We start from the raw sequence: 72089 nt of genomic DNA, 5'->3' as shown, positions 1-72089 counted from the left end.
TCCAGAAAAGTCACGGCATGATTTGGGGTGTCTGTAGAAAGTCAATGGGCTGAGGGGAGTCAAGCCTCCACTGTACGTTTACTTGCAGGTGTCGCGTTGGACAGTGTTATTAAATAAAAACGAGTGACTTTTAGACATTTAATATCATATTTAGTCTCATTTGCGCGGTTTTATCTTTGCAATATTTATTATTTTCTCATCCAACTTTTTGAGGAGACACTGACTGAATATATATATATATATATATATATATATATATATATATATATATATATATATATATATATATTGTCTTGATTTGGGCTCTTATTTTGAATATTATCTTTGTTATCATTACACAGTAGTGCATCTGCTTTGTGTGGAAATGCAGAGTCAGGACGTGACCAGCAACACATCCACAGATCTTCAAGTAACATCTAATTTGTTGGACTGGTTTATTACCAATATGTAATGTAGCAATTTGCCTCATTTAGAAACATAAGCGCGATATTATGAGGCGTTGTGTAAGTGTCAGAATGAATGACTTAAGTGTGCCGAAGTTCTTTTGAAGTTGAGGAAGTGCAGGGGTAGAGGAAGTTCTTCAATGCTCTGTTGAAGTGGGAGGAAGTTTAATTTAATTGGATTTTGAGGCTGCTTGTTGTCATGGCACCCAGTTTCTGTCATTTCATATAAGGTCTTTTTTCATCGGATGGGAGAAGAGATCTCAGGCGAAAGGAAATGAGCTTCCTGGAGGAGCAGCCTGCAATAGAGCAGCCACATTGATTGGAGGAAATGAATGTGTTTGGGCTCTCAACACAATGAGTCCGAGCAGCACACGCTGAAGTGGCCACAGATACTCTGCCCGATGGCAAATGAATTAAGATAGGAAATGGAAGTGGCCTCATACAAACATAAAAATAAGGAGCTCTTTAACTTCCCGTTGTGCTCTGTTGGGTTTCTTTGAATTCAATAAAGTATCCAGATGAGCATTCCTCGAAGTGGACAAATAAAATGACAGCTTATTATTACAATATGTTCAAAGAATTTCCTGACTTCTTACAAGTATGTTTCATTAGGATTCTGCTGAAAATTCATAAACATGGGTTTTGAGACTCAAAACCTTTTCATTGGTACTGAAGATAAACACTGCATCCAAATTAAAGACAAGTGATTAATAACATGGGTTTTCCAAGAACTATGCAGATTGCGATATCTGAAAAGCAGGTGGACAATGACAAGTAACGGTTGTACTGTATATAGGCCCAAATACAGTACATATATACATTAAAGGACACTTATTATGCAAAACTCCTACAATCCCAAGAGTTTAGTTTTTAAAGCAATGGAGGACCCTGCAATGTCGAAAAATTACGCTAAAGGGCTACCAATGTGACACATTGGGAGTGAGAACATGAACATGTTTCCACAAACAATATTAAGCAGCCACGATTGTTATCTACATTGATAATAATAGGAAATGTTTTAAATTTCCTCTTACTAAATAAATAAAAATATACAGTAAATACTATGTATAAAATAGAAAACTATTATTGTACATTTTTATATTATTTCAAAAATATTACTTTTAACTGTATATGTACAAGCATTTTGGTAAATTTAAAGGCCTATTTAGACAAAGGATCATAACTATGATGACAACAATAAAGATGACAATGACAAAATGACAAAATTTAAATATACTAGGATGCACTTGCATGCATATACTATAATGCATTAGTCCTTCTAAAAAAAACTGAACATTATTGTGCATTGGAGTGGACTGATTCATAAAATGTGCAGTTCTCTATTATAGATCAGTGGTGTGGACCCTAATATAGTTCTCACTAACTTTATAGTAAGCCTATCACTCTTGAAATGAATGGGCCCTTAGAAATTCTTTCAAAACATCCCAAACTTCCCAAATGCTAGTGTATAATACAAATTGTAAGTATTTTTGTGTTAGTAAATGATGTTATACAGTACAATATTGATGAAATCAGGGTTTTTTTTCACATTTATTTCACATACAAACATACATACAAAAAATGTTTAAATCTAGTTGTGTCCTAATAAATCCACTTGCCAAGGCTTTAATCTGGATAACCAACTAATAATCCTTCTCAACCCATGAAGCAAAACCAGGTATCAGGAGGCCTGCCTGTTTCTATGTTAATTCAAGCTCACAACAATTTAATCCCAAATCATCTTTGCTTTTTCAGCACGGCAACTTCTAATAGCTAATCATTTCCACTATGTTTGGCTAATTAGAACTCATACAACTCCATCTAGCATAGCAGTTTGTTAATTAGCTGGGTGATATTCCAGGAATATTAACAGGGACACGCCGAGAGATTAACTGTCAGTCATTTCCGAATTAAAGAAACGTCATTGGCTGCATACGAATGTAAACACAGCTATCGACATTGGCAGGACAGTGTGCATTTCTATCTGCTCACCTCAGCTAAGCTCTCTACTTATGAGGAGTTATGAGGCTGACTGCTCTGGCAGGCAGGCAATAAAACACCACCGCCCTCACTTATGTAGTGGCTCCATGGAGCACCACTGCCCTTACTAATGTACGGCTGTGTGTGCGTGCAAATAATGCGTGTCAGAGACAGTTGAATATCAAGCCACAAAGAAAACAAACAGATAGTACTTCCAGGGAATATGTCTTTGAAATACTAAGTGTGGCATAAGAATGAAGCTGGTCATGGCTGGAAAGTGTCTTGTACACAGTAGGAGCTGTCAGTGAAAATCGTTGTGCTTTGTCCTTGATGTTATTTCTGTGAGAACAGAACTCTTTACAGTTAAAAAAAAAAAGAAAGGAAAATCTGGAGCATCTAAATTTAGATTTGTGATGTTGGGGTTAATCACCCACCAACGAACACAGACCGAGGATTGCATTCAGAGGAAAAGATAGCAGCATGCCAAGGAAAAATTGATTTGCTCTGTTTCTGGTGACAAAATCACTTTAATATCTGGAATGGATACAAATTTTGGGCGCTTTTTTTTCAGATTTGGATGCTAAAATGAAGATGTATTTGCAATAAGTAAGAGACATTCAGAGGCCATTACATCTCAGTAAATACAGCATGCAAAGAAAAGAAAAACGTCTTTGATAAATGTTTCTCCTAGACAGCAATACGACTAAATAATGCCATCCACATTCTGTTTTTGTCTCTGTACTCTTAATGTATGTCAGCTATTGTCTCATCTGTGTCTATTTTTAATCCTCCCAAGAAATTTTGAGAAGCATCTGAGGCAAACTTCTGTACTCTGACATATTTCTAAGATAAACAGGATATTCAGCAAGAAAACAAAATGTGGGGCAGGATGGATTTTATCCATCAGGAATTGACTGGATAATGAAATTGCCGATTATATATTAGAATGGAGCCAAAAGGAGTCATTTCAGAGGCAGAACAAGTTTAAGGGCTGCACAATTCATCATAATAAAAATGTAATATTGGCATTATCAGATTGCAAATATATGCACTTAGTGCTTCATAGCGAGGCTTACCATTGTAGTCTTTTACATGTCAGCAGCTCATGATTATGATTATTGTAATTTAGTTGTAGTATTATAATTTTTAAATGATTTTCTTAAAATGTGTTTTTTTGTGTTTTTGTTTTTTAGCAGTTAATATTTTATTTAAAAAATATTGTTTTGCTTTAGATTTTTATTAAATAACAATAATCATTTTATAATTAATAATTGCCTAAACTGTGCATTTCTACAAACAAAAACCCACGTTTTAAATTCCACTTGCAATTTTTTATCAGATAAATCACATTACATTTTGTTCCTCAAATCATGCAGCCCAAAAATCTAGTAAAAGATTAGAAAGATTATGTTTTGCTTTTATTAATTGAATAATACACATGCACAATCAGACCTGTGGACATTAAATCAGATCAATTTTGTGCTGACTTTTAATGGACTGTCACTGAGATAATCTATTAATTCTATAAATATAAACTCTAGTACTACTCCTGAGCTTTGAACCCCAAACGATAAAATTGTCTCTGGGTATTTGGTATGAACCGCTTATGCATCCAAATTACACAGACATTTTCTTACACTTCTGATACGTTTCCTGGATGATATTATAGACAGAAGAGTCATTGTTGATGCTCCAGCTCAAAGTAAATGACAGCTCACACTATCAGTGCTGTATTTCATTACCAGTGTGTCAGACAAACCGATTTGCAGAGATCAAAAATCTTTTGTGCTGTTTGAGGATATGTGAGAAGAAGATTATCCCTGACACTGGTGGGTAAGCGTCAAAGATGAGTATCACCAGCAAGACACAGGCAGGAGTTTTAGTCAATATGCAAAATTTAAATGTGTGCACAGGACACATTAGACCATGCCTCAGTCCAAAACTGTCAACGTAACAAAATGCCAGTGGTGCCAAATTTTGATTTGAAGGAGGTAGAGTTATTATTACACTCTTAAAAATAATGGTTCTTTATTGGCAACAGTGGTTCTTTATCCACTGACCTTTATCATCCATTCAACCTTTTCATTCCACAAAAGGTTCTTTACAGTGGGAAAAGGTTCTTTAGATTATTAATGTTCTTCACACTAAGAAAAAAAATGTTTTTTTTAAGAAATGTTCACTGAAAGGTTCTTTGTGGAACCAAAATGGTGTCGCTGTGAAACCCCCCTTTTGGAAACTTAATTTTTTAAGAAAGGAACAGTTCAGCCAGAAATGAAAACTTGCTCACCCTCAGTCCATTTGAGGTAGAGTATGTTTCTTCGTTGTAACAGATTTGAAGAAATCACTTGCTTACAAATGGATTCTCTGCAGTGAATGGGTGCCGTCAGAATGAGACACATAGCTTTTCACTCCACAAGTATGGTGGCCATATGCACTGTTCATTCAGGACATGTCCTGGCCAGGATTTTAAATATTGCCTAAAACATCAAAAGCACTTTGACCAATAGTATGTAGATATTGTACATAATAGACCAATTGTGGGGCTGCATGTGAGAGGGTGAGATCTACAGGGAACGATCAAAGCGATGCAAATATGTGCACGTGTTTGTTCGTTCATTTGACTTGAAACTTCGCTGCGCACCAATCAAAAAAGACACCACAGTAGGTGCGAGAGCGATTCGAAAGCATAAGGAGCCATCTGTTCTGCTCTCTGTAGCTCTCATCAATGTCACACAATGATCGACAATGTGCAAAAAGCCAAAACGTGGATATTTTAGGCAATTTTAAAATCCTGGCCGGGACGTGTCCTGAATGAACATCGCATTTGGCCACCCTATTCACAAGACATTAATTGATGGCCTGTGATTATTTATGAATTATTTTGATACCATCTGCCAATCAGCATGCATTTACAGCTCTGAAGATTGACACAAAATTGAATTTCAAGACAGCAAATGTATATATATTTTATATGTTGGGCTGGCTGACATTTTTCTCTGGCGTTTATTCAAAAGTGGCTTGTATATCCTAGAATTTGTTTTACAAGTACCTAAATGTCACAAACATTTCTGGAGGACTCTCAAATCAAAATTGACTCAAAAAGTTTTGCTGACGTCACAAGGCAGTATAGTCTCTACTGTGGGGCTGTGCATGTTCTTGTGATGTCATCTGCCAATCAGCATGCATTATGGCTCAGAAGCTTGACATAGACACCATGCTCAGAACTGATTTTTGAGGTGGCAAAGGTGAATAAAAGGTGAGGTTACAAAATCGAATTGCAAAAAATTACTGTTTTCAAACAGGTTTCTCTCTAATAAGCCTTATTCACACTGCACTTTAGACCCGGAAAATTGTTGTTATTATTATTATTATTGTTTTGTCAATGTAAACCATGTAATGTATTGTATAATTTGGGGAGGTGGTGGGTCTTATGGGGGAAATGCTGTGAATGATGTCCTGTCGAGTTTGGTCTTTTATTTTTGTGCTGTTTTTGTTTTTTACATTATTGTGCATTGTTTTGTTTTGAGCATGTGTGGCTCTTGGTGTTATTTTCAATTAGTGATTGAAAGGACCCCCTTGAAAATGAGATGGTACATCTCAAGGGGCTATCCAAAATAAAAGAAAGAAAATTGCTGGAACATTACCGGGTCACCTTCTGTGTGAACGCAAACACGTACTGGGATTGATCCTGGGTCGGGACCTAGTAACATTGCCAGGTTCAGTCCCGGAATGAGCTCTGTGTGAACAAAAGCCATAGTGGTGTCGGATGTGTCGTAGTGATGATGCACATTATCGCGTGACACTTTTACCATGAGTTTTGAAGGCAGATCAACGTTCGCGACAAAAAATATGTGCAAACTGTAATGAAGCAGAGATCAGTTAGTTCCTCACTTTCCGCGCTGATGCTAAGATCGTTTGCCAGCTTCAGTGCAAGTTAACGTGCATAACGTTTTCGACTCGTACATTACACATAACATCCTGATGTCACTTGTCTTTACGGGACCTTTACAGGTTGTGTGTGAATGAACGCACATATTCCGGGTAATCACTGGCAGTGTGAAAGGGGCAAAATCCAGCGACCCGGGAACAATTGCCGGGACATATTACCTGTGTATTTTCCGGAATTGCAGTGTGAAAGGGGCTAAACACTCCAATGGCCCAAACTCACATAAATTCGATATGTTGGGCTGGCTGACGTTTTCCTCTGCCGTTTAGTCAAAAGTAGATGTATATTCTAGAAGTTACTTAAAGCATAAAGGGCTCTAAAAGCATGAAATATACCTTTTTTCATGTTTGCTGACATCACAGCTCATGACAGTTTCTATTGTGGGGCTGTTCACGTTCCTGTGATGCCATCTGCCAATCAGCATGCATTTACGGCTCAGATGATTGACTCAAAAAGCGTGCTCAGTGAAGTGAATTAACATGAAGCAGGTCACGTAGGGGAGGGGTCATGAGACAGCAGAACTGCTATTGAGGCGATGAGAAGAGCGCTTATGGCCAGCTTTCTCCAGGTATTATGGACTTCCATGATCGGGAGACTCAAACAAACAAAAGAGGGATAGGAGAACGCATCTCAGCACTGACACCTTTAAGGTCAATATGTGAACTCCAAAATGTGTCAGGCTACAAAAAAAAGTAAACACTGAAACTGTAAAAGTTTGAAAGCGCTCTGAGAAAAGTTGATGCCATTGGTGGCCGAGAGCCCATTTATCTTTAATGTTGGGGTTGGGGCTGACAGTGTGAACAGAAGAGGGAGCACAGTTTCGCCGGGCTGAGCAGTGCTTGAGTGAAGGGAGCGAGCCGTTGCTGAATATAGGGGAATTCTGAAAGATTGATGAGCGGAGGAGGATGATGGTTGGGTTAGCAGTCTGAAAAATTGGACTAATCCATCCAAGCTTCCTCAACGGATCAGATCAGTGCCGTCTCCTCCACAACTTCCCATCACAGCATGCTGTCCTGGTAAAATAGCTCGGTCTCTGGAGGTTTGTGCATGTAAAGCGCTCCTCAGTGCCAGACTTCTGAGCTTTCTACTTCTCTTCGTGCTCTAAAACTGCAAACAGCTTTGTTTTAAACCCATTTCTGTCTTTTTCTTTTCTCTCTCTTTGTTTTGCTCTCTCTGCAATTCATATCTACGCACACATAAACAACTTCCCATCCTGTTATCATCATTTAGCCTGGTCACGAGTGTAATTCTGGGGCCAGAGTGCCCCCTGCTGGCGAGGAGCAGGACAGCAGACACCGTGCTCCACTGCTGTGAGAGAAACCAAGCATGAAATCACTCTGGCACCAGGCCTGCCAACCTCAGCCAATGGCCCTCTTCCTGAGCGCCATCTGTGGCCTCCAAGGGATGAGAACTGGACTGCTGCTCCAACTGGGTTCCATATCCATAAACAGAGCCCTAAACCTGAGGGAAGTGACCACACAGGGCACAGCTCAAAGACTCTTGCTCTGCATGCCTGGATATGCCCTTTCAGGAGGTGTATTTCACATCTGCATTTCTGAATCAGGATGACTGGAACTGCATTCGTTTACAGAGAGTGACCCTTATGAAATCTATAGGTCTACAAGCTAACTACAAGGAATAACACTTCTGTGGGATGTGAGTGTTACTATAGTATCAGTGATATAATAGTTTTTATTAATATTTTTAAATATATTTTACAGTTTATTGTATATTTTCCATTGTTATTTTTTTTTTATTAGTTTTAGTAATTTTTTTTATTCATTATTTTTGTTAAATTTAGCTTTATTTTAGTACCTTGTTAAATTAAACTAAAAGAAAATGAAATCAAAGAATTTAGCTAAAACAAAATAAGTAATTGTTTTAGCTAATAACAATAACCCTGATGTTCTTACAGCTAGTAGTTTTCTGTTGTCTAGTGGCTTATTTATCAGTGGCTTATGACAATGAAAACAGCACTTTGATTAGACCCACTATTCAATAGCTGATTTTTAACAATAAAAAATCTGAATTCTGACAAGCAGTATAGTAACATGGCATGCCTATAAAATGTACAAACAGAGGTACGTTTTACTGGCATCTATGACTTGAAGAACTTTTAAAATCCATAAATGTATAAAACCCAAAAAGAAAAATATTAGACTCTCCTAGACTGTAATCTGTACTGGTTCCAACGGGTTTGGCTAAACTATTATCAGTTTTAGAAAAAATATTTAATCCAACTATTACCATATTCATTGTTTAACATGTAATCAGTGTGTCTAGAGTTGATTTAAACCTTATGTCATTGTAAATTAGATATGTGGCTATTGAGTTCCTTAATGAACAAAACAAAGGTTTTAATTCAACAAAATGATTGACTTTCACTGTATGAAAAAAATATATATATACATTCTGAAATATTGTCCAAGTAAGAAAAGTCATGAAGTACTTGTTTGGAACAACATAAGTACTTGATGACTCTGTAAAATGTATTTCTAAAGTGATTGGGCTGCAGCACACATACACAAAAAACAACAACAATAATAATAATGAATTAATTTAAAAAAGCCACAGGTATAATAAAAGATTCATCAATTTAAATTTTTTTTGCAGATTATTCATCTTTAAGTCCAACAATCTCAGAGTATTGTGTCCAAAGGTTATGCACCCTATACATTTAGGCACTATTTAGTTTGCATCTGCATTGTAATTCTAATTATTTTTTTCAAATCTGAACTTTAAGACTCACTGTTTATTTTTTCCAACAACTCATATGGTTATTATGTGGTGTATCTACATTGGTTGCTATAGTAATAACGTAGGCGTCAACACTCTGACCCAGTTCTTGTCACTTTCTCCTGTCTGCTACAACTGTGAGTGCAGAGAGTTGGCAGTATGGAGAGAGGTGACAGAAAACAAGACATTTGTACACTGTTTATCAACACGGTGGCATAAAGTTACTGTGCTGAATTCACACGGCATTCTGAATGATGAGGGACTAAAGCATACCTCAGAAAAACAAATATGAATCTTATTTCAAATGCATCTAAAACATGTGTTTGCTAAAATTCAAAAAATGTCCCAGTGTTTCCTTTGCTCAGTCTACAAAACATAATCATATTCACGTCAACCATTTATTAAAAGTAGCATGTATACGAAAAAAATAAATAAATAAATGAAACTTATTCCCAAGCAACATGATCACAAAAAGTAGTGATTTCTTTTTTAACAGCACGAGAAAAAAATACTTTTGTAAACTATTGCATGGAATTTCTATTAAAGAGTCAAGGTTGATTGGATGAGCCATGTTGAAAGCCACTGTAAAATTAATATAAACTTTGACACATTCTATGTTAATGCACCAAGCTGCTACTTTGGCAACAGTAGAGCTAATGAAGAATTAATTTAAGAAATGTAACTCTTTATTGCACATTGGTGGCACCATGGGTAAGAGGTGTTTTTAAGCACAGTTCAAAACTTCTCTCAAGACTTACTGCTTCAATAACAGTCAAATCAGCTTCACAATCACAGTCTGTGGGCATCAGAATAAAGAACAGATTGCTGGGGCCATGGATGTTAGAAAATATTTTTGGAACCAAAATTGTACTAGCTGGCAAGAACTTAAATTCTTGTAATTGGCAGGAATGGGCATTAATGACTCAGACTTAATACGCCTCAGCTTCCTGCTCAAGGAAAAGACTCCAGGGAGATCCTTTAGTAAGAATTTGCATTTTAAAATGATTTTACACCGTGTCAACACAAAACACCACTCATCAACGGCACGTGGTTTGTTTAGCACAGGCAGAGGCCAGAGACGAAATTGATTTATCAGTGCTAGAGAGTATGAATACAACTTTCAATTTATTTTCATTAGTTCATTAGATAAACTACCAAGATTAGCATATTAGATCATTAATTAATTAGATAAGCATATCAAGGTTGAGAACTAACACTTACCAAGCACCAAAAGCAAGAAAACATCTGGCTTTGGCAAGAAAATAATATTACCTCAGTTGCCAATGTCAGAAGTATATAAGATTTTGTTTTTATTTTTATTATTTTTATTTTCAGTATTCAGTATATGTCAGCTGCATTTAGCCATAGTATCTCTACCTCTGCTTATTTTTAATTTTCTACAAATACTCTTTTTTTTATTATTATTACTATTTTCTCTCTCTCTGTCAGGTTGTGGTGTATCAACGGTAAGTCTTGGCCTTCAGTCATGGCACACACAAAGCATGTTTAGAACTAAAGCATTAGTCAAATACTACTTGATCAAAGTTGAACATGCACAATAAATCGGTGACAATTTACATTAAGGCACCCTTTGTAAAGGCTTTATAAAGGTGTTCATAAATTATTAATAACTCATTTAAAAATGCATAATAAATCACCCATAAGCAGTTAAAATGTATGAACATGTTTTAAAGGCCTAATATAGCTATTTATTCAAACATATCCACTCAAATCCAACTTATTTATTTCATGATGCTGCAAAAATGGACTAGACTCTAACTCTGTACCTTACCACAGATTCTCTGCAAAAGTTTATGATGAACACTTGTAAACCATTTATTAATGTGTTATAAACATTAATAACCCATGAAAGTGAACCTTAATATAAATTGAACGCCTGTGAACCATTTATTAATGAGTTATAACTATTAGTAACCTGTGAAAGTGACCCTTAATGCAAAGTGAACAACTGTGAATCATTTATTAATGCGTTATAGACATTAATAACTTCAACAACTACTTGAAGCAACATTACTAAACATAACTGCACACGAAAAGTGGCTTATATAAGTAAGCTCACATGAAACAATTAAGAAAAACAATCAAGTATTCCAATAAATTATAACTGAGCGTCACATCTAAAGAACAACAACAAGAAAAATATTTGATTAATGCAAGCTTAATAAATGCACCTAAATATTTTTATTTTATCTAATTTATCACTTTTGGAATAATCAATAAATCAATGACCGAAAGCACCAATACAGAACATTAGAATTGTGTTTTCTTGTTTCCAGTTAAAATGTCTTAAGATTCTTAAATCAAGATGCATTTGGGGGAGGTTGTGGCCTACTGGTTAGAGAGTTTGACTCCTAACTCTAAGGTTGTGGGTTCAAGTCTTAGGCCGGCAATAACACAACTGAGGTGCCCTTGAGCAAAGCACTGAACCCCAAACTGCTCCACGGGCGCCGCAGCATAAATGTGTGTTCATGGTGTGTGTGCACTCTGGGTGGGTTAAATGCAGAGTATGGGTCATCATACTTGGCTGTATGTCATGTCACTTTTCTACATCAGAAAAAAATTACATAAGGTATTTAGTCTTGTTTCCACAGGGGTAGCCTAATTTAAGTGCATTTTTCTTATTTGACTAATTATTTGCCAATGGGTTAAGAAATTAAAAATATTCTTGTTTCCAATTGCATTAAGATAATTTTTCTTACAGACAATTTTACATGTTTTAGAATGCACTTAAAATACAGTTTAATTAACTTGTTTCCCACTAAATATCTTTTATAATTGTTCATAATTTTGCATCTTAACTTAAGAAGTTAGATAAGTTAGATTCAAATAAGACAAAATGCAATTTTGCAGCATGAATGAATAAATGAGGTATTTAAATATCACTTACACATTAAAAAGGGGGAGGAGACTGAAAGAAACTCTGGGTTTACTAAAGAAAACCTGCTCCTGAACAGGTTATGTTCACAGAGTAAGTTACCATGGCAACTGACTCTGAGTATAAGTTACTTCTCTTTCAGAAACAGGATTGACTTCTCAGGTTTGAAACATCTCCTCATTTCTGGGTTAACATACTCAGTTTTCACTTAACCTCTTTTCTGAAATGGGACCCTGCTCTGAAAGTTATTTCACCATTTCATTTTAGTAAAACTCTCGTCTGATATGCACAGAATCTCAGAAATCTTCACTATAACCCATCAAAATAAATGTTCAGTTTAACTTGAAAAAAACTTTGACAGAAATATGTTACTATTGTACACTGGAAAAAATAAAAACCTCTCCAACTCAAAAATGGACAATTCTAAATTTTTCAATAGGCCTAATTGAATTTATAAAATAACATTCACACTAATTCAGTTTGGCCAATTGAAACATTAAGATGTGATCACTCAATAGAACAATTTGAGTTACATACGTCTGATTTTTTTTACAGTGTAAAATGTAATAATAATAAATAATAATAATTATATTATTAATTATTTATTTAATTAATTATTTTGTTTTAATTTTCCCAGTTGTCTTCTGTTGTTCAACAAAATAGCAAGGAAATTATACATTTTCAGTTGATTATATTTTAAATTATTAAGTTGTTAATGTTTTAAGCTCTCATTTAACACAGATTTTGATAAAATGATATTAAATCACAAATGCAGAAAACCAGACAATGCAGAATTCCTGAAAATATAAAACATTTCACAGGTCCATAGAATTTTTAAATGAATTATTAAAGTGTTTAGACACGATTTGTGAGTTGAGTTGTGTTGAGTTGTTGAGAAAGACCTGTCTGACCTCTTGAGAAGGGAAATGCATGGCCATAAAATGTTACTGATGAGGTCACAGTGGTTAACAGTTAATTGTTGCAGTTCGTTATGAACTGCCACACGCAACAGACAGAATAACATAAAAACAGATTAAATGCTGGCAAAACCTGAAAGGCAAAAATCACAGATGCAATGACAAGAATTAAACTAATTATCATCTAAAACCACCTAACAAAGCCCAGTCCTGGAACCATTAACAACTTAAATCCAGGCAAAATGTTATCCACAATATTGAAATAATCTTGATATCTAGCAGAATATGTGACAGGCCACCAACTGTCACAGTCACAACTCTGCTAAATCTGTGCATTCAAAAACCATTCCATCTGTGGGATGCATTTGTGTCAGATTCACAAAAGTAATGAGATCAGTCAGCTGTTTGCCACTAGAGGTCACTGTCACCAGATTTTCATCACAATTAAATGTCAACACTTTAACACACACATTTTGTCTATTTTTAGTTCTCTTTGTTCTTTGTGAAATCTTGTCTTTGGTTTCCATTGCATATCCCAGTGTTTCTTGTTCCTCTGCTTCATTCTGATATTTTGCGGTTGTGATAATTGCTGCCGTCTTTGTTAAAAAGTCTAAATACTCTGACATTTTTTTTTCTTCCAGAATCTTTCATGAATTATACTATCACACCCTTATCAAGGATATACAATTTCTATAAAGCCACTGCCAATTTTCAGAAGTAAAAATCACATTTAAATGCAAGAGAGAATACCAGAAATTACTGTTTGGTGTAAAGGGAACACAGTCATTTCTGCAAATGCTAAGGTCAATATATTGGCCAGTTTGGGGCATTTTTAACAATAATTCTCAGTCAATAAGTTATCCTTGGCCAATAAGGCCCAAGGTAAACTTCAGCCAGATTTTATTATTAGCATGTACTTACTATGCTCAGCTCACAAATGTACCTTAAATGAATTTGTAACCTTTTACAGCATGTTTGTGTCACGGAGTGACTTTGTAAGGGCGGAACTAAAAGGACGGAGATTGGTTCCGCCCGGACCATAATTCCTCAAACACCGGTTACTTCCGGGAACTCAGAGGAAGGAAATTAGGGTTTCATTGATCGTAGGTGGCTAGATAAACGGGGCGATCGCGGATTGGGCAGTGTGGAGAGAGGGAGGAGTATAAAGAGGGCCTCAGAAACTGCAGAGAGGGGTTGTTTTATTCCAGCCGATACGGCGAGTGAGTTGGAGTATTTGGGCAAGGGCAGCGGAAAGAAGGCGGAGGAATATTGTTGGCTGGGCGAAGACGGAGACAAGGGTTTGGCAGAAACAGAAACCGGGCTGAGTATATTGGGATGTCTATCTAACTGTGAAATGCTCTATGGACATGTGTAACGAATTCTGAGTGGTTGAGAACAGGAAGACTCACCGGAAATATCGCTGAAGGAGGCCCTTTTTGGACAGGTCACGTGGCAGCAGGAGAAGTATCCAGGAGCTGGAAAGAAGAGGGAAAAGAGACCTCGTGTTAGTAACGGTGTGAGTACTCCAAACCATCGTACAGCAGCATAATTATCTGTAGTGAACTATCTGTGAGCCTTTTTGTGAGTTTTTGGCATAGTAAGTGAGCGGAGGAGGAGGATTGTGGGTGAGCCGGGACCAGGAGTGAGAGAAGACGTTGGGGTGTCGTGGCGGCGACGTTTAAATCTGAATATTCTTTGCATCAGTGTTCTCACGATTTCCAGGACGAGTCTTTGGTCAGACGGGGGGTTTGACCCTAAATTCACCAAGAGTGTGTGGAGTGCAAGTGGGTGAGCCTTTGTCCTTTGCTGTGAGTGTATACACTTGAAAATTGCAGTGTTGTGCTGTATTTGTGTCGTCAAAAACCACCCTTTCAGGCCCGACGAAATCCTGTGGAGGAAGTGAGTACTGAGGCGGGCGAAGAAAACAACATCTCTAATTAGAGGCCATCGATGACATCCTGACCCTTCTACCCCACGTAATGGAGGTGGGAAACAAATTCAAGTAAGAACAGTGTGAATATAGTGGGAAGTATTAATGGTGAGGAGTTGGCTGCTGGAGCAGGAAATCAGCTGTGCGTGTATTATTACCTGCTGTGGAGTTCTTCAAAGGTTCGCCCCTGCCTAGAAGACTCACCCTGTTGGTTGGCAGAAAGGAGAGGGAAGCGTCCGACCCATCCAGTGTAGCAAACCCTGGGCGAAACAACTTACCTGTGTGTGACATCAGCGGAGGCCGTGTTCGGCCCAACGCAGCAGCAGCTTTCGACCCGCATCCCTATCAGCAGTTGGTAAACCTCAGAAAAGGAACGCCTGACGTCTATTTCCCCAAAAGGTGTGAGTAACATCCCTTTCTGCTTCCCTGTATTTTCACCGTAAGCTATTGCCCAAAGCTAAAGCCAGCATATTGTGTTGTACATTCGCCTGAAGGCCCAGAGTGAAGTCCCAGTTACCTTTGATGTACTTACCTTATGCCCAAAGCTAAAGCCAGCATATTGTGTTTTACATTCGCCTGAATGCCCAGAGTGAAGTCCCAGTTACCTTTGATGTACTTACCTTATGCCCAAAGCTAAAGCCAGCATATTGTGTTGTACATTCGCCTGTATGCCCAAGTGAAGCCTCAGTTGTCTTTCCTACAGACCTACCTGTGCCCCGAGCGAAGAGCCAGTGGCCCCTCTGTCCACCGTCCATGTCCAGTCTTGTCATACTTACTTGTATGTTCTTGTGCAGATCTAGCAGGTCCCTTTGAAGTGTCTACCTGCACGTCTACCCATTACTCAGGATACGGAAACCGTGAACACCTCCCGTACACTTACCAGTACGGTTTCTGTCGGGTTCCGACAGCCATTGTGCAGCTCCACCAGCATCTGGACGACCGGGAGTCCAACCCGCTGGGCCGCCTCGGAGTTCGCCACGGGAAGCAGCAGGTATCCACCGTACATTCAAACTCTAAATACTTACCACTTGTATCTGATACGTCCAGGAAAAGGAGAGGGCCCTGGGCAGCTGTCCTGCAAGCTAGAACAAAGGGGCACTTGTGAATAAGCTGATTGTCGTCACATAGCCAGAAGGAAAGAGGAGTGAAGGACTTACCGAGATCTCCCGTGACGGAGTCTAAGAGACTCGAGACTGATCCTCCCCCAATTGGAGAGTTGGATTTTAGCCTCCCTCCCCCCTCCCTTCCCTATACCTTTTTTTAGTAATTTAATAAAGCTGTTTTAATACTTACCGTCTCTCTTGTGTCTGGTCATTGGGGTGTTCTTGGGACCTCCTCGAGGTGGAAACTAGGGAGGGGCGTGACTCACAACATCTGTGGTCCGCTCCGACCTGTGACATTTGCATACATGCTAATGGAGTATACAGTATTTTGAATGCCAGAATCAATAAAAGCACAAACTCTTTTTTTTACCCAGTTTAGTAAATATGTCCTTTTGTGTCCTATTTGTATGGCTTTGCAAGTCCACTAAAGGAGCAGTTCTCCGGACCTCTGCCGATTTGGTGCACTTCTACAGCGAAATACAGGTTTGTATACATTTTATATTATATCTAAAGTCTTTACTTTGGTGTAAATGACATTATTTTATGCAATGAAACATAAGCACGAGATGTCAGTCAGCTGTGTCGGCTGCATCTTTCAGATACGAGTAAAACGCGAGGCCGCGGTCTAAAGTTCACAGTTCCCACATGAGCCCTTCACCGACTCAGACTTTGGCAACATACCGGCACTAAAATTAGCACAATTTTGGTGAAAAATGATTAGAGAGAACAGTTGAATAGACGTAAATTAAAATGCTACTTTTAAATGTTACGTTGTTTATTTCAAAAATGCTTGTTAAACGAGTTTAAATGTAAGTAATTTTTTTAATTATTCCATCTTCACCCAAATAAGTTCAATGTCTTGTATTTTGCCCATGGGTGTTCTTGCTTAATAATAAATGTTAATTTTGCTGTTGCCTCTAATTCTGTGTGTGATTTTTAATTTCCAGCCCATTTTAAGCCAGCAATATAATAATTTTAAACAATAGTTAACTTAACCTCTTAAGACCCTGCGGCCTCATATCAGGACATTATATTTTTGTGAACTTCTCTAAACCTGACCTGTACAGAGAAAATTCAGAGCTTTTCAGAGATACCAAATGATTAGATGTTTCACCACCACCACTCCCTCTCCTTGGTCTTCAAAAATGTCTTATATTAATGTAGTGTGAGTGACACTCTTATGGAAATATGATAATATTTTGTAATTATCATTTAAATCTGTCTATTTTTTTAATTGTGTGTCATAAATCAACATCTAGGGAAAATGTTATGGGGTTTCAAATCAAAATATGACTTTCTGTTACGAAACAGGATGCAGATTTCATGAATGTCCTCATATGAGGACACGGGGACTAAAAGCATGTTTATTATGCGTTTTTGGAGACATAACAAATGAATAAGGAAAGAAATTATATTTCAATATTCTATTAAATATTATATATTATTTTGAAAATCTTGTCAATTATTATTCCCATAATTACACTTATTTTTTCATTACATGTTGCCCCAAAAACCCGTTATTATGCAAATTAGATTTAGTTTATAGATACATTGTATTTAATGAGAAAACCCGTAATTTTACACATATTTTGCAGAAAGAAAAATGGTATATTGAATCCTTCTGTTATAACATAGTTGAGAATTGAGCAGAATTGAATTATGTTTGCATCATTGAATCGTTGTTTTCTTGTTTATCCCAGTAAAGCTGCTTTGAAAAAATCTGTATAATATAACGTGCTATATAAATAAAGGTGACTTGACCATCGATGGGCAAAATAGGAAATTTTGCCTTCAGAAGACATGGAATAAAACCTTTGAACCCTATCTATCCTATCTATCATTGGTTTCCATGGAAGAAAAATAATCATACGGGATTGGATCAACATGAGTTTGTGTAAATTATGGCAGAATTTGTAACTAAAACTTGACTGTAAGTTATGTGGACATATCAGGCACACACAGAGCTCTGTTATATCTTTGCGTTTGCCAGCATTAGTACTCTTGATGATTTCCCAGCTCTGAATAATTAGACACACAATATTCACAGCCTGAGAAAGCTGGTGGGTGGCAACACCATCATTATGTGCTTTTACTCTCAACTCTACCCTAGTAGCAGAAGAGGTTAAATGAAGCTTTGCCCTGTTCATATGCGTCTCCACACATTTTAATTTCCATTGATTTGCGAGTTGGGTCAGAGAGTGCTGCATTGGAATTAATGTATTCCAGCTCTTCTTCAGCGTGTTGGGTGCCCACCGACCACGAGGATTTAACTGGGTCATAGCCAGACCCCATCACACCCCAAGGCCATGTTTCACAGAGCTCTTCATTTAGACAGAGTTTCAAAGCAGCACTGGTACCAAAGTTCAAGTTCACACTAGCCAGGGAAAAGCATGAGCTGTTTCCTGCAATAGCTCTCACCCAACACTCAGAACCACTCAAACAAAGGGCAGGCGCTTTTCAAATATATATAATTTCATGGAAAGGGATAAAATGTGTGAAAATCCCTAGCTTCATGGTGCGTGTCAATTACATACCGCAGACCCAAAGATCGCACGGCATGTATATTATGAGCCATACAGTATACAGCCTTTTCACCTATTGAGGAAAAGAAAATATTTGCAATGTGATGGCTAAAACAATTATTATTCAGACCACAGGGAAGCATGAATTATGATATGTGCCTTGTATTGTTTTCACGGCTGACAGACCACCACCTTTAACCAGCGAGAAGCTTGCAGTTTTCCAGAGCTGATGATCTATCAAAGCAGTAATAGAGTAATTCTCCGTTTTAATTGGACAATGTTAGAATGGCGTGTTAGTCTCGCCACTGAAATGCCTTTTTTCATGTAATCTGTAATTGAAATATGGAATTGCCACACAGACAGCCAGGTAAAAGACGCAGCCGCATCCAACTTGCAAAGCAGGTTTAATTACAGTGAGCTTGTCTGCCCATGGTATGTTTTTATTAGTGGTGTTTGCAATAATCGCCTTTGCTCATACCTGTGGAATTTATCATTATTGTATTTAATTAATAAATTAATTAATTAATTTGTTTATTTATTACCATACATGACTTGTCAATTTTTTGTAGTCACGTGGATTTAAATACAACTCTGTAGGAAAACATGTTCAAACAAAAATAAGGTTAAAATAGTAAAATAAATAAATAGTTACTGTTACAATCACCAGCTGGAGTGTCCATGGACTCCATTAGAGGGTATCCAACTCCATTAGACTCTTGTCCTTGTACTTTGTACTCCATCTCCCTTGTGTTCTTTGCCCCTCAGGTGATCTTGAGGTCATGTGCTACCCTTGTATGTGTGTTATGTTCTGACTGGTTCCTTAGTTGCATGTGTCATGTTCTTATAGGATCCCTGGTTCCATGTGTCTTGTTCTCATTGGTTGGGTTTGTACAGAGCCCCTAAAGGGACATGGTGTTGGAAAAAAATTTGGGGTGTGGGGAATTGTTTTTTGTTTTTTGCGTTCTCTCACAAAACTTTTACGTTCCTTCAAGAAACTTTAGCATTTTCTCGCAAAGTTATTTGCGTTCCCTCGCAAAGCTTTTTTGTTCTCTCGCAAAGATATTTTGCGTTCCCTCGTGAAACTTTTGCTTTCTCTAGCAAAAGGTATTTGCGTTCTCTTGCAAAACCAGTTGAGTTCAGACAAACACTTCCTGTTTACTTTACAGCTTGTAAGTTAATGGTTCATACAGCTCGTACGTTAACAATGGAGTTGTTCACAGACTTTTATTTTTAACTCAGTTTCAAATACAGTCAGCTATGCTTATAGCTTAAGGCAAAGTTTTAGGACATTCTAAAATGCTTAATGTGGCTTAATGTACCTTAACAGTGACATTGGAGGCCCAATTCGGTTTTAAACCTAATAAATATTATTAATACTAATAACAACTGTAATAAAAACAGTAGGCTACAGAAAACATTTAAAGGAGGCTAATGGATGAAGACGGTAAGCTAAAATCAAAATATGGTAAACATTTTAATAATAAAATATAGCCTATTATGCACAGGAAAACAGACAAGCCCAGAATAGCTATAAACAAGCCAAAAACGTATTTAAAGCAAAACTGAAAGTATGGCCTCATATTTGGGTTTCCATATTTGTAAAGTATTTGAAGCTAAACCATTATTTATTAAATGAACTGGTATGTTCCAATATCGACGGGGGGAAAATCATAATGAACAAAAATGTGCCACACTGGAGTGGACCGGGGCTCACACTGTACGGCACGGACTATATGATTATTTAAATTTACTGTGTAACATTTTATCTGTATTGGTGATTATATGTTTTATTTTAATAATGAACAGGCTGAGCAGTTTGCAATTAATATGTGCGCATGAGATGCATGCACGATCAAATCACTGAAACATAAAATACTCCATCACTTACAGTAGGGCATAATTCGTAACTGCAAAGTGTCAGCAGTTTGAAGATTCAATAATATGAAAGATTATTAGATACATTTTATAAAGTGAACACTTTTACATTCTTATTTTGCTCTGTAACCTATAATGTAATTTTCCCTGAATATCCAAAAGACTACAAATGTGATATTGATTTTATATAACAGTTCAACAAAAAGGCAATATTTATGGTGTTTTTCCACTGTGTGGGATGACTCGGCTTGGCTCGTGTTTCCACTGCTGTTTAGTATTGCTTTAGAGTGAGAGGGTGTGAGGGGCTGAGAGCTGTGGGAACGGGGCGAGTCCGGTGGAGTTAATGAGAATTTGTGGCACCTGCGCCACTGACCGGTCTCAAGTCCCATGAAGGAGCTCCAGAAGGATAAAAAGAGGAGTGTCAACAGAGTTGGACGAGAGAGGGCCAGGCCTGTATTTTATTTTGTGTTTTGGTTCCTCTCTCCCCGCTTTTTTGTGTTTATTTTGTTATAAAAAATGTATTTCAATGTTGGCTGGTACCCGCCACCTTCTTCCTGTATTACAAACTGTGTTACATTGGTGCCGAAACACGGGCAGAAAGAGGGACATGCTGCCGAAGATCCCTCACCACTGTGGTGAATCTGCAGTGCCATCGAGCATGGCGGAGCAGTCTGCCAACATGGACGCTCGAGGCCGGGGGGACAGGCAAACTCGCTGCTGGCCGCCTAGGATGTGGAGGGATGGCTGCCATCCATGAGGGAGCAGGGAGTCGCCGCTGTTCACCTGATTTGGGGAGGAGCAGGAAACGGGGGACTCCTGCCATCTGCCCGAATCACCATCCACCGGGTGGCAGAGGAGTGTCGTGCCATCCACCTTGAGCTATCTGGTGCGGCCACCAGGCACCGCGGAAGAGTTTACCCAGCTGGTGAAGGGCCGAGCTGCAGTGTGTCTGGAAACCAGAACAAGATTTTTTTTCTCTCTCCCCTCTCTCCCTCTGTCTCTTCTCATCCTTCCATCTCCTTTTCTCTCGCCTCATCTGTCTGTCCATACCCCCAGGTACACCACGACCGCCGTGATCGGCTCCACCGGAGGGGTGAGGGGGGAAGTAGAGTGCAGTCTTGTGGGTACCCCCTGGCCTGCGAGGGGTGATGGGGGTTTGTGATGAGATGGGTGGGGCAGAGAGCCATGGGAACGGGGCGAGGCCAGTGGAGTTAATGAGAACGCGCAACAACAGAGGAGCTTCGGAAGGATAAAAGGAGGAGTGTCAACAGTGTTGGATGAGAGAAGACCAGGCCTGGATTTCATTATGTGTTTTGGTTTTGTTTGTGCGTGGCATTTGTCCACGGGGAGCTGTTGCGCTCTTTTGTTTTATTATTAAAGTTTTTTTTTTTTTTTATTCTCCAGTTCCTGGCTCCTTCTTCCTGTGACTATGAACGTTGCAGTGTTACTGTCATGATCCGGTCACTGCACATCCGTGTATTCACCACACAGACTTTCACAAGACACAGTACACTCTGGACTTCATTTCCCATAAACCCCTGCCTAGGAACTCATTATTGAACCTCACCTGTTTCCCATCAGTGACACTATAAAGGTTGCACTCATCCACACTCACATTGCGAAGTCTTGTTTAGTTATGTCTGGCATTTCCGAGTGTTTTCCTAGTGTTTGTTCCTTCCGTGTTTGACTTTGGATTGTATATACCGACTTTGATTCTCTGCCACCTACCCCGGCCTGGTACTGTTTCTGATTTTGGATATCCCCTGCATACCTGACGCTGTTACCTGAATTCTGCCTGTCTGACCATTCTTAATAAACTACTGCATTTGGATCCGAACGTCTCTGATTCCATACCACAGTTACAGAGGGATTATTCTTATTATAAGTTCAGTGACGCAGGTAGTGACGAATCTCTCCAGCCAATCAGTGATTAGCAACGTTTACACATCATTTTTTGGTAGCGGTATGGTTCACTTGGAACCTTCAATGATGTGGTACTAAAAAAGTACCAGGTACTGTATCCAGTGGAAAACCCCCCAAAAGTGAACCATGTACCATGCCATACCATGCAGTGGAAAAGTGCCATAAGTGTACATTTTCCATTTTAAATGTAGACTACACTTTAAACATAATACTGTCAATAATGTTTGTTATAATTTACAACTAAACAATAGTTCCAACAAAAACCAAAACAGAACTGGTGTGTGTCTCCAAGCAACAGCCGTGTTTTGTTAGCGAATGAATCTGCAAAAATGCACTTGTACTGTAAATCAATTTATGGGGGCAAATATTGTCCCTTAATGGAAAATGTGTGACTGCAGTCTAAGTAGGGGTTCTCAGAATAATGTTAGGCTAAATTTCCTACAGGGTACGACATTTTAAAAGGTTTATAAAATATACAATTTAGGTTTTTATATCACTGTCTTCTTATATTAAACCATGTTAAGCACGGTTTCCATGGGAAAGAAAATGCTTATCATGCAATTCAGCTCATATGGGCTCATCTGCTTGCATGTACACAAAATATTTTTTGATAATTTATATAGCATATTTGTTTTTTTTTCACCGTCTTCAGTAAGCTGCATTATCTTTATGGGAGAAAAAAGTACTCGGTTACTAATATAGCCTCGGTTCCCTGAGATATGGAACGAGTACTGCGTCTGTTTAAGACGCTTTGGGGAAAACTGTTTCTCCAATGACTGATGGCTTTCAATAACGCAGTGTAACTACAAGGCCACTGGTTCATGCAGTGAATAAAAAACTAACCAGCATCCTCTGAAACACCTTGAGAGGGTGAGAGGCTCCAACTCTGAATAAGGCCGTGAGCTGCTGAATGGCCAGCGCACGTTCTGGTGCGGCTATCACCCTCATTTGGGCTGAATCTGACTCGCTCTCGGCTGGGGGAACCATTTCTATGACTCCTTTTACCAGCAAATTCATCACCTCAGCGTGTAGGATGTGTGCATCCTCGCTCCGAACCGAGGTGGAGACAACGCCACTGAAACACAGTGGTCTTTCGAGCGAATTGGAGTGTTACCTCATTTTATTATTCCCATGACCCAGTTTGACACTATGTCAGGACCTGGCCCACATGGAAAGGGGCTGGATTGGTTCAAGCGGTGGGCCACCTAGGGGGCACCTGACACTCACAAAGAGTAGAAGAGGGAATTTGTTCTCTTTTTGAAAATGTTTTTTGTCTTATTTTCCCAGCTGTAACAGCGGTATGGTGTGTGGACACGACTAGAATGGGCCCCATGTTCACAACAGTATTTTTGGTCACAAACACATCGGCACCCGGAACTGACTGGAATGCTTGGGGGCATAACAGAGGCATTTTGAGGGGTTTTCCAGCTGCAGCGAGACTTGGACCCCTCCTCTTCCTGTCCCACAGATCAGGATGACGTCTGAGTCGCAGGGTCCAACACTATATTGGGTCGGGGGGGCCCTGGCGTTTTGGAAACTGGTAGCGTCTGACTGAGCGGGAGCTCTGGCGAGGTTCAGGCTTAGGAGCCATGGGAGCAACAGGCGATGCAGGCTGAGTTGGCACATGTTTAGGGCAACTAGAAGCAGCCGTTGAGCTGGAGCATTTTGGCAGGAAGTGTCATATTGCCTGGGTCGACTTCTGTGCAGTGGTAAAACGTTCAGTGAAACCCTCAAATGCAGGTCAAAACCGGCCAGAAGGAGAAACCGAGAAGTCGAGGAAGGGGACCTTATCCATATCCTCTTGATCTCCGTGAGGTTTAGCCATAGATAACGTTCAAGCACCTCTATGCTGGCCATGGATCTGCCAATCGGCTGCGCTGTCATCATGGTGCGTAGAACCAGATCGGTCGCACTGCACAGCTCCTTACAAGCTGCGGGGTCTGGGCCAGACTCGTCCATGCAATGGAGGAGCTTGGCCTGGAAGACTCATAAGACTTCCATGGAATGAAGCGCTGAGGCTGCATGTCCAGCAGACGAGTAGGCTCGTCCGGCAAGAGCTGAAGTCACCCTACACGTCTTAGATGGGTGGGCAGACTTTGCCTTCCAGCCGATGGCCGTGGGTGGGCAGAGATGCGCAGCCACTGACTCATCCAGGGTAGGCAGTATGTCATTTCTTTTTTCTTCGGCGGTGTCGACTGATGTGAGGGCAGACGAAGATGAGGCACTAAGGCAGGCCGAGAAGGGAGCACACCAAGACTTGGTGATCTTGTCATGGACCTCCAGAAAGAATAGTGAAGCTCTTTGTTGGGGAGCCTGGCTGTGCAAGCACCACTCATCCAGGCAGCTGCGGGTGATCTCCTCTGCCAGAGACCACACCAAACCCAGCTTCTCCACAGCTTTAGACAGGATGCTAGCTGTCCTGGGCTGTGCAGATAGCAAGAGTGCGGGGTCGACGTATGAGCCTGACAGCTCTTCCGCGTTCACACTTGCTTCCTCCAGATGAGACCAGATCGCTCACAGCCGCAGAGGGACAGTGTTCTGGGAGGGAGAAGTTGGCTGGGGAAACCTCTCTAAGTGGAAAGAGTGAGGCACACGGGGGCTCAGCTAACCCCACTGATTTTTCCTTACAGGCTCCTGAAAAGAATAATAGAAAGAAAGCTTTCCGTGAGCACAGAGAGGCGAGACTCATATCATCGCAATGAGAACATTCCGTCTCAATTTGTGCTGCTTCAGCATGGGCGGCACACAAGCATGTAACACAATCGCCTTGACAATCAGCTTTGTGCAGGGCAACCCTGCACGAGCAACAGTGATGACGCGCCATTTGAAACAACATCAAAAATTTGCTCTTTTGAAATATGCTCTTTTATAACGCCGGATAGCAGCAGGGAAATGGAGACCGTCGCTGCTGCAGGCTCAGGGCAGCATGAAGTGGCGAGAAAGGCAGAGCAGGAAGGGGACTCTCGATCCGCTGCAATACTTGATTAAACCAAAGGCTACGTAGTCTCGTAGAGCAAATATCAGTAGTCGTCGCTGAAGGAGAATAGTCTGAGTATCCTATGGCGATGTGCCGCTTATATAACCAGATGACCCCACCCATTCTGGCGGGCTTTGGCAGGCTTTACCATCATAGGTTCTTGCAGCTCCATTAATTAAGCATTTTCTTTCTATGGAGGATACACATAAAGTGCAATTTAACAAGTTACAGTATGCCAGCTATTCTAATCTCTATGAACTGCTCCATTGTGAACATATGGAGCTGTATGGACAATTACAATTTGTAAAATAAACAGGAAGTGTTTGTCCGAACTCAACTGGTTTTGCAAGAGAACACAAAAGTGTTGTGAGGGAACACAACATTTTTTGAGAGAACGCAAATGTTTTGTGAGGGAATGCAAAGAGAATGCAAAAGTTTTGTGAGGGAACACAAAAGTTTTGTGAAAGAATGAAAAAAATCTGAACAATATTTTTTCCTCCCATCACAATTTTTTTTAACTCATTATGATTTTTTTCCTCCACAATGTCTATTTAGGAACTCCCTAGTTTTGTAATGTATTCTCTTTGTTTAGTATAAAAGATGTTCACACACACTCTAGTGGGCTGATTATTCAATAGCCATTCCTTTTTCCTAGTTTCCATGTTTACCCTTTCCATGTTTTCCTAGTTTTCCTATTTTTTTTTTTTTATTCTTTTGGATCCCCAAATGTCATGCTCCCCAATATTACAGTTAAATTCTGACATCATTAATATTATTATAGGAATTATAATTCATATTCTAAAGTAAGGATTTTATGTTTCTCTTTAGGTCAATAATATTAAAAGCACTTGGATGGTGGGTAGAAAAAATTACACAGTCAACGTAAAAGAAGTTGAAAAATCGCCAGGTAATGTTTTACCCTTTTCACTGTATAAAAGGGTCTTCATGCATATTTAAAGTATATATATCTGGGGTTCCTATATGTGTGTGTTTGAACCTTTATAGCATAGTTTGTCAGTGATCTACGGCTCTGTGTATTAAATGTCCCTCCATCTAAAAGACGTGACGGAGATTTACTGGTACTATTAATCACAGAACCGGCTTTACTGACGAGATGCGGATGACAATCACATGCGATTTATTGTGCAGCCCTTGTTTCTTGATCACAAAGTACAAAGTAGAGGAATAAAACTAAGATGCGGAGTGTATTCAAAGCACCGCCATTTCTGTCTAGAGTGCGTGGAATGGTTAGCTGTGATTGGTTGTTATTGTCTAGAGTGTGTGGAATGGTGCACTGTGATTGGTTGTTACTGTCTAGAGTGCTTGGAATGGTGCGCTGTGATTGGTTGAAACAATAATGATTTTTTTTTAAATGGCATATATATATATATATATACACACACACACACACACATATACATACAAAGGCCTACTTTAAGAAAAAATGTGCCATTCACTGCCCCTACAATGTATAATTGCAGAAATATATATATATATATATATATATATATATATATATATATATATATATATATATATATATATATATATATATATATATATATATATATATATATACGTTGTATTGAACATTAATGGAGCGACAGATTTTGTGTGAAAATAAATCATTCAAGTTGTTTATTTTGTTTAAAAATCGTATAAATATATGAAGTTCAGCTGCAACCCTGAAAAAACCTCACCTGCCTGTAGCCTTAGTAATCCTGAAGACACTGATGAGCTTGTTCAGGTTTATTATTTCATCTGTAAATGAAAACACAACATGCTCATTTATCATTTATCTGAAAATAATGCCAGTAAAGTTTTGACTTTATGACTATGTATGCCCATGTGTTATGATAAATAAGCGTGTTGTGTTTTCATTTACAAATGAAACTACCTGAATGATTAATTCCTCAACGAATAGTATTTATAATTATGGTCTATTAATTAGCCGAAAATAAAATGAAATATATGTTAAATTTAAACTATATTCCAGCAAAAATTACAGTCAGCAAAATCAAAACTGTATTGGCATGTCCAGCATTTACATTAGGCAAATAATTACAAAAGTATTCAGAACATGAAGTAAAGAGATTGAAATGAAGGGGGAAAAAATGAATATAAACGAATATAAAAAAATAACCAATTATAATAATAGGATAATAATCATAATAATACTAATAATAATAATAGCCTAAAATACAAATATTATGGGAAAAGAACAATCAGATAATGGACTTAAAAGACTGTAGGATGGATAAAAATGTTTTTATATTTTATGTTATGCACTTTAGAAAAATATGTTGTTCCCTCAACATTACAAGTCGTGGTCACGAGAAATAATGGAGTTCCCTCAACTTACATAAGGATGTCGTTACCTTGACAAAATGATCTTGTGGCAATGACATTTTATCATATTCATAAGTTATTATGTCATGGCCACAACAAAATTGAGTGAACCGAACATGTCAAATTAGGGCACCGTAGATATGTTATGATATGATATGATTAATTTCATTCTAAACATGGTGATTATCTCTAATATGGACACCCAACATAATATATTTACCATCTGAATCTAACAATGTCATGTCAACAAATGGAAAAGTCAGCCATCTATTAATTATCATATTAATACTGTGCAACTTTAGCCCCAACAGCAGAGGCACTTTTTGCCCCAAATCCCATACTTTTACATATTCTTTTGTTATTTAAAAACCGTTGCTGAACCAAACTGAAAATCATAAAAAAGACCTTTGTTTTAAAATATATATTAGTTTTAGCGATTCTCATTTGCTACTTAAATTTGAGCCCCTGCCCTTTTGAGGTCCATTGCTAAAGTGCCCTTGTTTTCCGGTCTGCCTTCAGTCAGCGATTTCTGCCAAGGGTAGGGGTGTGCGATATGAAGATTTTTGATTGTGGGCAATAAAAATGTTTCCACGATCTGCTTTTGAAGAAATATCATTGTATTGTGCTGCAGCGCACATTCTGTCAGTGGCAGTTCTGGTGCTGCAAAATTAATGTACTGTGACATACATTAACATCAGTGTCAACTCAGTGGTAGAGTTACACTCACATGACACTGCACTTATTCACAAAAGTACTTTTTTTTGTTATTTAAATGTTTAATTCGTGTACTGTTCTGACATGCAGTTTTTCTGAGCATACTCAAAACGTGCACACAAAAACAAGAAAGCCATTCAAACTGTGCCTGATTATTGAACTAAGTTATGTTTTGTGCTAACACTGTTAAAACACACTAGGTTTATGTATAGCCTCAGTTGGATATGTCTAAAATGAAAGTAAACAACTAAAAGAAACAGATGCATGTCTGTATATTAGATGCGTGCAGGTCTTAAAGGGACAGTAGGATACATGCTGCCGACTGTAATTAAAGGGATAGTTCACCCTAAAATTTTATTCTGTCATTGTTTATTTTTCTGTTATTTTTATTTTTTTTATTTGTATATTATGTGTATTTGTAATGTTCTATTGTTCTATTTTTTTTTTATAACAAAGATAAAATAAATCCTTTTTTGTATTTTTTAGCTTAAAGTAACAAGCTTTGTCTTTATAATAGGGAAATCAGTTTGGCTGTAATTCTCAAACAGCTTGCAAAATAGATAAACCAACATGACTGAATCATAATAAAATCATGATATTTAAAAAAAAAATATCGCCCACCCGAACAAACCAAAACACCCTACCCAACCACCCACCCCAACCATCACCCAATGGTAAAAATTTTATTGTAGAGCTCTCTAACTGAATTTTTTCTAGTAAAAATGCAATTATGACGAGTAACGCTTGGGATATTTTAAGATAAAACGGCTTGCCATACAACACCCTAGCACTGTGTCTGTAGGTTTTTAGTTTTTGTTGTTGTTTGTTTATTTTTTACGGTGAAAAGCTAATTTTCTTCAGAAAAAAATAAAAAAGTAAAATCAAGATTTGCTGTATACATGCAGTTAAACTTAAATAGCAAATATGGAAATTCATCACAGTGCTGATATTCAAATTTTAAGCTTATTGGGTTTCATTTAGATAAATGTAGTTAAAAATGTATAAGCTTTTGTCCTGGTGATCAAAAGCGTCCAACTCCTTTCTTCAGTTTCTGCTGAAAACGTTTGTGCACAAAGCCACCTCCTGTTGAAAAGAGAGATGAGAAATGATGTTCTCTTCCAGGCAAATGAAAATGATTCCACGTGAAGTGAGAATGTTTAGGCTGCCCTTTGATCAGCTTGAAACGCTGCCATTTATGTGACATCCACAAGCACTAAATGACAGTGACAAATGAGACATACAGATAAAAAGGTGGTGGATGATTGCCATGCTTGCAGAGAGACGATAATGGTATGTCATTTCAACATGCTCTTTACATCAAAGAAGACGAAAAGTACGCTGGATATTGAATTCTGCGGCCCAATAAATTGAATGAATTACAGCTCTCTTGGTGGCTTAGGCTGTTTTCTTAACTGAGTAGTCTTCAGTATCAATAAATTATTTTAGGTGAACACAGTAATGTGATGTTGCCTGAAGCCATGCACATTATATTGCAGAAAATGGGATATGCTCCGACACTTTCAGTTCCTTTATTTCATTGGTTCTTTTAGCGTCTGAATTGAGGAAGACTTGTCACTTCTAATGACTGTCAATAAATGTTATCTTTCACTTGTGCAAAGACTACACACAATATTCATCCATCTTAGCAGACTGCTACTGACAACTTCATAGTAAACCTCTCCTATCGTTCTCTCCTATTCCAAATGCATGCTGGGAATAGAGGAGAGATGCGGGCTAATGGCTTCTCATCACTCATGTATATGAACTTGGGATTCCCACGATGGTTCTTCTGATTGTTCCCTACGAAGCAGTGTGTTTCAGCCCAACACACTGCCCAACTGTGCTAAACAAGTGAAAAAGGCTTACATTTTAGAGGGTTTTGTTCATTACCCATGACGTCCATTCTTACACACCTTTACTAGAAAAAGTGTAGTTAAAAGAAAAAGTTAAGCATGACTAAGGGTGTTGATTCAACTCAAGAAAGAGTTTGTATTGAGTATAAACATGAATTTGAAGACTGCTCAGATGCTTATTTGTGAGGTTCTGGTCACAGCTGTGATTTCAAACGCTCACAGCAGAAGAGAATTTTCATTATGAACTTACAAGAATTCAGACAGGACTGGATTTGAATCGCCAGGAGCTCATTGCTTGTTCTCTAATATGCAAATTTCATGTACAGTACACAACTGCTGACCTATTTCAGAGCACCAATAACCCCGACTGATGCTGAGGCATACTGTATGTGAGAAACCTGCTTATTTCACAAAGTCACAAGCAACTCAAAAAATAAAGGAATATTTCACACCAAAACTTGTGAAATTGCAAAGGAGAGCAATGGTTGCTGCCACAATTTTACTGTAAAACTGCTTAAATATCCGGGGGGGTTCTGGGGTTGACTGGGCACTTAAATGATGATCAGCAAGCTGCATGGTAATAGGATCTATCTTCTTTTAATTCATTAAAATTTTCCAGGTATTATCAACAGGCTGGAGTTTTGTGACCTTCATAATCATAAAGGGTTACAGCATGATAAGTACAGAGGAGACAGACCATTTGCAGCTTATTAACAGCATCTGTCTATAGTTAAAGCAACAGTTCATCCAAACATTTTAATTCTGTTAGCATTTACTCACCTTCAAGTTGTTCCAAAACTGAGTTTCTTTCTTCTGCTGAACATAAAAGAAGACATTTTGAATATATTTTGTCAATAACCAAGCACAGTGTGAAAAAAGTACAAGAAAAACAAAAATACTGTCAAAGTCAGTTGCAACTATTTAGTTACCATCAGAGTTCCTGTGAAATCAAACAGCAGTTCAGAGGAAATGATGAACCACCAAAGCAGCGCAGTTTGCAAAGGTTAAGTGGATTTCATTTATTTGCCATATAGTCCGTTAAAGATTGTGGGAAACTTTTATCTCCATGATCTCCAAAATCAACATAGAGTACAGCACAGGAACCAATAGTAATATCATTTTCGCTTTATGTGATTAAATGAATTTCGGATGAAAAATGATAATGACCTGTATACTGCAGTGCCATTGAATTTATCAGCACACATTTTTCTTATTAAATATGAACTTCAGAAAATCTTAGTACCATGTCCCAGCTACTAGGTTTGCATAAATCTTTCAGTTACTGACATGAATTAGTGGGAATCATGGTTGCTATAACAGTTTTTTGCAATATTAACTTTTTTTGAAATCATGTTACTAATTAGTTTACCATCACAAGATCAAGATTAATTACATAAACCTGGGTTCTTACACAAACAGACTCATTCTCACACACTATGCACAAACTAATGTTTTGGGTGAGTTGGTAACATTAATAAGTAAAAGCATTGCATGAAAAAATGGGAAATGGTGTTTTAACATTTATTTAGTTCTTCTTAATTTTTATTTGAAGATCAAGAGAGCAGCACATTCAAATGTTGATCAAGCTGATTGTCCTGGGATTGATGGATCTTGATTAGATGAAATCCAAGCAATAGACCTATGGTGTCCTAAATACATTTTTGTAATGTTTTTTTCAATTGTTGTCTGTTCTGTTGTATCTGAGCTAACTGAGAGACTGGTAAATAAATGTAAAACTAGTTTGCCAAACTGAACCAACAGAAAAAAAAGGTGTAATGGGAATTGTAAAACCACACTACAAGTGTACACATTGCAGTAACAAAAACTTTAGCATTTTGTTTAGAACCTCTTTAGATTCATTAGATTCATATTTTTAAGATTCATTCTTAAAAATAAAGGTTCTTTATTGGAACTGGTGGTTACATTGAGAACCTTAAAGGTTTAGTTCACCCAAAAAGGAAAATTATGTCATTAATAACTCACCCTCATGTTGTTCCAAACCAGTAAGATCTCCGTTCATCTTCGGAAGACAGTTTAAGATATTTTAGATTTAGTCCGAGAGCTCTCAGTCCCTCCATTGAAGCTGTGTGTACGGTATACTGTCCATGTCCAGAAAGGTAAGAAAAACATCATCAAAGTAGTCCATGTGACATCAGAGGGTCAGTTAGAATTTTTTGAAGCATCGAAAATACATTTTGGTCCAAAAATAGCAAAAACTACGACTTTATTCAGCATGGTCTTCTCTTTCGGGTCTGTTGTGAGAGAGTTCAAAACAAAGCAGTTTGTGATATCCGGTTCGCGAACAAATCATTCGATGTAACCGGATCTTCTTGAACCAGTTCACCAAATCGAACTGAATCGTTTTAAACGGTTCGCGTCTCCAATACGCATTAATCCACAAATGACTTAAGCTGTTAACTTTTTTAATGTGGCCGACACTCCCTCTGAGTTCAAACAAACCAATATCCCGGAGTTATTCATTTACTCAAACAGTACACTGACTGAACTGCTGTGAAGAGAGAACTGAAGATGAACACCGAGCCGAGCCAGATAAAGAACGAACGATTGACTCGTTCTCGAGTCAAGATCACCAGTAGTGATGGGAAATTCAGTTATTTTCGCCGAACCGGTTCTTTCGGACAGTTCGATTCAATAAACCGGTTGAAGAAAACGGTTCACTGGTTCTTTTGCGCTCTACGTAATGTCATTGGCGATGATTGCCCTTGATTCAAGCCTTCGGTTTACCTGGGCTCATAAAATTAGCAAAGAATCAGTTCAGTTCAGACGCTCTGTGTGTCAGTATGCTTCACGCTGAATCACACATGCGCAGTATCATCAGCTCCTCGGTTCTCGAATCGGACGCGTCTGACAGAAATGGTTCTTGACTCGTGAACGATTCAGTCTTTTGTTCTTTATCTGGCTCGGCTCGGTGTTCATCTTCAGTTCTCTCTTCACAGCAGTTCAGTCAGTGTACTGTTTGAGTAAATGAATAACTCCGGGATATTGGTTTGTTTGAACTCAGAGGGAGTGTCAGCCACATTAAAAAAGTTAACAGCTTAAGTCATTTGTGGATTAATGCGTATTGGAGACGCGAACCGTTTAAAACGATTCAGTTCGATTTGGTGAACTGGTTCAAGAAGATCCGGTTACATCGAATGATTCGTTCGCGAACCGGATATCACAAACTGCTTTGTTTTGAACTCTCTCTCACAACAGACACGGAAGAGAAGACAATGCTGAATAAAGTCATAGTTTTTGCTATTTTGGGACCAAAATGTATTTTCGATGCTTCAAAAAATTCTAACTGACCCTCTGATGTCACATGGACTACTTTGATGATGTTTTTCTTACCTTTCTGGACATGGACAGTAGACCGTACACACAGCTTCAATGGAGTGACTGAGAGCTCTCGGACTAAATCTAAAATATCTTAAACTGTGTTCCGAAAATGAACGGAGGTCTCGCGGGTTTGGAACGACATGAGGGTGAGTTATTAATGACATAATTTTTATATATGGGTGAACTAACCCCTTAAACTTATAGAACTTTACTATCACACAAACGGTTGTTTTGTTTAGCAGAAAAAGGTGCTTGTTTAAAAAACTTTTTTAATAAAGGTTCTTTGGGGAACCCAAAATTTTTCTAATATTGCTTCGCTGCACAGTAAAAATTGGTAGCCTTCAACCTTTTGCCTTGAAAAGATTATTTCTTCCCCCCAAATTGAATAAAACCAGATGCTACCATTTTTAGGTTACCATTTTTTTGTGCAAAAATGCCATTTTGGAATCTTTATTTTTAGCTTATTGTTCCAGGGCTTCAAAAAAAAGGCTATTTGGATTGCAGGAGACAAACCCCAGCCACCAGTCGACCCTTGTCAAGGTCATCGCCTGATGCACAGACTGGGTAGAACAGCCTGCTGCACACAGTAATGACCATCTCAGCTGAGAATTAGAGTCATACGCTGACTTTTCTTGCATGGCATGATCATGATTCTATGCAGCATGATATAGCCTGCTGCTTACAGGACTCAGATTCCAATCTGTCGATCAAACCATGTGGACAGAACACACCTGAACCCAACAGCGGCTCATCAGAGTGAGTCACACCAGTCCCAACGACTGTCCAATGCTGGTTTCTGCAACGACAATCTCAGTACAGCAAGCACTCATGATAACAATATCTCCAGTGTCTGTTTCCATGACAACCGATTAGCATCAGCACTGACATACCTGCCTGCACCTGTTCGCTGTGCACTTTCACATCACACATGATCCGTGATCAACGCCTCTCCAGCACATGATATCTCTGTTGAGTGCACATTAAGCTACCACAGTTGGATTATTTTCGATACTCAGTTCATTTCAATGTGTGACTAAGTAGGCTACAGTGGCAACCTTGTTCTTGTTTTAGCTGCTAACAGGTTTGAACACAAACATGATTCTGAAAGATACCTCTTATAATGAAGACACAGAAGGAACTACTGATGATTATTGACCAATGGGGCCAGTTTAATTTAGCATCTCTTAATTAGTTTTTGGTGGCATTTTGTACAGTAGCAACGGTGTGTAATTTTAATATACATTCTGATTGGTCAGTTTAGTAAGGATAGGTGGTTTCTGTTAGATTGCTCTTGTGAACTGATTAAAACTCAAAACTTTATTCATTTCAAGTTTTTGATGTCTCACTATTGGTCATTTATTGGTCTAAACAGCTGATTTTACTTCAGGTTTTAAGCATGAAAAGATAAAACAATACACCTTTACAAGACTAGTGAACTGAAATGAAATGATCAGCTGCACAAACATCTGCTGTGACTTGAACTGTGGTCTCGCCGCTGATGACATAACATCCAGGTAAACAGAAGGTTATGATTGGTCGATCAACAGGCTCAAATCTTACTGGCTAAGAGTGTCCCGCATGGGATGAGTTCACTGCCAGGAAAGTCTAAAACATTTACACACAATTCCAAGGCGATTCACACATTCACAGTCCATGATGATCTCCTGCATTTTAATTTTTTTTTAATGTTTGATTTGATTTGATTTTATTTTATTTTCACAACAAAAAACATTTAAAAAAAAAAAAACAAACAAAAACAAACAAACAGTGTTATACATTTCACAAAAAAAATGTGATGGACAATTGCCGAAAAACCCTCAAGGGGCTTAATTAGTGGCAATCTCCATAGGAACAATTATATTTAACAAATTAAAAACATATTGTAAAACAATGTAAAATTGGATTTAAAGCACAAACCCATACGGAAAATTCAAACAACTTAGTAACAATAATTTTACTCTCTGTTTAAACTGTTCTTTAGAAACCTCAACAAATGATCGGGGAAGACTATTCCATACCTTTGACCCTCTGTATAATATACTAAACTGTGTTTGAGTCGTACGAGAGTAGGGAGGCCTAATAAGACGACTACTACGAGTCGGATACTGATGAAATTCATTATTAAGAATAAAAATATTACAAAAATGCTGAGGAAATAACTTTTTTATAGAGCTATAAACGAATAAAGCAATTTGAAGCTGATTCACTTGGTAAACACTAAGAATACTTGCCTGAGCAAACAGTGATTGGGAGGGGTGTCTACGATTTACACAAAATATTATTCTTAAAGCTCGCTTCTGAAGTCGAAAAATAGATTCTAGTTTAGTTGGGTGGGTACTAGCCCAAGCAACATCACAGTAATTGATATATGGATACAACATTGAATAATACAACATAATTGCTACTTTTTTGTTAATCAAATGCCGTATTTTTCCTAATATACCGACCACTTTGGCTATTTTTGTACTTATGCCACTAATTTGAGGTTTCCAAGATAAAGAGTCATCTAGTATAACGCCGAGGAAACAAGCAGATCTAACATTGTTAATGGAGATATTATCAATTTGAATTTTCATTGAAGATTTAAATGTGTTAGACTTAATACCAAACAATATGTAACTTTTTTTTCTTTATGTTAAGTGACAATTTGTTGGACTTGAACCAAGTAGATAACTTGTCAAGTTCTTCATTAACTACTTTTATTAAGATTTCTGGATTTTTATGGGAATAAAATACACTTGTATCGTCTGCAAATAAAATTTTAGAAAGTTTATCTGAGACATTAGGGAGGTCATAAACATATAATAAAAATAACAAGGGACCCAAGATGGAACCCTGCGGTAAGCCGCACTGAAGGAGAAGGAAAGGGGATTCTGTCCCGTTATAATTAACAGATTGATATCGGTCTGAAAGATAATTGGTGAACCAGAGTAGTGACTTGTTTCGTATACCATAATGTGAAAGTTTTTTTAACAGGATGGAATGGTCAACGGTATCAAATGCCTTTGAAAGATCCAGAAAAATACCTATAGTGTTTTCATTTCTATCTTTTGCTTTATATATCTCAGTCAAAAAATGGACAAGTGCCATGTAAGTGGAATGTTGTTTCCTAAAACCATACTGGTGTGCATATAAAATATTATTTTTGTCCAGATGTTTAATTAATCTTGAGTAAACAAGTTTTTCGAGAACTTTGGACAGGGCTGGTAACACAGAAATTGGTCTATAATTGTTAAAAATAGCATGGTCATCTTCTTTATAAACTGGTGTAATTTTCGCCATTTTCAACTCTACAGGTACAATTCCTTGGTCTAGGGAAAGATTATAAATATAAAGTAATGGTTTAATGATATCGGGATAAATTGCTTTTAATATTTTACTGTCAATCATATCATGTCCTGGTGAACAGTCTTTTAAATTGATAATTATATCTCTAATCTCATCCTCGGTAACAGAAGTAAAGTTAAAATCCTCAGACACTGGAAAATTCATGTATTCTAGTGGTCCAAAATGACTAGGTGGAATTTTAGAAGCCAATGTTGGACCTACATCAGAGAAAAAGACATTAAATCTTTTGGCAATTTGTTGCGGATCTGAAACAATAGAGTCAATCTTAAATTCATTTGGTAAATGCTTTTTAGAATGTGTTTTATTAAGAATACAGTTAATGGTTCTCCATAAAGAAGATGCATTATTTTTATATTCGACCAATTTCCTATTGTAATAATGGGTTTTTGCTCCTCTTATGACATGATTTAATCTGTTTCTATATTTTTTGAATTGCAATAGATGAAATAGAGTAGGACAAAGAATGAATTTTTTATATAATTTATTTTTGATTTTCATGGACTTTATGATTCATAAAGTCTGGAGTTATCCACGGTTTGGACAATTTGCGCTTCAAAGGCACTGATTGGAGAGGAAAACACGAGTTGTAAACCTGAGTAACATTTTTTATAAACAATGAAAAGGCCTTCTGGGTATCTACTTTTTGATAAATTTCACTCCATGATATTTGCCTTACAGCGTGTCTGAAATTTATCAAATTTCTTTCACTAAAAATTCGTCTATATTTAACGTTTTGTATAGGGGGGCAATTTTCAGTCTCATCAGCAGTGATCAAAAATATGGGACAGTGATCAGCCACATCAATGCACAGGACACCGGATTTCATAGTCTTATTATACACATTAGTAAAAATATTATCTATACGAGTTGCTGAGGTATTAGTCACTCTGGTGGGAACTGAAATCATAGGATTAAAGCTATAAGAAGACATAGTATCAGTAAATTCTTGAATTAACATATTTCCCTGACTATTTTCAATATTAATGTTAAAGTCACCCATTATGTAACAATTTTTCCTTTCATTAGAAATGATGTCCAGTACATTTGAGATGTCTGTAATAAATGCAGAGAGGTCACAATTAGGTGGTCTATAGATACATAAAATTATTGCTAATTTAGTTTCTACTGCTACTACTTCCGAAGAAGAATTAAAAAGCTTTTCAAAGTCACATCTTTCTTTATAATGTAGACTAGAATTGATAAACAGAGAAACCCCTCCACCCACCCTTCCCTCTCTACATCTAAAAATATGTTTGTAATCTTCTAAATGAAAATTCCCAGCTGTTTTGTCAGTCAGCCATGTTTCAGTAAGCCCTATCACATTAAAGGTATAATTTAGATTTTCAAGGCAAGTGGATAAACCCTCAAAGTTTTTAGATAAACTACGAACATTAATATGAAGGAAAGAAAGATATTTTTCAGTACTAAGAGAATTTGTCAGAGTTTTGAAAGTACTTTCACAATAGTATTCAGAGGTGCCAAAATAATTCTGTTGTAGTTGGAGAATATTATTTTGGTCTGGATCAGGAGAAATCATCATGCATGTGGACTAGATCAAAATAAATTGACATGCATGTACAATGAAAGGAATTATTTGAGCTTCACTGGTAGTTGCCATCTGATGTTATTGACGGGGTTTAACTATGTTTGTACACAGTACATCTGTGAACTGTGGAATGATATTCTAATTGAGTTGTATCTGGATATTGATGATTGAACTTACAGTTTTTTAGAGTTTTAGGAGTTACAGTTTTAGATAAACAGACTCACCATCAGATTCTGTTCCTCCTATGTTTCTTATACAGGCAGGTTCTGACATTTATCAGACTGATGCTGCTGAATTAAAATATTTTTATTACATTATAATTTTTATTATATATTTAGGTATTGATCACCTAAATGTACAAATGTACCTAGATGAGATAAAGTACATTTGAAGAGGATAAATGGTTAAAATCGTTAAACCTCATTGACCATATAGTCATTGTTGTTGTTTTTTTTTTATGTATTTCTCCAGTTTTAAGTAAAACATCCTTACTTCTGGTAGTTTGATTAAATAGCCTATACTGATTTAAGATGGATATGTAAAAATAATAATAATAATAATAATAATAATAAATTATAGGAAACAGTATCCCGTGCATTTGATCATATTGAGAATTCTGTACAAACAGAACATTTCAGCAGTTTGCACAGTTTCACACTGCAGAAATAGTGTGAGCACTGTGTTATTTTGGACAGCTCTGTTCAGTTATGAAGTGCAACACAAGCTGTTTAAGATAACTTATGGACCATAGCCAGGTTTGTATCATATACTTTTACTGCCCTCTTGTGTTCATTATAATAGAGGAAGCACCTCTGTAAAAATGCTATAGTGTTGATGTGATGGGTTTTTTATGTTATTGGGAATGCATTTCATTTATCATATTATCAACTTTAAATGGCAGGCTTAAAAAACATGAATGAAATCATACTGTGTGTGAGATTTTGTGAATGCAAAACATCATTAGAGCATAGTTAATAGTTAGCTGGCCTGTTAGTCATAGTTAGTCTGGATCAGAAAGTTAATTCTGAGAAAAAAAAAACTAAAGGATAATTTTGATTTTATATGTTACATCTAATGTAGTGACAACCAGAGTGTAACAATGGCTATTTGTGATTTTTTTACTTCAAGGTTCCGCTGACTTTCTCCTTATGGAGCAAACGCTGCAGGTCCAGCCTCTCCTCGGATGTCTCTAGATGCTGGTTTTCACGGCAGCTGTGTGCCGGCGGGGGTCAGCGGGGAAACTCATCTCTGTTTGCTGTAGCTCATTGCCCCGCTGTAATATCAGCACCAGCGACACCTGGGCCCGCTGACACAGGACCTCAGAGAGAGCAGTGGACTGGCAACCCCCAGTGATTGCTTTCTCCAGCGTCCGGAACTGCACTCAGTACACACCATTAACCTGTGGCTCACGGAGCAGGGCATATTAGTAACCTCACTCATAATAACTTCCTCAAGACGCACACACAATAGACAGTGAGCAACAACGGGTCAGTAAAACACTGAAAAGAAGAAGGCACTGATTTTTTTGCTTTGTGTTGGAGCAACCAAGTGGAGCTAATCGCCAATGTCACATTGGTGACAATAAAATAATGGCAAGGCATTGCATTGCACGTGTTAACAGGTTCCTAAAGTTTTATGATTCATTTTCTTTATAGGTCTCTATAAAGGGTGTATGTAAACAACAACATGTATCAGTCAATAATGAAACCTTAAAAAAAGATGGTATGCACATTATATACAATACCATACTATCAATCATAAATCCTCCTTACTCTGATGAAACCAGATTACGTAAAAAAAATTATAATAATAATAATTAATTAATTAAATAAATAAATAAATAAAAGTATTAAGCAGTAATAATTGCACAGTTCGTTAAAAAAAACTGTATACCCAGAATCAATGCGTGTGTAAAACACAAAACATTACAGGTTAAGACAACTGAGGGAAACCCCATGAGATAGGAGAAAACCCTTACGTAATCATGCCTTTCCTGTATTTTGATACTTATCACTCTTTCTTCAAGTGTACCCACAATTGCTTTCATAAAGATAATATAATATATCATATAATAATCATAAAATATGATATACTGTATGTTCATAAAAACACCTCCCACATTTCTTTTAGATTTGTTTCGCAACCATAAATGTAAATTCATCACCCATTTATGAATGAAATTATGCAATGAGAAGTTGAAAAAGACTTTGATGTGCTTATTTCAAGTAGTTACTTTTATTACTTATTAGTTAATTGTCAGTTGGTTATCAGTATTGAATATCATATATTTTTTGCTTTTTGTCTTTGATGTGAATATGCAGTTTGTCTAGGTTTTGTTTTCTGTCAAATCCTGGTAAATTCCCAACAACAACAACAGCAATAATAATTATAATAATAATAATAAATCTTGCCTAAAAATACAATGTTAAAGTATTGAGAATCTAATCTTATCTAATATTTTATATATAATATATATGTATTTATTTATTTATATAGATCATGGTAATTTACAGTATGAGGGGAAATGTGCTTTACTATCATGAAATAATACAAAAACACAAACCATTGTTTTCTAATCAGTACTAATAGTGACAAAAGGACAAAACAATATAATACAAAATATACAATAGGAAGTGAATAAGGTGCTGAAAACAGAAATACGGGAACTGAAAATATGAAAATGAAAATGAAATTTAAACAAATATATGTATGTATGTTTAAAAGGAAATTAATTAAGACTAGAAAAATATGAATATTAAAGTAATAATGTGGTCGTTTGTTAGTTTTGACTGGAAGCGTCTCTCGCTCGCTCTCTTCCGGGGGAGAAACAGGTCGAGTTACCTGGAGCAGGAAGTAGAAGAGGAAAGGTGTTACATTAAAACGCGTCACACGACACAATATCATTACTTTCTAGAACACACACACACTTACACGCACACACGCGCGCGTTACAGATCACCGGACTCATCATTGAGAGAATATGGTAGGTCGAAGTTATTCTGTTTTATTCTGTTAACGTTTTGTATAAGAAACGTTTATTGTGTAACAGCTGAGACAGGCATTTACACTCTGTCAGTATTTTACATTAAAGTAAGGCTTTATCATTATTACTTCAGAACTACAAATGTTTGCTAAGTTTCTCTAGTACTTTAGCCGGGGTCCACCGAACTGAAGCTCAGTGGAGGTACAGTATATAGAGTTTAGTCGTGTAGTTTGTATTCTAGCCCTGTGTCTGTAGGAGTTTAAATACACTATATATGCTATCTTATGCAATCAGTGAATCAGGAACTTTTCGTGGAAAGTGTTGTAAAAGCAGGGGAAGTGTATGTGTCATTTATTAACCATGTAATTTAACAAATGACACCTGTACGGTGTACATTTTAGGACATCCTCAGACCTCAGTCATCAAATGAAAAGGCGTCATGCCTCAGACTAAAAGGCTTCAGTCATCGGACAAAACGGCATCGCGCCTCAGACTGAAAAGCTTCAGGTCTCAGGAAAAACGACGTCAGGTGTCAGGTCTCATACAATAAACATTAGGTATCAGATGAAACGGACTCAGAAAAAAAGTCATCAGACAAAACGGACTCAGGCAAAAAGTCATCAGACAAAATGGACTCAGACAAAAAGTCATCAGACGAAACGGACTCAGGTGGAATATAGCGTTGCCCCGCCCCATGTGACGTCACACGCACGCCGTTCACAGGAAGTGGTATATCATGGTTGATTGATGGCAAAAGGAGGTAAGCAGCGTTTGATATTTCATATTTTAACAGTTTTATTCAAATGTTACACTAATTAAGTTATATATGGAAGAGAACATGCTTTTCGAGAGTCTTGTGTGCACGTTTAGAAAGTTAGTTAGCCATATTACAACTAGCGAGCTTTATTTTGGCCAAGTAGTAAAGTTACCCTTACGAAAAATAACCATGGTTTTACTATCAAAAAACAAAACAAAACAAAAAACCTGAGTCCGTTTCGTCTGATACCTAACGTTTATTGTATGAGACCTGACACCTGACGTCGTTTTTCCTGACCTGAAGCTTTTCAGTCTGAGGCGCGATGCCGTTTTTTCTGATGACTGAAGCCTTTTAGTCTGAGGCATGACGCCTTTTCATTTGATGACTGAGGTCTGAGGATGTCCTAAAATGTACACCGTACACCTGGAATGTACTATTTAAATACACATATGCTCACTACTTTGTGGGTAATAAATAAATAAATAAATATTACATGGAATGCCTTAAATGTAAATATTGCAGCAATTAGTGATGTTCTACTAAATGCAAATTAGTAGAACATCAATAAAGATGAAAACTACGGCTGATATAAACCTTTATAAACTGATTTTGTTTATCAAATGCATTGGAGTACATGTTACAATTATTTAAAAATGATGCTAGGCCACTTGGACAGTCTGAAAACGGCCAACCTTAAAGCCATTACCAACTTATTTTTGTAAAATAGCAAGTAATTGCTGGGTTGATCTCGATGTATTTTGCATGCACTGGACCATTTTCACATGCCTAAAAAAAGTCCTCTACCCTCAGATAAATAATTCGGACACTATTGCAAATAAATATCAACTATCCGAGTCAACTCAGAAACAACACAAAAACATGTAACCTCTGAAGGACGGATCACCCTTTTTAAAATGTGCTTTATATTTACTGTATTCTAAATTACAAAACTAAAATGTTATTATTATTATTTTATTTTTATTTATTTTTTTGCAATATCCATGCATGTGATTGTTTATTATTTTTGGGAGGAGGTTGCTGGAGAATTGAATTGCACATATTCATAAATGATATGGTCACTGTAATTGTGTTGTTCATGAATGAATGATTCAATGTATGAAGATCAAATCATGTAATGCATAAAATGTGTATGTGTAAAGATATTACTGTATAAAGTATTACCTTGTTGTACTGTTTACATTTTATGTATTATATGTTTTTTATGTAAATCTAAAAAATTTTAACTGCAGTTTCTAACTTGCATTGTTATAGCTTGTAGGGCTGCAACTAACGATTATTTTGATAATCGATTAATCTGTCGATTATTTTTACGATTAATCGGTTTATGTACTTATATTTTAGTTTTGCCCATTTCCCCCCCCCAGGTAAATTATTAATAAAGGGTCTTTATCATTCAGCATAGATTTTTAAGAGATTTTAACCATTTTGCATTGTCATATCCTCATCAAAAATATACCTGGAGTTGTTTTATTATGTGTCAGTAATCCTTTGTCGAACTCTTCTGCAATCAAAACACTGACCCATACTCTAGCAAATTTCACAAGGAGATTTCAAATAATGTTTTCACCATGGCAGTCCTTAGAGCTCCTAAAGTAGTTTAACATCCCAAACAAAGCTTAAGGAATCTTTCAGAACATATTTTCACGAAGAAGGATGAAACAGAATAAAATTGCAGTACATTGCATTTTATTATTTACTGGGAAACAGCTTTATAGCTTATGCTGTGAAATTCTATACAGTGCCAATGGCATGAAACCTGAATGGAACTCACAATTTAAAGTAAAATCCATCAGAAGGTTGTCCAGAAAAAAAAAATTGGACACACAAAAAACTGCTGTGTGAAAAAGATAAGTGGATTTCAAATATCTTTAAACATTTACCTCTCTCATTCAGTCATAATTAGGCTGCAAGACTGAATTATGAACTGGTAAACGACAAACTGATCACAGAACGTGTTTGTAAAGCTTCAAATGTTAACTGTTAAAATGGCGACTCGTTTGTTACGACTAAACATTTGCAAACAACATTGTACTGGAGAATCTGCACAAATAAAAGTCTTAGGGGCCGTTCACATATCGCGCCTAAAAACGCGTGGAAAACGCTAGGCGCACCGCTTTCTCCTTCTTTCCAAAGCGCTCGGGCAGAAGCGCATCTGCCTTTGCTAAGCAACCATGACGTGCTCTCTCCATGAAGAGGCAGACATTTCAGCAAAGGATAAGCTCTAAAAATCGCACCCGCGTTGCGCTTGCGGCTCTCTGAAAAGTTGAGATGTTTTTAACTCGATGCAGTGCGGACGCGCCTGGAAAAACGGGCGCGTCGCGACCGCGTCGCTTCCATTACAAGCTACATTGGAAATAACGAACTTGAGCATGAAAAAGACGCGATATGTGAACGGCCCCTTAAACAGTTCAGTAGTGCAGAGTTTACAGGTTAATCTTCTTTTTTGATGGCTCAAAGTAAAGTACTTCCTCATCCCGCTGAACTTTTACTGTCTATGGCAGAGACGCTGTTCGGGAAGCACGTGACATAAAACGAGGCCAGCTATTGGCTATTCGCTACTTCTCCTGCTGTACTGGCTGAGTAAAACCTCCGGTGGCTCATTACTGCCACACTTTAGTCACCGCAGATTTGAAATATGCACGAAATGAGCCGCTTACGGCAAATAAAAGTTATTTAGCAACTAATCGATGACTAAATTAGTTGACAACTATTTTAATAGTCGATTTTAATCGATTAAATCGATTAGTTGTTTCAGCTCTAATAGCTTGTGTTTTATTAAATATTTATTTGTCTATGTTTCAGCCTTATTCAGAAGCAAGAGCAACATGTCAGAGCAGCATATGGATGACACAGCAGCTCTTGTACTGAAAAACCCCAGAACATCAAACATCCAACATACGGCGGGATGCAGTCGAGGTGTTACCATCAACCCGCTGGCCTGGGCCAAGATGGACCTGACCACCATGACCTGCAGATGAAGGTCGACTTCTTTCGTAAGCTGGGATACTCTCCACAAGAGGTGAAGGCCGCCCTGAGGAAGCTGGGCCTGGGGACGGACACCAATGCGGTGCTGGGGGAGCTGGTGCGTTCAGGGGCCAAGGCTGTGCCCTCCTCTAGCTCTGACAGCGATGATGGTGGGTTCAGTTTGCCCCATCGGGGAGGAAGCTCAGGGGCTCAGGGCTCAACGCTGGAGGACACCACTGAACCAGAAAGTGACCTGAAGCCTATTGTTATTGATGGGAGCAACGTGGCCATGAGGTGAGGTCATGGTACTACTTGCTTAGTTTTCGTTAGGTGATTCTTCAATGGAAAGAGAATGGAGATTGAAAAATATGCTGGAGTTTTGAGTCTTTGCCAGTTTAACAAGTGTCAACAAGTTGCCGTTACAATGGGGAATTCATGACAGCTGTGCTCTACTTGTGAATAAACTCTTCCCAAATTATTAAAGGGTTTCACTGTCATACCACTACTTTTTTTTATAAATGTTGGTCCACCTCAAATTGTTGTAACAGTTTTTTTAAAATGTGTTTTTAAAAATGTGAGTATCACATCCAAATAATGGCACAGATACAGACTTGTTGATCGCTCTTTATTTGTAAGAAACATCAATTGATTAATAATTAATTAATTAATTTTCAAGTAGTAACTATTGCATTCAGTGGAATATTGCTTACCGTTTCTCATAGTGAATTGCTCATATTGCCTTTGGGCTTAAACTTAGACCTGGTTCTTTTGAAAAGGGTTGTACTTCCCCTTTTGTCCGTGCTTCTCTGTTCTCCAATATGCAAATAACATACACTGTTTAATCCATTTCGTTTCCAAGAGACCAAGACCTCATGCTCAACACACTCCGCAACATTTTTGGTCATGCATAGGGAATTCTTAGAAAGACATTCTTCCTTGAAAGGAAGGGTTTATAAGTAGTCTAAGAGAGTAAGTCACAACACTTAACACACATTGTGTGTGAAAGCCAAATGATGCATTTATATTTGCGATGAACTCATGACGTAATGGAAATGGCTGTTGTTCTTTCGTGTGTTTTGTTGGATGTAGCTTCCCAGTAGGGCTGTAGCTATCAGTTATTTTGGTAATCGAGTATTCTACCGATTATTCAATCTACTAATCAAGTAATCGGATAAGAAGTTATTTTTCTTTGTTAAAGAGCAATACTAAATATCCAAAAGATAAAAAGATAGATCTCTTAAAATAAACGACTAATTTGTTTTCTTTTTAGAAAAAATAAGATTTTTTATTGCTGAAATTGCATACATTAATAACCGTGAAAACTAAACCTGTTTTCAAAGCAATCAATTCTGTCATAATTTCTGTCTGTCTCATTTCTTTGTTCTATTTATTTATTTATTTATTTTATCAGTAATACTATAAACATGTCTGTCATGCATCTATCAACAACTACAGTTTGCATTGCAGTTGTTTTACTGTTATGCAAATCAGGTTGTGTTTTAGCATACCTTCTAGTAGCATTATTGCTGTAATTAAATCCAAGTTCCACATCTGAAAAAATGGATCAAACTTGTTTTGGGTTCTGAATCAACCTTTGGAATTCAATATACTTTGTTTTTGTTTTTTGTTTTTTTTATTAAAAAAAAAACTGCTAGTGTTGATGCATTTAATGAATTAACCACAGTTTAGCAAAACTTCATGAACTTTCAAGAAATGTATGTTCCTCATTAAAAACAATAGTTGTTGAGCACCGAACCACACAGAATAATTAAAGAGCCGTAAAAAGTGACATAACCACCGAAGGCCTCTAACATTTATATGGACCAGTGGTTTTTGGCATGTACATTCACTGATTTACTCATTTGCCAAACTAATTTCTCTCTCTTTTTTTATGTCTCTCTTGTTCTCTTTCAGTCATGGGAACAAGGAAGTGTTTTCTTGCCGTGGGATTGAGCTGGCAGTTAATTACTTCCTTGACCGAGGCCACAGAAATATCACTGTGTTTGTGCCTTCCTGGAGAAAAGAGCAGCCCAGGCCTGATGTACCTATTTCAGGTAGAGACACTCCCTCACCCCTTTTGGTAAAAATGAGTCATCACAGACAGGTTTGTCTGAAAAGTGAAAACGCCCATCTGACTGCACAAACGCAGATAAGCCTATACTTCACCCTGCAAAGAAAAAAAAGCAGTATTTTTGTCAGGTTTTTCAGTAAACACACACTACTGTTCAAAAGTTGGGGTCAGTAAGATTTTATTTTAAGAAACAAATGCTTTTGTTCATTAAGGACGCATTCAGTTTATCAAAAGAGACAGTGAAGACATTTATGTGGTTACCAAAGATTTACATTTTAAATGTGCGTTCTATTGATCAAAGAATCAAAAAAATTATAATAATGATCATGAAAAAAAAAAGATGTAAAGAAAAAAATAATGTAGCACAGTTTCTTTAAAAATATGAAGCAGCAGTTTTCAACAATAATATACAAATAAAAATGTTTACTGGTTTCTGAAGGGTCATGTGACACCAAAGACCAGTGTTGGGAAGGTTACTTTGGAAATGTAATAGGTTACAGATTACAAGTTACCCTGTTTAAAATGTAATAGTAGTGTAACTTTTTCAATTACTTTATTAAAGTAATGTAACTAATTACTTTTGAGTACTTTTTGATTACTTTTCTAAATTTGTGAAAATTAAAGAATAATAAATAAAAGCATATACATCAACTTAAATACAGTTATCTAATAAGCATGTGACGTATTCTGTGTAATAAACTCCTGAAACATTGGTGTTTTTTTTAAACTGCTGTCTCTTTGTATATGATGATAGTTTTCTCAAAATAAGTAAAATGCACATAAAGTGACACAGAACAGTTCTAGAAATTATGTTTGTGTATGCTCGTGTACTCCTATATTGAGGCAGCAGAGGTAGAAAACACTGCGAGCTTCAGTAGGCCTATGTGTAGTAAATGAAACCATGTCTTTGCCATTAATTTACAGGAGGGGCGGACTGGGAAAACAATTCAGACTGGAAAATTCAAACTCATAGAAACAAATTCATGGAAAAAACTATTTTTGGTATGGACCTGAGATAAAAAAAAAAAAAGGTTTAAATATTTAATTTGGGGACATGTTAAATAATTAAAAGTTCTCTCCTGAACTGCACCTTCACTTCTATTTTTCTCTTCAGTCTCTTTATTTTGCCCTGTTATCCATCTCTCTCATGACTTTAATACTCAAGATTGAACAAAACTATACTTTACAATACAATACTCTACAATACTACAATATCTTTATAGAAAAATCCTAATACTGTAGGCCTACACGAGTCATGTTTTTCCCTTACAAAAATTGACCATGCTTTTTTTTAGCCTATAGACAATAACCTTGTTTTGTTTTGTTTTGTTTTTTTGCAAATGGATTTGTATTTATTTTTAAATAACTCAGTTTGTAAAATCATTTTAATTTTTTGGTTACCACAGTTAAACAGTAGTTACTATTTTCTCTGGATTTATAGTAATATATTAAAACGTTAATTTTCGTAAGGGTTGTGTTGTTGTCTGTCCGTAGCTCCCCCTAAACCTATAAAAAAAATCTGATTGTTTTTCAGCTAAATTACTACTGTAACATTACAACAGATAATAATGATGTCCTTTATATAGTATTTTGAGTGATGACTGATGAGCAACGTGCTGCTGCTTGATTAAATAAATAAAAAAAACAAAGACAAAAAAGCATCTTTACAGATGAAACTGACCTGAAACCCTGAACACTAGTTCTGCTTCTCTGCTCCAGCAGTCCACTTTATTCTCTCTCTCTCTCTCTCTCTCTCTCTCTCTCTCTCTCTCTCTCTCTCTCTCTCTCTCTCTCTCCCTCTCTCTCTCTCTCTCTCTCGCATTGATTACTCGGAGTCTGATCCAAACCGTTTGGCGGAGGCGCGGAGAGCGCGCGAGTCATGACTAACACTTCATGACTTATTAGAGATTTAATTATCAAATGGCGGATTCGCAAATGATCGCTTTACATTTGGCAGGCAATTATACAATAATGATATTAAAATAGCGGGCAAAATCGGCTGCCAGGCCACCGGGAATTGTCCCGGTTCTCCCGGTGTCCAGTCCGCGCCTGATTTCCACAGACACGCAGAACGTGCAGGAGTCATATATTGCATTTTTGGGGCTTAATATTCACAGACACTAGTCCATGTCATGTTTTGATTCAAGTGTACTGACCTCATTTTGATTTAGTCATCCAAAAGGTGGCATATTCCGTCCGCATTTCGTTTTTATGACTGGATTCTATACCCAGACTGTATTTCCGCATCCCGGAAATTATTAGGGCGGTATGTCTCAGAATAGTCAGTCCAATTTGGGAAAGATATCAGTTAAATCTGTATGTGGATGTGTGTAAATATTCAAATGTAATCCCCTTTGTAATCGTTCAAAATTTCATAAGTAACTAATTTAATTACTCATTTTTTCTTAGTAACTGTAACTAATTACAGTTACATTAATTTTGTAATTAAATTACGTAACGCCATTACATGTAACTAGTTACTCCCCAACACTGCCAAAGACTAGAGTAATGATGCTGAAAATTCAGCTTTGGATTGCAGGAATTATATTTAAAAATCTATTTAAAACAAAGAAAACTTATTTTGAATGGTCATATTTAAAAATATTACACCTTTCACTGAATTTTTGGTTAAATAAATGCAGTCATGGTGAACATGTAAGACTTCTTTCAAAACCATTGAAGAAATTTTACTAACATCAATACATTAATGAAAAGCTTTAGACTCATGCATTATACAAAATATTGTGTTTTCAAATTGCAATAATTGACAGGGTCTTTGAAATTGAAACAGTTTAATTAAAAAATGTAACTGTTTGCTATTCATTAGTTTGTGGTTGCAAAACAGTCCGTGTGTGCTGGTACTAGTACAAAATTACCTTTGTTTCACGACTTCAGGAACATTCAGGTTCAGTTTTAAAAGTCTAGAGGTGTTGATTTTTAGATAAAAATCTCAGTTGTTTATGTCCCTGGACTGTCTCTCTTTTGTTGTTAACACCCCTGCTCAGATTCCTCAAATCAATTCGAGCAAGAACAGTAATAACAAAACATGAAGTATAAGGAAGAGTTAAGTTTCCTGCAAGTCTCACTGGGAATTCCCCACCAGGAAGTTCAAGAGTTTCCTTATCACCTACAGTTTCCCTGTGAATCTTTAATCAAGGTCTGGTGCAGTGTCATAAATTATTGCCTCTTTCCTGTTTCACAGATGACGGTTTGGGTTCTTTGGAATCTTTTCGTTTACCACCTCCCCAAAGAAGCATTTGGTGGATATTAAATGATAAATTGGGGGAAAACCATTTGTTTGGTATAGAGGTCGACCGATATAGAATTTTGACGATACCGATAGCTAGGTTGGACCACACTGGCCAATACCAATTAATTAACCGATAGTTTTTAAAATGGATACTGAAAAAAATAAAATAGTGCTTTATTTACAAAAAAAATAAAAAATAAACTGTACTGAACAATACTAATAGTAGTAGTAGTAGTAATAAAAGTAATAATAACAGTAAAAGTAATAGTAAATGTTGAAATTACCACACTCTAATAGGGCCCTATGAAATCAGTTTAATATTTTCCTAAATTCCATTTTATTAATTTCCAAATTCCGTTATTTAATTTTTCTGGATTCTTTTTTTTTTTTTTTTTTTTTTTTTTTCATTTTAATTTTACTCCACTCCTTTTTAATAGTTAAATTAAAGTTTATTAATAATAAAGCAAGTCTAATTAATTAAAATCATGAAACGTATACATTTTCAAATCAATTGAATAAAAGTTTACCAAAAATTACATGATTAGAGCTTCATGAAACGTTTTATTTTTCTCACCATATTTTTATTTTTATTGTTACCAAAATTCTGTTTTAGCATGTCTAATTATTTGAATGCATAAAACAACTAACTTTATTTATTTTTTCTTAAAGAAGCCTAATGATTTTTTCCCCTCCAAAAATTTGTGTGTATTTACATTTTTATTGTTATCAAATTAAGGCATGAAACATTAATTTTATTTGTCTTTTAATTACTTAAAATTAAGCAAACTTTTTCGGGCAAACAAAGGGGATTTACTATTCAACATTCTACTGAAAAATAGACTTCAAAACCGGACTTTTATTTTGACAGTGTTCTGTGCATGTGATATGATGCTTTTGCTCAAATCAAACAGTCAGAATCAGATTCTTCTCAGAGCAGTTCTGGAGATGAATGAAGAAAGACCTCATTCCAAACTCATGCTAAAAATGTTAACAAACAATGAAAAAAAAAATATATATATCGTCTTTGTTTCCAGATCAGCATATTTTGGAAGAGCTGGAAAGGAAGAAGATTCTTGTGTTTACACCTTCACGAAGGGTCGGAGGAAAGCGTGTAGTTTGCTATGATGATCGCTTTATTGTCAAATTAGCTCATGATCTGGATGGCATTATAGTGTCCAACGACACATATCGTGACCTGCAAAGTGAACGTCCGGAGTGGAAGCGTTGCATTGAGGAGAGATTGCTCATGTACTCCTTTGTTAATGACAAGTACGTTTTTACAACTATTCTTTAGGAGCTGCTAATGCCTTTTGAAATGCCTGTTCTTATTCCTATTCATTTAACTAACCATCAACATGACCCTCTTGGACAGGTTCATGCCACCTGATGACCCTCTCGGCCGTCATGGACCCAATTTAGATAATTTTCTTCGTAAAAAAGCGATGTTGCCTGACCACAAGCGACAACTCTGTCCATATGGTAAGTACTTATCAGTTTATATCACTGTATGCCATATAAACCTCAAACTAATTGAAATACATTTCTAGGACTACCAATTTAATATGTTAATTCATTGCAATTAATTATAAAAATGTAGGCAAATAAAAAAAAATGGACATCATTATTATGTCCAATGACTCATTCCGTATTTCGTAATAATGGATTTTCCTGCCATCAAAGACACTCACAGCCAGAAATAACGCACTGTAGGCCAGTGATGCTCATGGTCAATTACAAGAAAACAAAACAAAAATGTATTATGACTTATCAAACAACTGTAAAGTCTGCTTTCAACTGACACATTAATTGTATGTCTTTACATTTTCTAAGCAAATACTGATATATGTGATTTGATGGTTATTAAATTGATTGAAGTTTCCCATATTATGCTAATTTACAATTTCATAAATTTTATTTTTTGGGTCTTCTAGAAAATGGTTACATAATTTAAAGTTAAAAAAGCACATTATTTTACTAATACTGCACATTGCAGCAACTCTTTTCAACCTATGCCTGAAATGTTTTAGGCCCTGTCTTTTGAAGGCTGTCTTTCTGAAACTGGCCCAGTCTGTTGTGATTAGTCAGCAAATTTAAAGAGTGTAACAAAAATGTAACGCCCCTTACCATAATGGGGTTTCTGCTACAGAGGCTTCATGGGCAGCTGTAAACGGAACAGTTTCTATGGTAACTACGGTGTTGGTATTAAAATTCCATACAATGTCCAAACAGAGTATATTTGACATAATAAAGTCACGCTAACCAAACGTACCTGAATCAAGGTCTTCAGGATTACTTGAAAATCTCAGGCAGGTGTGTCAAAGCAAGTTGGAAATAAACTTTGCAGGGGAGTGGGTCACAATGAGCTGGATTCACTCTATGTCAACATACAAGGTGCATGAAGGAAGTAGGCCAGGGTTGGAGAGCCACAGTCCTGCAGAGTTTAGACTCAACCGTAATCAAACAGTCCTGAACAAGCTAATCAAGATTACTAGGTTACCACTAAGTCAAGGTTTACTAGGAAGCTACAGCTGAGATTTTATCAAGGTTGGAGCAAAACTATGCAGGACTGTGGTTCTCCAGGACACCTCTGAAGTAGACCAAAGATCTGGCAAATCTGGTTTTGGAAGGCACCTGTCCTGCAGAATTTAGTTAGATCCCTAATCAAACACACCTGAAAAATGTAGCCTATGTGTCCAGGCTTGCTAAATATCGACAGACCGGTGTTATAGATGGAACTAAACTCAGGACCACAACCCTCCAGGACCGATGTTGCACATCCCTGAAGTATACCTTTATAACACATTTGTCTTTTTACTCTTCAGGAAAAAAGTGCACATATGGGATCAAGTGTAAGTTCTACCACCCAGAGCGCACAAACCAGTCACAGCGTTCTCTAGCCGATGAGCTTCGAGAGAATGCCAGACTGTCTGGTTCAAAAGGGGAAAGCAGAGTAACTGGGCCACTAAGGGGGATGTATCAAAGAAATGACCCTGGTTTTGGGTCCAACTCACCCTCCTTGGAACAAGAACTGGAACAAAAGCTTAACTTGGATCCCAAGAGCTCTGACAGCAGGGATGTTATGTTCCAGTACTGGGATGACATTTTGTCCACCAAAAAGCCCTTAAATACAGCCACAGTGGAACAACGCAGTACTTTGGTAGACAGAACCTGTCTGCAAGCACCTTACCCAACAAACCCTTCATCCATTTTCAGTTATGACTCAGGGCTTGGATCCTACCAAAGCCTGTTTTCAGATCCATCCCAGAGCATTGATGATTTGCACAGGATGAGATCCAATCATCCACCAACGTCTGGTAACCCTGGTGTACCTGCAGGTGGCCAGCGCTACTATGACAACATGAGTCCTTTCTCTAATTATCAGCCAAACTTTGGTGCCTACAACTCCCTACCTGTGCCCAACCCCGTCCAGCGTTACAGTCTTCCTGCTTACGGTGCCTGGTCTTACCCTTACTTCTTACCACAGGCAACCAGTTTACCTGAACCTTTACCCTGTCCTAGCTCACACAGGTCTCCTGATGTCTACGGAAGCCAGCAGCACTTAGCTATGCCACAGTCAAATGCTTTCCAGGAAGAAAGAGAGGAGGTCAGGAAGAAGCTTCATGCGATTTTTAACCCTCATCATGTAAACAAAGTTATGGAAATGTTCCCACAGCTGAAAGATGCGCAGCAGCTGGCGGCAGAGATTCTCAAACTCAAGTCCAGAGGAGAGTTCTTCTAATTCGTGAAACTTTGGGACAATGGCATGCCAAGTTTCTCAAAAGAAATGGGCTCTACACTCTCAGAAAAAAAATTGCAAACATTGTACCTTTAGGGGTACTTTTTTACCCTTTAAAAGTTTGTAGTAGTGCTTTAAAAGTACCCATTTCAACTTTTAGGGGGAGATAAGGTACAAACTTTTTGAATTAGGGGTACAACAATAGCTCCCTGTACTTTGTACCTTTTTACCCTTAAAATTTCATAGTAGTACTTTAAAGGTACCTATTACTAAGATGCACCTTCGAGAGGTAGATAAGGTACAAACTTGTCCTTTTAAGGGTGCTGCCCCATTGACACGCTGTTGTACCTCTAAAGGTAAGCAATTGTAATTTTTTTCTTTTCATTCAGAAACCTGAATGACTTATCACATAGTACATGTGGTAACTATGTATGACTGCAAAGTCAATTGTGCGTCTAGATGTTTTTTTTAAGAGGTTGATGCACATTGCATCAATTGTTGCTCCTAACGTGTAGCAAACTGTACAGTACCTTGGCTCTAAGACTAATGATTTGGTTTTGGACAGAAGCTTAAATGTAATTTTGAGCGTTCAAATTATAGTTGTAATTGCTGTCATTAAGGAAACACCCTGTTTTCAATGTTAAGAGTAATTTTTTAGTTAGTGCGTCTGCTGCTAATTGTTCGTTCAAATCCGCTCCACCACAGAATGACTTCAAATAGTAGAAGGCGTGATTCCTTGTCTCTTGAAATCTTTTTGTTGTATTTCTTTGTTTCAATTACTGTGGGTTGGAATCCCCTGATATGTTTTATTTTAAGTGTATATGTGTGTATATATATATATATATATATATATATATATATATATATATATTAGGGATGGGACAGTATGAAAATTTAATATCATGATTATAGTGACTAAAATTATCACGATTATCAATATTATCACGGTTTTGTTGAAACAAGATGAAAGTGTTCAAAAATAGTTGATGCTCACACTGAAAACATTTCAGCAAGTTTTATATTTAATAATCAACAAACAACTAATAAAACAAGCAACTCTATGCACTTAATTTAAAGAAAGATTAAATTCTGTGGCATTTCCTTTCTTACAATGAAAAGTGTAGAAGCATAGAAAAGCATAGAAAAGTCACTGACTTTCGCCATTCCTTCTCGAAAAAAAACATTGTGCGCTGCGCTTGCGTCAGACTGTTGCTGGCTGGACATGATTTAATAGGGAGTTATTAAAACCGCGATAATCAAACACGGTTTTAATGATAATTCATTTTTAAACGATATTACTAACCTTCAGCACATTTTATCATGGTTATCAATAAAACCGGTTATCGACCCATCCCTAATATATATATACAATTACGTCAATTACTGTAATTAGCATTTTTGAAACTTACCACAGTACTGTAAATCATATTTAATTGTGCTTCAATGTTACATGTTTCATATCAGGTTGGTTCTGCTGTGTAACTCTGAGCTTGTTGATTTAGACGATATGAATGTACAAAGGACATCTCACATATTTTATTTTATGCAAAATTGACTTGTGCCATCTCATTGTTCGAACATCTGCTCTCAAACAAGAGAAGAGCAAATTCTTTGCACTAAGTAGTTATGATTTGCGTGTCAAAGTATGTCAAAGAGTTGACATAATGGTGTATATTACACAATGAATATCACAAAAAGATTTAAGCTTTAGATGAAAGTTTTTGTTATAATATATTATGCTGATGTTTTATCCACTGTTTTCAAATGAGCATATAGGTATTTGTGTCATCACAACCCACTTGTATGTCTTCTAATATCTATATTAATGTGAACAAATTCAAAGACACCGTAAGTGAGTATGAGTTTGTACAGTTTGATGTTTTCTCTTTAGAGGAGACAGTCTTAGCAGATTTTTAATTATAGCATCTGTTGGCAAAGATGTTCCATAGACATTATATTTTAAGCTTTTGCCGTTGTTGTTGTTGTTATTTTTCAGTTCTTAAGATGTTATAAAATCAGCAATACAATTAAAGCCTTTATGTATAATACATTAAAGGTATTCATAATGTAAATTGTAATGCATTGTTTTTCAGAAAAATAACTAACCAATTTAAAATGCATTGTGATATTTATGTTTGTTGTGTTTGAATGCATTATACTTTCTAAAGATGTAACAGCGAGTTTTTTAAGTAATATGATGTATTATAACTGTGGTAACAATTATTCATTTGTTCATACAATTCATTATAAAGTGTATTACAAGACATTAATTATAACTACTTTTAATGCATTATATATATAAAGGCTTTAAGTAAAGTGTTACCAAATTAACTGCTTTAACATAGTTAGGTTCGTTAGTTCATGGTGTCCAAGTAGCAACTTGCAACATGTTTATATCCTGCCAGTGCATTATAATCATTAATGTGAACAGGAAATAAGTTCTCAATGTTGTATTGGCAAATGCAATGAAAAAAAAAAAGACTTTCTTTCTCTTTGTCCCTTAAACGGTAATAAAAAATAAATAAAAAAGATAAATGTGGATGTGGCAGTTTTTTGTGTCTCAATACCCTCACTAATTAAAATGCTATAATTAAAGGTAAAATAATTAATACAATTGAAAATGACAATAATAATAGAACCACAGTAAGTAGTAAAAAAAAAAAAAAAGCTCAACATTTTTGAAGCTGTGAAAAATAGTGTGTTAGTATACATACAGAGACTTTTCCCATGCAACCAGTGGGCACCATAATTAATATCTGACAAACACAACCTTCAAAATTTTTTTATAAACATAGTATAATCTAATATAAGGGGATACACATATTTATTTTCGGTTTTATTATAACTTGTAAGGTTGAAATAATCCTGCATTCAATATTTTGCAATCCTGTTTTTAAATAATCAAATGGTCTCTCGATTAATATCTGAACAACTGGTATCTGAAACTACAGTTCATTACGGAGACACACCTTTACATTCAACACAAAATCTTCTGTGCTATTTGTTACTTTATTAAATTGTATTAATATAACTATTGCTTTTCAAAGAACTGTTTATCTTTTTTTCCATTTGTTAATGTTATTTTTGCTTTTACTGCTAAGAAGCCGGTTGCAATGAGAGATTATGAAGCTCTGTTATATAAATATAATAACTAAAAATTTTGTGACATGAACAGTTTTACATAGAATGACCTATGTCCAGTATTTACAAAAGGATGTAGAGTATGACAGTTTTTTTTATTTGAATAGTAAATCTGGGGAGATTTTGTGTCATCATTCAGTTTCCAATTATGTATACATTTCTCTCTCTCTTTCTCTCTCTCTCTTTCTCTCTCTCTCTTTCTCTCTCTCTCTCTCTGTCCTTCCCTCCCTTTTTGACAATATATTCATCTGTTTAAATCTACAAGGAAGAAGGAAGTTCACAAGCAAAAAAAGGGTCATGAAAATGCAAAACAGCTCCCTGTAATTCATGTGATCATTGTTTATTTCCTTGTCTTAATCCATAGGAATGTGATTTGCTTTCTTTGTAAGAGGAAGTTCAGTGAAAAAAAAGCCCCAGCTAACATTTATCTTAAGACGTGTGTAACATTATTGCATTTGGTAAAATGAGCATTATCATTTATCTTTGAGAAGACTATGGGTTAACATGTTTGATACAAAAAAATCATCTTAATTTCCATGAATGAGTTATAACTGTGTCATGTACTGGTCCAGTCTATTTCCTGAAACATCAGAACACATCCTTCAATAAACAGAGACAATCTTTTGATAAGTGCATCTGGAGAACACACCTGGCCTCTTGGGAATATTTTGAACCTTATCCTGAATAGTAGAATACAGCCGAGGTGACTGGTTTCTACCTCAGATGGCTGTTTAAAAGTCCTCTTTATCCATATTCAATAGAGTGTATCCTTCATTTGCATTAACGGATATTGGCAATAAGCAGACATGCATGGAATGTGTCAACAGAATTCCACAGAATTTGACCACCCATCATCACTCTTTTACACACCTTTTCCTTGTATGGAAATATTTTGGATAATTTGATCGGTTTAACCGACTGATATGAGTCTGCCTAGCTCAACTGTGCTGATATTTTAGTATATATTTGAAATGCAGAATTTCCCCAACAGTCATAATTAAATATGAAAAAGTGTACAGTCGTGGCCAAAAGTTTTGAGAATTACATAAATATTAGTTTTCAAAAAGTTTGCTGCAAAAATGCTTTTAGATCTTTGTTTCAGTTGTTTCTGTGATGTACTGAAATATAATTACAAGCACTTCATATGTTTCAAAGGCTTTTATCGACAATTACATGACATTTATGCAAAGAGTCAGTATTTGCAGTGTTGGCCCTTCTTTTTCAGGACCTCTGCAATTCGACTGGGCATGCTCTCAATCAACTTCTGGGCCAAATCCTGACTGATAGCAACCCATTCTTTCATAATCACTTCTTGGAGTTTGTCAGAATTAGTGGGTTTTTGTTTGTCCACCGCCTCTTGAGGATTGACCACAAGTTCTCAATGGGATTAAGATCTGGGGAGTTTCCAGGCCATGGACCCAAAATTTCAACATTCTAGTCCCCGAGCCACTTTTTGTGAGTGAGCCCACTCCCTTGGATGAGAAGAAACCCCACACATGAATGGTGTCAGGATGCTTTACTGTTGGCATGACACAGGACTGATGGTAGCGCTCACCTTTTCTTCTCCGGACAAGCCTTTTTCCAGATGCCCCAAACAATCGGAAAGGGGCTTCATCGGAGAATATGACTTTGAATATGACCCAGTCCTCAGCAGTCCATTCACTATACTTTCTGCAGAAGATCAATCTGTCCCTGATGTGTTTTTTGGAGAGAAGTGGCTTCTTTGCTGCCCTTCTTGACACCAGGCCATCTTCCAAAAGTCTTGGCCTCACTGTGCGTACAGATGCGCTCACACCTGCCTACTGCCATTCCTGAGCAAGCTCTGCACTGGTGGCACTCCGATCCCGCAGCTGAATCCTCTTTAGGAGACGATCCTGGCGCTTGCTGGACTTTCTTGGACGCCCTGAAGCCTTCTTTACAAGAATTGAACCTCTTTCCTTGAAGTTCTTGATGATCCTATAAATTGTTGATTTAGGTGCAATCTTAGTAGCCATAATATCCTTGCCTGTGAAGCCATTTTTATGAAGATAAAATTATGCCATAATGAATTGCAAGCGCAAGGTAAAATTTGTGAAAGTGTAAATAAGATTGCAAGCGTAAATCAAATTTGCATGCGCAAGATAAGATTTGTAAAGGTGTAAGTCGACTTTCAAGTGTAAGAAAAAAATATTTGCAGCATTTTAGTGTTATTCGTAAGTGTAATTCATGTATTGTGAAACTGCAGCTTCATGCTAACGCAAAATAATAAGGATCTGCATTCTTCTGACTTCCATTTTTCCGCGTGTACACTTTTGGCACTGTTTCAGCGCACAGATGCGGCCAAAAGTACTGCAGGTCTGTGAACATCAATTTGCAAGCGAAAGCAACAGAGTCAAGAACTGCAAAACAGATTAATTGCGTAAAATCAAACTTTGTTTAAAAAATAAACTGCTGCAAACGTCTAAATTACTTGTTGGGTGCGTAGGATAAACGCTCCCGAAATAACCTGGTTTGCACAGTTCGTCTTTCTGCGCTTACAGTTTTGGCACGATTCTATCACTGACTTAGCTTTGCAAGCGTGAAAGAGGAGGGCGGGTCCACCTTCTTCATGTAGCCAATCAAATGAGCTTCTTGCTGACTCTCGATTTACTCTTATCTGATTGGTTCAATTATCGCGCCAGTCACCAGAAGAGAAACAAACTCCTTCGTGAGTGACTTTCTGACTTGGCTCAGCATCTTCCTCGCCGCCGTTATGGTACTTTTAACGCACACACAAATATATAATAATAAACAATTGTTGTAGGCCTATATTTAAATAATTTATAAGTTGTGTAGGATACTATTAAGCCGACTTCCGCCTCCCGTGTGTTAATACTGCATACTATGACATTCTCGGTGTTAAGAAAAACAGATTCGGCTGGTTTGGCATTTTCATTGAAAGGATGTATATGTTAAGCATCAGCTCAAAGGTCTAAGCATATTATATGGTGTATATCATATAATCTGCTTAGAGCTTTGAGCTGATATCCAAATCTATAATTTAAACACAGTGTGTGTCCATTGCTCATTTATTCTACTAACGTTATTATAGATTTGCTATAAAATGTATTAATTATATAGTTTAGCATCAGCTCAAAGCAGATACCATTTAATATGCTTAGACCTTTGAGCTGATGCCTAACATATACATAATTTTGAGCTGATGCTTAACATATAGACCTACATCCTTTCAATGAAAATGCCAAACCAGCCGAATCTGTTTTTCTTAACACCGAGAATGTCATAGTATGCAGTATTAACACACGGGAGGCGGGAGTCGGCTTAATAGTAGCCTACACAACTTATAAATTATTTTAATATAGGCCTACAACAATTGTTTATTATTATATATTTGTGTGTGCGTTAAAAGTACCATAACGGCGGCGAGGAAGATGCTGAGCCAAGTCAGAAAGTCACTCACGAAGGAGTTTGTTTCTCTTCTGGTGACTGGCGCGATAATTGAACCAATCAGATAAGAGTAAATCGAGAGTCAGCAAGAAGCTCGCTCATTTGATTGGCTACATGAAGAAGGTGGACCCGCCCTCCTCTTTCACGCTTGCAAAGCTAAGTCAGTGATAGAATCGTGCCAAAACTGTAAGCGCAGAAAGACGAACTGTGCAAACCAGGTTATTTCGGGAGCGTTTATCCTACGCACCCAACAAGTAATTTAGACGTTTGCAGCAGTTTATTTTTTAAACAAAGTTTGATTTTACGCAATTAATCTGTTTTGCAGTTCTTGACTCTGTTGCTTTCGCTTGCAAATTGATGTTCACAGACCTGCAGTACTTTTGGCCGCATCTGTGCGCTGAAACAGTGCCAAAAGTGTACACGCGGAAAAATGGAAGTCAGAAGAATGCAGATCCTTATTATTTTGCGTTAGCATGAAGCTGCAGTTTCACAATACATGAATTACACTTACGAATAACACTAAAATGCTGCAAATATTTTTTTCTTACACTTGAAAGTCGACTTACACCTTTACAAATCTTATCTTGCGCATGCAAATTTGATTTACGCTTGCAATCTTATTTACACTTTCACAAATTTTACCTTGCGCTTGCAATTCATTATGGCATAATTTTATCTTCATACATTTTTATGTAACGCAATGATGGCTGCACGTGTTTCTTTGCAGGTCACCATGGTTAACAATGGAAGAACAATGATTTCAAGCATCACCCTCCTTTTAGCATGTCAAGTCTGCCATTCTAACCCAATCAGCCTGACATAATGATCTCCAGCCTTGTGCTCGTCAACATTCTCACCTGAGTTAACAAGACGATTACTGAAATGATCTCAGCAGGTCCTTTAATGACAGCAATGAAATGCAGTGGAAAGGTAGCCTGGGAAAACCCAGACTACTTCCGGCGAATTTCAATTCTCTCTACAGAATAGTCTGGCAAAGATGACTATCTAGCTCGTTTCTGTGCCACCGAAATCGCGGCACCAATCAGAAATGTTGAGGCGGGGTTTACACGATGATGACAGCGCAGCGACGGTAAAGCAGATTTTGTACATTACAAAGATGGATGCTGCAGAGGAACATTCGCTCGAAACTGCTATCGCGTCTGTTTTAAGTGATTTAAACTTCAACTTTGCGTTAAAACCCGAGCAAAGAACAACACTTGAAGCCTTCATATCTAAAAAAGATGTTATCGCTGTCTTACCGACTGGATTCGCTCTGGATTCGCTCTGCATACGTCATCTCCTTCATCGCTCTGATTGGTTTTAGGTCTATCCAATTGCGCCCAGAGGCATTTGAACGAGGTCCGTCGGTGACGCCCCTTTAGAAACGAGACGTCTAATAGGCTTTGCCAGACCCTAACTCAGTTTCAACTGAAAAGGGTCTGGTTTTAACCAGGCTAGTGGAAAGGTTTTTTTGGGATTGTTAACTTTCATGGCAAAGAAGGACTATGCAGTTCATCTGATCACTCTTCATAACATTCTGGAGTATATGCAAATTGCTATTATAAAAACTTAAGCAGCAACTTTTCCAATTTCCAATATTTATGTAATTCTCAAAACTTTTGGCCACTTTTTAGATTCCAAAACAATCTCATGACAATACCTAAGGCTACGTCCACATGAAGCCAGAGCTTTCCCTATCCAATCTTTTTTTTTCCCTCATCTCAAGAAATATGTGTCCACACGAAACCGATACAAAACAATATAGTATACATGCCAGACAAGCATGTGGCGCTGTAATTCTGCCGCAGAGATGCACTAAAAATGGAGAAGAAGACTTGGACTATGCGCGTAAACCTTGCGCGCAGTTTACAAACAAACATGTAACAAAACATGTATTAATCTTGTGTTAATGTTAGTTAATAAAAAGACAATCCTTCAGTGTTTGTACATTTTTTTATTTCTGTTACGTGACGTAGCGGTGTCTGACTAGGGGTGAGAGGTGGGCTAATGATGTCATCGTTTCAGAAAATATATGGATCCGCTGTCCAGACGAAAACACAAGGGTGGCGTTTTCTGATTTATCCAGTTGGACCCGGTTTCAAAAAATGTCGGTTTCACTCCCAAAACGCCTACATGATACAAAATTTATGCGTATACTGCTAAACTCGTCTCCATGTGGACGGGGCCTAACTATATTTAAATTTATATCTACATACATGCAGAATTGATTGCTAATTTGTCATTTGTTTGTACGATCTGTTTATGTCCCTTTGAGGTTAGGTTTAGGGTGTACCTTCATGCTTACTTATTGTCTAAGAAATCATGTTTTCAAACAAATCACATGATCACGTGTGATTTCTTGGTAAAAATGACAGATTATTAATAGACAGAGACGCCAAGTAGCTAATACATTCATAGGTTGGTGCCATCTTCAAAACATTGCTATACCATGTTCATCCAATGGTACAATGTTGGGGTGAGATTGATTGTTTTTGCTTTTACATTTGGTGTCACTAGTGGAGCAGAAATCACCCTTTTCAGCTTTATGGTAACATATAAGGTCACCTGTCTGCCAGTTACAAGTTATTGTTCTACTAGTAGAGTTATACTATACACAAATACTCCTGCAGGCATGATGTGTTTTTGTAGGCCAAACCTGGAAAAAGTTAGCATTTTAGCCCCTCCGGTTCCATCGTCCTGAAGATTTTTTTTTTTTTTTTTTTAATGGGTTTTTGGTTAAATGCCAAAAGTTGTGAACACAGGCCATTCTATGACCCCTAAGTGTTTGTTATGCTTTTGCTTGAATTGATAAAGGTGGTTGCTAACAAGTAACTAAATGGGACTACAGAGATTGTCTGGGACATTAAATGTGTTCAGACTGAACAGGTAAACTCATCTACTCATTACCCAGTTTCACAGCATCATTGTGTTTATAATCATGCTATTGCATACTATTAAAACTCAAACTTTCAGGGAAAATTTATTAAATAATATTTTTGGTAAGTAATATTGGTGACATTGAAGGCATTTGTCCATGTTTACTTAGCTTTTAACTTTTTTGCATAATTTTTGCAATAATCCAAAAGCCTATTGTGTTTTTGGTGTAGGGAATGTTAACTTCTGGGTTGGCCTACATAAATATTTCATCATTGCTGTGCTCTGATCTATCCAACGAACTGTTCCAAGAGTGCCTTTGAGTGGCCTGAAGAGTCTTCACTTAAGTGTTCCAATAAGAGCATCTACTCCCAAGCCATTAACAATTTACTGAATGTTACAAACGCGCCATGTCCAGGGTCACTGAAGAGAAAGAGGAAATTAAAAAAGAAATATCAGAATGAAAGAAGAGCATTGAAAATAATGTATTTCAAAAACAATATTACTCAAAATGCAGAACAGTCACATGGATGTGAAAATCCAATCCAAATCCAATGATTGTGTCACCTTGTCAGCTGTGATACCCTCATCAACTTGAAGGCAGCGCTGATGTATCCTTCACTGACTTTTACATCCCACTATGCCGTGCATTTTCTGTGACAGCTAAACTAATGCTGGCATCTGAAAGTTTTGTTTGGTAGTCACTTTTTCCACTTTTGATGTCATTTCTAGCAAGAATTAAATAAGCATTGTGGTAATTAAATATTTGCTTAGTTATCACCAAAGTTTTCTCTATTTTGTTGTAGATCACTTAACTTTTATGCTGCCTCAGAAGTCTGTGTGAAATCAGTTTGGGAAGGTTCACAAATGCTGCCTACAAAGTCATTGCCTGATAGGGCATCAAGGCAACTGCATATGCTTTCAGACACAGCCAGTATCACTGACATTAATGGTTCCTATTTGCTTTTGATACGACGTGTTGCACCATCCTTATCTGATGTAGACAAGGTGTTAAACCTGCCTGTTTACACCAATGCGACTAGACAAGATGGTTTTTCATTTCCAAGTAACAACGCTTTACTTAAGTGTTTGTTTCTGTAGCCCAAGACACAAAATCCAGACACATATCAAAACTGATATTGCTTAACAAACCAGAAATTTAAGATAAATCCTTTGGCTTTTTTTCCTTACTCTTGTTTTCCATTGGAAAAATAATATTAAGAGGGTCTGTGTTTGCTGAATATACTTTTCCTTCTGATAAATATATATATTTATTTTTATAATGGTAAAATTCCCACTGTCCAGTCAAATAAAATTTGTTATTTGCCATTGAATGACACACTTCTTTAGTGATAGAAGAAGAAAAAATAAGATTAAAGGGACTGTGGAGATTCTTATCTGGTCTTTCTATGAAGGTATACACACATTATCCCTTTATCTGAAAAATGATCATACCAGTGAAAGTAGCGCTGTCCTTCATAGGTGCCGTCATGCTGTCCATTATCAGCCAACTCCAGTTCTACGCCAAGATGGTATTCGGGAGAGTTTTGTATGTTGCCCAGGTAGCGTAAGGTACCGGTGCTGATCCGTCCAGAGGGTAACATGATTCGGACCCTGTGCCCAATCTTCAAGTCCATGGGGGAGTGGGGCACAAACACTCGATGAGGTCCCCCTCCACTCCACCAAGACCTCACACTGAAGAAAGAGGTAATGCAAGCACAAGTATGGTGTTTAGATTGGACATGAAGTTTAAGTTTGGAATTTTAATGTAACACAAACTGTAACACTTTACTATACTCATATGAAAATAGAAATGATTAAATGATTTATTCATTTTAAAACAACTCTCTGAAATATGTGTTTCTGATTGCTCAGTACACGACAGTTCTCTGGAAAACTTTATTGTGACAGCACATTCCAATGACAGGAGCAGGGCATGCATGAACGTGTCCAGCTTGAAACACTGTCAGTGATACCTGATGTTAGACATGACAGAAGTGGCTCTGGAGTCTGATGGGCAGCAGGTTGGACTGCCACCATCTCTTAGCAATTCCACATCAGGTCCCTTTTGCTGGTGTCTGTGTCCACCTGTGCAAAGTTGAAAGAGATGAACTCATTTTTTCAAATATATTTAATTTCAATTATGCTCAGACAAGGGCAATTTTGACATCCAGCCAGTCCACCAAAGGAAGCTCTTACTAGAACATTCATGCTCCTTCTCCTCAGGATTAGGTCCATTCTCCAAGCCAGACTCTAGAAAGACTTCATTTGCATCTTCTGAATCAGTATCTCTGTACAGTGTTCCAGTCCTTACCAGAATCTCAGAGGTCAGCTGAAAAGATCACGCAATTAAAATACAAGTCAGAAAGGTTCAATTCAAATCATATTAGCCCCCACACTGTAAAGTGACTGTATTTATGAGTTAGTCATGAATCTTTTGTTCAACCAATTTGTTCAATAATGCTAATTTATTCAGAAGTGAAAGAAGTGATGGCCTTTATGAAGTCACTAAATCATTCACTCAACTAGTTTTGTTCAAAAAATGCTAATTTATTCAGAAATGAAACAAGTGATTGTCTTTATGATGAAGTGACTGAATCATTTTGTTTGTTAATAATTCATTTATAAATGAAACAAATTACCATTTTTAGGATGGGGTCACTGAATAATTCACTCAACTGATTTGTTCAAAACCTAATCATTCAGGAATAAAACACCACTTCAAAATGTTTCTCGATATTGCAGCGGCTTTATTTGGCTTTGTTTAGAACTATTTTGATCTACATTGTCTTTTATTAATAGTGTAGCGATGTAGCACTGCTCGCAGAAGTCATTTTTAAACCAGGCAGCGTTCAGCCCATTGCATAATCTGTGTGGGGAAATCTTTCACCTTCAAGTAAAAATTCTTCAAATCTTCAAGGTGCAAAACTGATGCTATGAAAGTGAGCATTCTAGCTTATCTGCCATGATAGACACTAGTGGCATTTAGTCATAAACAGAGATGCCACCTAGTCATAACACCAAGCATTTTTAAATAATGCAACCCATAAGCATTGCTAATCCCAAATAATCAAGCAAAAAAAAGCATGCATACATTTTGTATTTAGAAAAAGAGCCAGGCAGTCAAAGCAGCGATGCAGAAGAAGCAATAGTGTAAAATGTTTATTATAATGAATTTATGAGTTTCATTTCTGAAATATTATTAGACCCGCATACCTGGTCTCTTAGATTGTGTTGTCTCTTTTGCAGCTCCACAAACCGCATCTCCCATGATGCTCTCTGATTTGCAATCTCTATCTTCAGTTCTTGAATCTCCCCCTCAGCCTTCAGCAGTCTCTTGAACAGGCCACTTGTGCGTTCAGGCTGAACACAGGTTTCTGGTTTGACCTTCTTCCCTGAGTCTGCATCTGTCTTTGCCAGATGCTTGACATCCTGGACAACTACAGATTTATAAAAGTCTTTAGTATAAATACATTGGCAAATGCTGATGCTGTTTTGATATGGATAATGGAGTACACTTAATAAGACTGTATAAGTTGACCCAAAAATGAAAAATCTGTCACTATATACTCGCTTATACTGTATGTCATTCGAAACCCTTTTTTTATGTTGATATGAAATATGTCTGAATGTTTTCAGTGGTCTTTGGAGCCTTATTTACTTTAACTTTATTGACAAAAACATAATATCTTTAAACATAATAGCTTCTCTTGTTTTCCTCAGAAGAAATAAGAAATTCATATAGATTTTGTATGACATTAGGGTGTCTAATCAATGAAAGATTGTCAATTTTTGATAATAAAATAAAAAAAAATCTAATCAATAAAATCTCAGATATAAACTATATTGCTCTAGTTTAAAAGGTTTCTTAAATTGGAGGTTTAAGCAAGTTGCAATGTGATACTGACAGACTATTTCTTATTTCACTAAACTAGCCTGCCATCTATTGGACAGGTATGAACATCACATTTACATTGAAATTGAAAGACGATCAGCAAACGTTGCTTCCTTTGCATTATAATTGATCGATTCCTTTTTTTCTGTGATGTTGGAATTTACCTGGGGACAGTTTGGATGGTAATTTATGGTCAGTGTCAGCTGCATGCTGTTTTAATGGTGCAGATTTTAAAGCACAATATGGGCTGACCTATAGTATAAATAAATAACATTTGATTTGATTAATCAGTGATTTGTATAGCGATACAGTAAAACTTGAATATATTGATAGAATGTATTAACATGAAGAGGACATAATTACCCAGAAAAACCTCCATGTGCACAACAGGCCCTTGAGAGTCCAGACAACTGCTGACCATAATACATAAGTAGCCATTTTATGAAGATTTCACATGGTGGTCTATTGCCTGCAACATATACTGTAAGTGAAATACAACAGGCCAAGCAGTTCTGTATAATAAGTCTTTAAATTCTGATTGGTCTGGATTTAAGACTCACCACCAGAGTACCAGCCGCTGTGGCTTTGAGAGAAAGAGCAATCTATTCTGCTATATTTATTTTCTTAAAAACTTTGAAACAGGTAAATACCTTGACACACTGACTGGTTGAATGCTTCAATAGCCGAATACAGATCCTTGTTGAACTTCAATGGCTAAGAATTAACCAGTTGGTTTGTTTCTCTTCGTTTGGTTATCCGATGGCATGTTCAGAGACCAACCTGTTGCTACCAAGCCCGCTGAAGACGCATCGAGAGTCCAGAGACATAATCCTGTCTAATCTCATTAGTGACTGGGTTACATGCTCCTCTTGTGCCCCGTCACATACTAATTCTGGTACCTGATCCTATTTTTCCCAAGTAGTGATCAGGGACTACTCAGATTCCTCTAAAACAAGCCAAATCTAGCAAGATGTGTGTATTTTTAGAAAAAACAATTGCAACCCTCAACAAGTATCAAGTGTTCTAATATGTCATTTGCAACAAACTACACAACCGTATATTGATTATAGATGACTATTTAAAGATGTATAACTACTAATTCATTTATAAAATAAGCTGTTAACTATTTTTCAAAATTACAAGATAACAGAATACACAATAGACTAAATATGTGTGTCTAGATTCTTATACCCACATAAATTATTTAGATTTCAGTGGATGTATGAGGTTCTCCTCAATCTCATTAACTATGAACATGTTCTACTGAAGGTTGACAACCTCTTTAATGCAGTGACATACAGAGATTTTTTGAGTCTGGTTGAGTGTTTTTGGGGCAGGTGCTTCAGTCCTGCCACTAGGTGGCAGAAGTATCTATTTCTTGATTTTAAACTAAAAAATAGTAATGAGCTCCAATATTCACAAGATGTTCACTAGTTTTTTTTTTGTTTTTTCCAAATGCTGTCTGCATCACAGTTTCCGTTAATAAACAAATACATGGGAATTATGGAATGATAATAGATGGATGGATTAAATATATGGTGTTCTCAAAGACAAGTTGTTTGTGTTAAGCAGGTCCTTTTTGGTAATAGTATTAATAATAATAATAATAATAATAATATGTTATTGTAATTTAAGAAAATATTTATATATCAGCATACTTTTACAAATACACACTGATCAAGTTCAGACAATTAAACTTTACTTATTATAAGTATTTAGAAAAGAAACGGTTGAAATACCATATTTTTGTATTATCCAAATTGCCTGAATTCACCAACTCTACTCATACAGGAAAATAGTTAAAAAATAAAAAAGGGAAAATTTACTCACCCTCAGGCCATCCAAGATGATAGGCCTAGATGTCTTTGTTTCTTCATCAGATTTGAAGAAATGTGGCATTACATCACTTGCTCAACAATGGATCCTCTGCAGTGAATGGGTGCTGTTAGAATATTGCAATAATTCAAAAATGTTACCTCTCGTCCATAATAACACTTACTTCTATGAAAAAGTCCATCCCTTGTTGTCCTCTAACATCAAAATCCAGCCACATTCTTGTTTTGAAATATTTTGGCTTGTAAACAACTTTTTTCCCTGGAGAAATCAATAGCTGAAAAAAGGGGGTTGAAGTTAAACGTCTTAATGATGGATTTGTTTTTTTACAAACACACAGCTTTTGGCTTCACAAGATGTTAACTGATGGACTGGAGTGGTATGGATATCTTGTGGATTACTGTGAAGTTTTTATCAGCTGTTTGGACTCTCATTCTGACGGCACCCATTCACTGCAAAGCATCCATTGGTGAGCAAGTGATAGAATGCTACAGTTCTCCAAATCTGATGAAGAAAAAAAAACTGTAAGCTTTGAAGAGATGACTGATCCAAACCAACGTATAAAGAGTTACAGTAGTCTAGTCGTTGTTATAAAAGCATAGATGTTATAAAAGCATGAATTACACTTTCAAACTCCTTACGTGGCAGGTAGGGCTTTACTATAGCCAACAGTCTCAGTTGATAGAAACTGGCTTTTACAACAGAACTAATCTGTTTTTCACATTTAAAAGCAGTGTCAAAAATTACACCGAGATTCTTGGTAAATGGACGAACATACAAACCTAAATTACCAAGTGCATCTACACAAGCACTTAAATCCCCAGGACGACCAAACACAACAATCTCAGTCTTATTTTCATTAAGACAAAGAAAGTTCTGATCCAGCCATATTTTTAAATCTCTCAGGCAATTAAGTAATGACAGAAATGAAACTGTCATTTGTTTTGACAGAAAAATTTATTTGTACATCATCTGCATAACAGTGGAAGGAGATATTATGCTTTCTAAAAATATACCCCAAGGGGCAGCATATACAAAGAAAACGTCTCAGGTTACAAATGTAACCTTTGTTCCCTGAGAACAGGGAACGAGACAATACGTCACTGACGTTATGGGGAAAGCCTCAGGTGTGACAGGTGTCTGAAATCAAATATCAACTCACAGCAATCATGCTGACCGGCGACAGCCGTGAATTATCAGCTTGAATGATGAGCGTGCGACCTGGATATAAAAAGGGCGCCTTGAAACCAAGACAATATCCTTTCGTCTGAAGGGACTGTTTGGCAGGCAGACCCCGAGGCATGGCTGGGAGACGTATTGTCTCGTTCCCTGTTCTCAGGGAACAAAGGTTACATTTGTAACCTGAGACGTTCCCTTTCGAAGGGAACTTCGACAATACGTCATCGACGTTATGGGGAACGAAATACCCATGTCGCCATACTAAAGGGAGTGCATGCCCAATGGCAGTGACAACTGTCAGAACCAGCAATTCAATGAACGCTAGAACCACTCACCCTCAGTCACACTGGGCTGTCAGTGACAGCACTCCCTACCGTCATATCCCAAGCTATATGATACCACAGAAAACCTCCATAAACATAGTTTAGTGAAAGGTCTACCTGGGCCTGCTCAAGGGCCTAGGACCACAACTTCAACTTCTTAGAAGGGGTCCCTTCTAGGGAATGTGGCTAGGGAACCCGAGGGAACCCCAGCCAGTCACTATTCAGGGGAACGTGCCACCTGAAATGCCAACAGGCAGGCCTGACCTGGTGTCACTACATAAGACACTACAGTCTGGCCACTTCCTGTCTGTCTGAAGACAGAGCCTCTGGACACTTGCCTTTAGGAAGGCATCCAACCCGAGGAACTGCGGAGCAGGCAGTGAACCACTCGGCCCGGATCTCAGAGACGGGATATCCTGGAGAGTATGACTCAGCATAGTGCTTTACAACCCTTGCCAGCGAGGGGAGTTTCTCTACTCGATCCACGGATCTACCCAGTGTTTGTTGTCTCAAAACACTGAGGAGGCCTGTGAGGGCCTAAGGACTGATCTAACTGGGAGGCCTCATGAGAGGCCTATGACCGACTGACCAGACTCAGGAGACCACATACTCATATTGACCCTCAGTGAGGGGAGCATAAGATCTACCTGGTAGGCAACCAGGCTGTAGCAGGATAAAAAGGGGTCCAGGAGGGAACCCGTAGCAGAGAATAAAAACTTGAGTCGAGCCAGGGCGCAAGCTCACCTTCGGTAGCTGCCTGATAAGGACTGCTAAACTGAAAGTAAGCGGCCACTAGCTTACAAAACCCAGCACCACTGTGAAACTACTCTCAGGGAGACCTGGAGAGGCCTACTACCTGACAACCACAGTATATGGGAGCTCACCTTCAGAGAAGCCTGGTGAAGCCTACTACCTGATAACCACAATATGTGGGAGTTCACCTACAGAGAGGCCTAGAGAGGCCTACTACCTGTTACCAGATAACCACCTTAAGTGGAAACTCAAAGTAATTTGGAACTCAACTCCAGGGAGGCCTGCTGAGGCCTACTACCTGACAACCACAAAACATGGTAGCTCGCTTACAGGGAAGCCTGGCGGGGCCTACTACCTGAAAAACCACGCTATTATTGGAAATGCACAGTATGTGGGAGCTAAACCTCCAGGGAGGCCTGGTGAGGCCTACTAGCTGACAACCACAGTATGTGGGAGCTTAACTTCAGTGAGGCCTTGTTAGGCCTA

The 72089-nt window shown here is 37.3% G+C and overlaps 2 protein-coding genes across 2 annotated transcripts; one reads left to right on the top strand and one right to left on the bottom strand.

Moving 5' to 3' along the window:
• Positions 1-41252: 41252 nt before the first annotated feature.
• LOC132158029 (endoribonuclease ZC3H12A) lies at positions 41253-54559 on the top strand. Its single transcript, XM_059567275.1, has 6 exons — positions 41253-41380; positions 44961-45416; positions 47037-47176; positions 51478-51712; positions 51816-51922; positions 53266-54559. The coding sequence occupies exons 2-6, from the start codon at positions 45064-45066 to the stop codon at positions 54180-54182; spliced, it is 1752 nt and encodes a 583-aa protein (XP_059423258.1). The 5' UTR covers positions 41253-41380; positions 44961-45063; the 3' UTR covers positions 54183-54559.
• Positions 54560-62581: 8022 nt separating this feature from the next.
• On the bottom strand, positions 62582-65657 carry LOC132158028 (CAP-Gly domain-containing linker protein 3). The gene is made up of 3 exons (XM_059567274.1): positions 65597-65657; positions 65076-65315; positions 62582-64043 (listed from the first exon to the last, which is right to left on the bottom strand). Exons 1-3 carry the CDS (start codon positions 65608-65610, stop codon positions 63986-63988), a joined length of 312 nt encoding a protein of 103 aa, XP_059423257.1. The 5' UTR covers positions 65611-65657; the 3' UTR covers positions 62582-63985.
• Between the last annotated feature and the right edge of the window lie 6432 nt (positions 65658-72089).

The sequence above is a fragment of the Carassius carassius genome, chromosome 15 (assembly GCF_963082965.1).
Source record: "Carassius carassius chromosome 15, fCarCar2.1, whole genome shotgun sequence".
Classification (NCBI taxonomy): Eukaryota; Metazoa; Chordata; class Actinopteri; order Cypriniformes; family Cyprinidae; genus Carassius; species Carassius carassius.
This window is presented reverse-complemented; position numbering and strand designations above follow the sequence as displayed.

Bases quoted from the DNA above. Each gene is read 5' to 3' on its own strand.
- LOC132158029 (XM_059567275.1), top strand. From the start codon at position 45,064: ATGCAGTCGAGGTGTTACCATCAACCCGCTGGCCTGGGCCAAGATGGA. The intron at 47,177-51,477 runs GTAGAGACACTC...CTTTGTTTCCAG, and splicing joins GCCTGATGTACCTATTTCAG to ATCAGCATATTTTGGAAGAG. The intron at 51,713-51,815 runs GTACGTTTTTAC...CCTCTTGGACAG, and splicing joins TACTCCTTTGTTAATGACAA to GTTCATGCCACCTGATGACC.
- LOC132158028 (XM_059567274.1), bottom strand. The intron at 64,044-65,075 runs GTATGATCATTT...CTTTCTCTTCAG, and splicing joins GGACAGCGCTACTTTCACTG to TGACCCTGGACATGGCGCGT.